Source organism: Anolis sagrei, chromosome Y, assembly GCF_037176765.1.
Source record: "Anolis sagrei isolate rAnoSag1 chromosome Y, rAnoSag1.mat, whole genome shotgun sequence".
In the NCBI taxonomy this organism is placed as follows: Eukaryota; Metazoa; Chordata; class Lepidosauria; order Squamata; family Dactyloidae; genus Anolis; species Anolis sagrei.
In genome coordinates, this window is record NC_090035.1 from 65,525,136 (window position 1) to 65,597,224 (window position 72,089).

The 72,089-nt window shown below is 42.2% G+C and overlaps 1 protein-coding gene and 2 long non-coding RNA genes across 3 annotated transcripts; 2 read left to right on the forward strand and 1 right to left on the reverse strand.

The window, feature by feature from the left end:
- Positions 1-2,121: 2,121 nt before the first annotated feature.
- LOC137095715 (uncharacterized) lies at positions 2,122-8,681 on the forward strand. Its single transcript, XR_010908887.1, has 3 exons — positions 2,122-2,249; positions 6,566-6,672; positions 8,073-8,681. It is a non-coding gene; the product is annotated as an uncharacterized lncRNA (long non-coding RNA).
- Positions 8,682-20,535: 11,854 nt separating this feature from the next.
- Positions 20,536-22,170, forward strand: LOC137095712 (uncharacterized). The gene is made up of 3 exons (XR_010908886.1): positions 20,536-20,598; positions 21,118-21,332; positions 21,727-22,170. It is a non-coding gene; the product is annotated as an uncharacterized lncRNA (long non-coding RNA).
- Positions 22,171-22,331: 161 nt separating this feature from the next.
- Positions 22,332-25,397, reverse strand: LOC137095656 (uncharacterized). Its single transcript, XM_067462419.1, has 5 exons — positions 25,332-25,397; positions 24,381-24,416; positions 24,248-24,283; positions 22,487-23,338; positions 22,332-22,373 (listed from the first exon to the last, which is right to left on the reverse strand). The coding sequence occupies exons 1-5, from the start codon at positions 25,395-25,397 to the stop codon at positions 22,332-22,334; spliced, it is 1,032 nt and encodes a 343-aa protein (XP_067318520.1).
- Positions 25,398-72,089: the final 46,692 nt, after the last annotated feature.

Consider the following 72,089-nt stretch of genomic DNA (forward strand, 5'->3'; position numbering starts at 1 on the left):
TCATCAGCCGCATCCTTAGAAAACAAAACAGAAATGAACAATTATTTTTTATCTTTGTTTGAAACAGGCCTAAAACAAAGACACCAAGGCGCCACATGGAACGGCTCCGGTGGGTAGTTGGTTTCTTCCCTCCTGACATCCCCATCTCCTCGGCACTATAAGAGGTTTTGCGAGACCAGTTGCTCTCCTTGCAATGGTGTGGTAAGTGTGAAGCCACAGGCTATATTTTAGTTCTTGGGGACCACAGGTTGGGAACCACTTCTCTAAGGAGTGCAAGTATGGTTTACTGGGGACTTAAAGTCACTGGCATTCAAAAAGTAGATATCAGTCTTCACCACCAATTTATCCACCTTCAACCACCTCAGAGTTAAGCAAACCAGGATTAGCCAGTCTTTCTTCTTCTTTTTTTTTTTTTGGGGGGGGGGGCTAAATCAACAAAATAATGATGTTGAATTTCATGATAAAGCACAATATCACACTACACTATTGAAGTGATGTTCGTCCACTTTTATTGCCATGGTTTCCTCCTCTATGAATTCCAAGGTTTGTAGTTTACTGAAACCCAGGAGATCTCTATCCGGCTGAGGATTTTAAAGGGCATTCCCTAAACTGCAAATGCACAGGTTCCATAGGAGAAACAATAACAGTTTAAATGGAAGAGCTGTGCTTAAAGGTGAAGTGGGATATTGTCCCAAGATAATCCTAGGCTGCATTTACACTATAGAATTACTGCAATTTGACGCCACTTTAACTGTATTGTCGAAGGCTTTCGTGGCTAGAATCACTGGGTTATTGTAGGTTTTTTTGGGCTATATGGCCATGTTCTAGAGGCATTTTCTCCTGACGTTTGCCTGCATCTATGGCAAGCATCCTCAGTACCTCACTACCTCTGAGGATGCTTGCCATAGATGCAGGCGAAACGTCAGGAGAAAATGCCTCTAGAACATGGCCATATAGCCCAAAAAAACCTACAACAACCCACCACTTTAACTATTAGTGCTCAATGCTACAGGATCATGGGTGTTGCACTTTACAAGGTTTCCGTGTTCTCTGACAAAGAGTGCTGACAACTTCTGTAATTCCACAGCATTCAGCCATGGCAGCAAAAGCATTGTCAAACTGCATTGATTCTACAAAGCAAATGAAGCCTTAGTGCTCTTCTGTGAACTACCTTGCTTTATTTTCAACCAAAGCAGTGGTTCCATCCAGTGGGCCACGGACAAGCAGTGGTCCAGAAGAATGAAAATATGGTCCGCAGCCTCACCATTGCTACACCGTCGTCTTGAAACCACACGGCAACAAAAGTGACTGGTCTTGTGAAACCCTCTTATAGTGTTGAGGCAACGGGGATGTTGGAAGGGGAGAGGTTGACCACCCATGAAAGATTACTACTACCACATCAGCTCTAGATTATTAAATATGGTTTTTTGTGGGTGAGCAAATGGTGACTACTAGATGGCACATATTCTGTATGAGAAACTAGAGTTGATGTGTGCTATCCAATGCAATTTTCTGAATCAGCACCCCAAATAACCAAACCGAATCTAAAGTTGACCAAAAACCAATTTGTAACCCTTTTTGGTACTAATATTCGAGAGTGGTCCCTGGTCAATGTGGTCCCTGGTCATGTGGTCCCTGTTCAAGTGGTCCCTGGTCAAATAAAGGTTGGGACCATTGCTCCAAAATAATGTCCTTCCTACATATGACTTTTAAAAAGAGTACACAATAGCAGCCTTTTACCTATCAAATGGGTGAAACCCTTGTGCCGGCAGGACTGCTGACATATCAGCAGTTTGAATCTAGAGAGAGCAGGTTGAGCTCCTGTCTGTCACCTCCAGCTCCCCATGCATGAACATGAGAGAAGCCTCCCACAAGGATGATAAAACATCAAACATCCGGCCGTCCTCTGGGCAACATCCTTGCAGACGGCCAATTCTCTCACACCAGAAGCAACTTACAGTTTCTTAAGTCACTCCTGTCACGGAAAAAAATCCCTACAGAATAATTAGAAATAATAACTAATTCTGTTCACACTCACCACTGTGGGATCATCAGCCGCATCCTTAGAAAACAAAACAGAAATGAACAATTATTTTTTATCTTTGTTTGAAACAGGCCTAAAACAAAGACACCAAGGCGCCACATGGAACGGCTCCGGTGGGTAGTCGGTTTCTTCCCTCCTGACATCCCCATCTCCTCGGCACTATAAGAGGTTTTGCGAGACCAGTTGCTCTCCTTGCAATGGTGTGGTAAGAGTGAGGCCACAGGCTATATTTTAGTTCTTGGGGACCACTGGTGGTCCATGGACCACAGGTTGGGAACCACTTCTCTGAGGAGTGCAAGTATGGTTTACTGGGGACTTAAAGTCACTGGCATTTAAAAAATTAGATATTAGTTTTCACCACCAATTTATCCGCCTTCATTAAGCAAAGCAGGATTAGCCGGTCTTGGGGGGTATATCAACAAAATAATGATGTTGAATTTCATGACAAAGTGCAATATCACACTACACTATTGAAGTGATGTTCGTCCACTTTTATTGCCATGGTTTCCTCCTCTATGAATTCCAAGGTTTGTAGTTTACTGAAACCCAGGAGATCTCTGTCTGGCTGAGGATTTTAAAGGGCATTCTCTAAACTGCAAATGCACAGGTTCCATAGGAGAAGCAATAACAGTTTAAATGGAAGAGCTGTGCTTTAAAAGTGAAGTGGGATATTGTCCCAAGATAATCCTAGGCTGCATTTACACTGTAGAATTAGTGCAATTTGACACCACTTTAACTGTTAGGGCTCAATGCTACAGGATCATGGGTGTCGGACTTTACAAGGTTTTCAGTTTTCTCTGACAAGAGTGCTGATGACTTTTGTAATTACATAGCATTCAGCCATGGCAACTAAAGAGCTTAAGATCTTCTGAGGAGGCCCTGCTCTCGGCCCCGCCTTTGTCTCAAACACACTTGGCGGGGACAAGGGACAGGGCCTTCTCGGTGGTGGCTCCCCGCCTGTGGAATTTGCTCCCCGGGGAAATTAGGTCATTGTCATCCCTCCTCACCTTTACAAAAAAAGTTAAAACGTGGCTGTGGGACTAGGCCTTTAGGCAATCAGGTTAAAGGACAATTGATAATGTCTGACCTTGGCATGGAAGAGGATTTGGATAAGTTAAGCGGAGTAATCATTAGTAGATGGCTAGCTAAACAGCCACCAGACGGGCAATAGCTAATCAGAGTGTAAGTATACTGTTTTAATCTTTATTTATTCATGTTCATGTTTAATTGTTATATTTGTTATTCTGTATTTTATGATGCGGCATTGAATTATTGCCAATTGTAAGCCGGCCTGAGTCCCCCCAGGGGTTGAGAAGGGTGGGGTAAAAATGTTCGAAATAAATCAAAATAAATAAAGCACTATCAAACTGCATTAATTCTACAGAGCAGATGAAGGCTTAGTGATATTCTGTCAACTACCTTGGTTTATTTTTATCCAAAGCAGTGGTTCCCAACCTGTGGCCCATGGACAAGCAGTGGTCCACAAGAATTAAAATATGGTCCGCAGCAGGCCCGTAGCCAGGATTTTGTTTCGGGGGGGGGGGGGGGCTGAATTTTTTTCAGGGGGGTCTTTCGGGGGGGTGAGTTTTGGGGGGGTGAGTCTGAGTGAAAGAGGGTCTAGCTTAGCAAACCTTTTGTATCATTACCCCAATACCCCCATGCATATGAGATATATTGATTATGGTGATCAGATCATGATATGAATAAACATAACAGTTTAAATAATGCACCAGTAAGGCCTTTTCGCGAACCACCATGAGAATTTCGGGAGGGGGGAGGGCTGAAGCCCCTCAAGCCCACCCCCCCCCCCCCGGCTACATGCCTGGTCCGCAACCTCACCATTGCTACACCGTCATCTTGAAACCACACGGCAATGAGAGCGACTGGTCTTGCGAAACCCTCTTATAGTGCTGAGGTAATGGGGATGTTGGAGGGGGAGAGGTTGACCACCCACAAAAGATTACTACTACCACATCAGCTCTAGATTATTAAATATGGGTTTTTGTGGGTGAGCAGATGGTGACTACTAGATGGCATATATTCTGTATGAGAAATTAGAGCTGATGTGTTCTATCCAATGCAGGGTTTTTTTTTCAAACAGCACCCCCAAATAACTAAACCAAATCTGAAGTTGACCAAAAACTGATTTGTAACCCTTTTGGTACTAATACTGGAGAGTGGTCCCTGGTCAAAGAGGTCCCTGTTCAAGTGGTCCCTGGTCAAAAAAAAGGTTGGGACCATTGCTCCAAAATAATGTCCTTCCTACATATGACTTTTAAAAAGAATACACAATAGCAGCCTTTTACCTATCGAAAGGGTGAAAGCCTTGTGCCGGCAGGACTGCTGACCCACAGGTCAGTGGTTCGAATTTGGGGAGAGCAGGTTGAGCTCCCTCTGTCAGCTCCAGCTCCCCATGCATGAACATGAGAGAAGCCTCCCACGAGGATGGTAAAACATCAAACATCCGGGTGTCCTCTGGGCAACGTCCTTGCAGACGGCCAATTCTCTCACACCAGAAGCGACTTACAGTTTCTTAAGTAGCTCCTGACATGGAAAAAAAAAACCCAAACCTACAGAATAATTAGAAATAATAACCAATTCTGTACACACTCACCGCTGTGATATCATCAGCCGCCTCCTTAGAAAACAAAACAGAAGTGAACAATTAGTTTTTGTCTTTGTTTGAAATAGAAACAAAGCCTTCATTAAGGAAAAGTTGCAGTAGTCTCTTTAAATACAATACCAGCCAGTTCTACATCAATTCACTGAAAAGGTTTGGTACTCACTTCCACTGTGGGGTCAGCAGTATCCTAAAGATATAGGAGCAAAAAGTTATTTCTTATTCTTTTTTTAAAAAAATGGACAGTGGGTAAAATCTGGTTTTTACTACATTAAACCTGACAGAGATTGAGGGCCCTTCCACACAGTCACATAACCCAGAATGTCAAGGTAGAAAATACCACAATATCTGCTTTGAACTGGGTTATCTGAGTCCCCACTGCCATATATTCCAGTTCAAAGCTTTTATTCAGCTATGTGGAAGGGGCCTGAGAGATTCTCCCCGATTTCCCCATATATCCTCTATTCTATGCTATAGCCTTCAATTTCATTCACCACTTGGGGACAACATATATTAAGTGATGAGGACAGAATGAAGTTCACCATTTAATACACCATTTAGTTTTCACATCTGTATCTGTGTCTTTGTTGCACACAATCTAGAATCCAGTAATTTATTGGTTCATGATTTATTTGTTCATGATTATTTTGGTCCCGAGGTTACCTGGTGCTGCAGCAGGTTAAACCACTGAGCTGCTGAACTTGCTGACCAAAAGGTTGGCAGTTCAAATCTGGGAAGCAGGATGAGCTCCTGTTGTTAGCTCCAGCTTCTGCCAACCTAGCAGTTTGAAAACATGCAAATGTGAGCAGATCAATAGGTACCGCTTCTGCGGGAAGTTAAATACGCGTGATGCAGTCATGCTGGCCACATAACCCTTGGAGGTGTCTATGGACAACGCTAGATCTTTGTCTTAGAAATGGAAATAAGCACAATCCTCCAGAGTCAGATACAACTACATTTAATATCAGGGAAAACCTTTAACTTTTACTGTTTTGGTCCTTGGCTCACATCAAAACACACCACATAATCACTGCTTGCTTGTGTCCCATTGATTTTCAACCCACCTGTCCTTTTGGAAAAGGTGGGTTGAAAAGCCTTGTTTGGGGGGGGGGGGGCAATTGTAGAGAGATATCAGAAATACAATTGTTTATGTGTTATTTTCTTTTAAAAGCAAATCTTTACTTTATTCTTAATTTAATGGACTAGCCACAATTATTTTCAACGGGCTGCAGTGCCAACAGATTGTATATGAGGTGTGCACGTAAGTGCAGAAAGGGATGTAAATTCCTAGCACTATAACAGAAACAAGTGTATATTTTGAATGATCAGAGAAGCAGGTAAGACAGGCTTGCTGTGGTTTATTTTTCATTCAAGGAAATGCTTTTTCTACATATAACCTTTTTTAATAGCATACAATAGCAGCCTTTGGCTTTTAAAGTAAAGGTAAAGGTTTCCCCTTGACATTAAGAGAGGGAAATGGTGCTCCTCTCCATTTCTAAGCCAAAGAGCTGGCATTGTCCATAGGCACCTCCTAGGTCATGTGACCAGCATGACTGCATGGAGTGCCGTTACCTTCCCGCCAAAGTGGTACCTATTGATTTACTCACATTTGCATGTTTTCAAACGACTAGGTCGGCAGAAGCTAGGGCTAACGATGGGAGCTCACACCATCCCTCAAATTCAAACCGCTTATCTTCCAGTCAGCAAGTTATGCAGCTTAGCGATTTAACACACTGCACCACTGCAGCCCCATCTTTGGCTTTTACCTACTGAATAACACTATGTAACACAAGTTTTGTTCCTGGGTTCTAAATGTTATTTTCTAATTGGTTCTATCATTAAAAAACATGGGAAAAGTTTGTTAACCTGCAATTCTTTTGTTTTTGTGGGACATCCTGCAGCACATTTTGCTATAGCTTTTCAATGAATATCTCACAGAGTCTCAACCGATTCAACATGTGGCCGACACAAAAACAAAATTTCTGGAATATAACAATTACTTTCAAAGGTAAGTGCTGCACAATTAAACAGGAAATAACACTTTTAAACCAATTACATACTGTATTTTGAAATAATAATTGATTCTGGTACACACTCACCTCGGCATCTTCAGCCGCATCCTTAAAAAAGCAAAAATAGAAATGAACAATTTTTTTGTTTGTTCAAAATGGAAGCAAAGCCTTCATTAAGGAAATAGTCCTTTTAAGATGTTTGAGCATGCAGTACCACCACCAGAAAATTACGAGGGTTGAATAAGAAGTAACGCCTCCACCTTTGTTACTTGGGTTTGGATGGGAATATTTTAATAAATCAAACACAGTAATAATCCTTAGAATGCGCTCTTTAACTACCACTATTCACTTTTCCACATAATCACCAGACAATTGGATACATTTCTGCCAACAATGAACAAGTTTTCTGAAGCCGTCATGGAACAAGTTGACATTCTGTTTCCACAGCTCATCGTGCACAGATCTTCTGATAGCCAAGCAAAGCCATAATGTGACCCATACATTCTTGTGAAATGCCGATTATGCTTGAAATTTCTCTCTGAGTGATACAGTGGTCATCCTGAATCAATTTGTCAAACTTTTGCTTGTGAAACTCGGTGGTTGCTGTCACAGGATGTCCAACTCTTTATTTGTCATGCAAGTCAGATGTTCCCACCTCAACATTTTTAAACTTACTCGCCCAACGACGCACAGTACTCACATCAACACAATCACCATAAACAGCTTGCATTCTCTGATGAATCTCCTTTGCGGTGACACTTTCTGCTGTCAGGAATTCAATGACTGTACCTTGCTTAAGTCACATTGACAGACCGTCTATGCAGGATTCCATACTTTGCACTTTAACAACACAACCATTCAGTGCTAAGGCTTCCTGCCAAAATGGAACTGTAGAGGAGAGTCTACGGAACAAGCCAGTACCTGCTGCATACCAGTACTGCCATTTGTTGAGGAGTTACAAAGGTGGAGGCATTACTTTTCATTCAACCCTCGTACATAGCAGTTGTGACCATCAAAATCAGCAAATGTTCATTGTAAATAGAAAAGATCACACACTGACTTAGAAACATTTCCCAATTATCTATCAATGAGAAAGAATAGGCTGTGCTTTACTTTTTTATCCTGCCTTATTTGTATCTTTTTTTTCCTGCAATACATGCTATACCAGCCAGTTCTACGTCAGTTCATTGGAAATGCTCAGTACTCACATCCACCGGGCTGTCAGCAGGACCCTAAAGATACAGGAATGAACCGTTATTTCTTAGTCTTCCCTTTTTAAAAAATGCAAACAAATCACTAATTCAAAACAGTACGTCAAGTCTGTTTTTTATTGACACAAAACCTGGCAGAGATTGGGAGACCCTCCCAGATTTTCCCATATATTCTCTTTTCTAAGCTATAGGAGCCAATTTCATTTACCGCAAACCAGGAATGGGCAACTTGGAAGTCCCTGAACAGACTCAGAAGTGGAGTGGGCAGATCGAAAGACAACCTGGCAAAATGGCACCACCGAAAAGAATCCCACACCTTGTGTGACTGTGGAGCAGAACAGACAACGCCGCATCTGTATTCGACGAGTGAGCCAATACCCTGAGATATGGATGGAGGATGATGAACAATGATTTTAGTGTGATGACTGACCATTATAGTTATTGAATGTAATTGCTGTTTTAAGGTTTTATTGTAATATGAATTATGATGTTTTATTGACTGTATGTGATATTATGGTTGGAAACCGGTCTGAGTCCCTCAAGAGAGGTGAGAAGGTCGGTATATAAAACTTTTAAATAAATAAATAAATAAATCTGTATGCTTGTCCACTATGCCCTGCCTCATGTACAGAGGTAGAATTGTTGGAGGCTACAGACAATGCCATTGCTGTTGCCCGTTTTTGGTCAAAAGATATTTAGCTGCCTGTGCTCCTTCTATTTTTATCAGTTTTATGCTAATGTATGCAATGCTTATGATATGAAATAAAAATAAAATAAAACAGAATTAAATAGCATTGGTATTTAAAATATTAGTTAAAATCCATAAATTATGGAATGCTTTTGATACAAAATAAAATAAATATAAATGTACCGCTTGGGGACCACATCCATTCAGTGGTGAGTACAGAATAGGGTTCAACAGATTTCCCCCTATACTCTCTATTTAAAGGAGACACAGTAGAGTCTCACTTGAAACAATCATGAAACAATCAGGGTCAGATAACAACCCTCACTCAGCAAAGGATTCCCCCAGGCAGGAATCAGCCAGACCTTGAAGCTGCAAGGCCATCCAATGCTAATCAAGGTAGCCATTTGAAACATTCACACTTGTCTCAAGCAGACAAGAGTTCTTTCTCCCACCCTGGGCATTCCACAGATAAATAAACCTCACTTGTGTAGTTTCCAACAGACCTCACAACCTCCGAGGATGCCTGTCATAGTTGTGGGTGAAACTCACAGCAACCCAATCATTAAAGTTGTGTTGATGGTTATGGGTTGCACATTCTAAAATGGGGTGACACTTACCATGGGGAAGAAGAGAGAGGCAGGCAGTGCTGAATGGACAGCTCCTTCTGCTTCTTCCCTCTCAGCTGGATTTCTCCCACTCCTTGCACATATTCAAATGCCAGTCGGAGCCTCCCCCCACACATTTACACAGAGTTGTATCTTTGCTTCCCCTTCTCTGCCATCCATCCATACAGGTGACATCAAGCCTTGTGACACCACTGAAGCAAGTCAAATTAACTGTCTAATGTACAACTTGATACTAATGAAAGGATTCTATATCCAAAGTTAGGAACAATACTCACCTCTTTGCCATCATCATCCTGAAATGTAGAATTTTGCAGTTACTTTCTCGTTTAGATTTATATATTACAGAATAATAATCAACATGAGAAAATACTTAAAAATAATCAAATTATAGTCATCGTGCTCTCTATTTATTTATTTATTTATTTCTCTCTCTCTCTCTCTCTCTCTCTCTTCATCCATCTATATAAATAAAAATGTAATGTTCGTTTGTGGGATTAACAGAACTCAAAAACCACTTAAACCCGAAATATTTCTACTGGGAATTTCAGACCAAAAAAATGAGAGTAATATAGACAAACTTTTATTCCTTTCCACAACCGCTGCTAGAATTTGTTATGCAAGATTATGGTGGGAAAAAAAGAAAGAAATACCCACAATTGATAACTGGAAAAGGAAAATTATGGATGTAAGAAATATGGACAGGCTAAGTTTTTTACTACAAAAATATAAAGGGATAATAGATAAAGAGACAGATTGGACATTGATAAATGAATATTTAAAATAAAAGTAGGATACAAACAATTATAGAATTGCCCCATAAATTCCAAAAGGAAGAAAAAAATGAAAGAGAAAAAAAAAGGAAAATCCATAGAAGAAGGAAAAGGAAGAAGCCCTCCGTGAAGTTTCCCGGAAGTCGGACTAAAGAAAAAGATAACTGCAGTTGTTTTTGTTTTTATTCTGTTTTCTTTTTCCCTCTCCTTTTCTCTATCATTCTCTACTCTCTTTTCCTTTCTTCTTCTCCTATTTTGAATCTTTATTTTTCTTGGACTTTAAATCTTGTAACTAATCTTTATTTTAAATTAATATGTATTATGAAAATATTCAATAAAAATTATATATTTTTAAAAAAACCACTGGATGAATTGATATCAGATTTGGACAAAATACACCTATCAGGCCAACGAGTGACCATCACTCATAAAAGCACTGGAAAACACAGCAAAAGAGACTTAAAAAGCCAAAAAAAACCATTACAACACATGTGCAAAACCACACACATATAAATGCAAACACCCATATATACACACATATACACACACAAAACACATATACACAGACTGGGCCACAGCAATGCGTGGCAGGGGATGGCTCTGGGGGTTGGTGCTCATCTCCATTTCTAAGCCGAAGAGCCGGCGTTGTCCATAGACACATCCAAGGTCATGTGGCCAGCATGACTGCATGGAGCGCTGTTACCTTCCCACCGGAGCGGTGCCTATTAATCTATTCACATTTACATGTTTTTGAACTGCTAGGTTTGCAGAAGCTGGGGCTAACAGTGGGAGCTCACCCCGCTCTCCAGATTCAAACTGCTGACCTTTTGGTCAGCAAGTTCAACAGGTCAGTGGTTTAACCCGCTGTACCACTGGGGGCTCCTAAGAACAATGAAACTGCAAAACAAATAAATCAGGCAAATCAATCATTTTTTTAAAAAATATATCCTTTATTTTTGTATTTCTACTGGGAGGAAATTGCAAAATTAGAATGCCACCATATAGAAAGCATCTCTCCCTGAAAACTAGAAAAAGAACTAACTAAGCAGCTGCTCTATACATGGCCAGAGGGCTACATAATGCCTTTTAAACACATCCAGCACACATCTTGTTCACCCAATACCAGAATAACAGGATCAACCTGAATATTAAAATCAAAAATGAAGAAAACTATGAAGATGAGCATATACTTACTGAAATCTCTCTCTTCCTTCGAAGTTTCTATTTAGGAGAAAGCAAAAGAAAATGGTTAATGCAATATCATCAGAATGGGCAATCCGATCTCCAGCTTGAAGGAAGAAAACCACTTCCTCTAAAAATATAATCATTGCAACATTAAAATGATCCATTTACACCAGTGGTTCTCAACCTTCCTAATGTCACGACCCCTTAATACAGTTCCTCATATTGTGGTGACCCACAACCATAACATTATAAATGGAGGGAGAAAGGAAGGAAGGAAAGAAGGAAGGAATGGAGGGAGGGAGGGAGCAACGAAGGAGGGAAGGAGGAACGATGGCGGGAGCAAGGAAAGAAGGAAGGAGGAACGGTTGGAGGGAGGAAAGAAAGAAGGAAGGAAGGAAGGAAGGGAGGGAGGGAGGAAGGGAGGGAGGAAGGGAGGGAGCAAGTAAGGAAGGAAGGAGGGAAGGAGGGAGGGAGGAAGGGATGGAGGGAGCAAGGAAGGAAGGAGGGAGGGAGGTTACATCCCATATAGACTACTGCAACATGCTCTATGTGGGGTTGCCTTTTAAGACTGGGAGCTTCAAATGGTCCAACGGGCGACAGCCAGATTGCTCACCGGAGTGACGTTCAAGGAGAATATAACGCCTTTCTTACACCAAATCCACTGGCTGCCAATTTGCTGCTGGGCACAATTCAAAGTGCAGGCTTTAGCCTATAAAGCGTTAAACGGTTCTGGCCCAGCTTACCTATTTGGACGTATTTCTCCCTATGAATCATCTAAGAGTTTAATATCATCCGGGGAGGCCCTGCTCTCGGTCCTGCCTTCTTCGCAGGCGCGACTGGCAGGGACAAGAGACAGAGCCTTCTCAGTGGTGGCCCCTCGATTGAGGAATGTCCTCCCCGGGGATATTAGATCAGCCCCTCCCTCTTGATGTTCCGGAAAAAAGTGAAAACATGGCTATTTGAACAAGTTTTTGGAATCTAATGCAACAGTCAAATGCAGTATTAGACGAAAGTGAACATTGGAATGACCCAGTCGATGACCTATGGACAATGAGACTAACCATGAAGGCATTGCTCTTCTATGTTTTATTGAATGCATTTTTAATTCTGTTAATTGTATATTGTTAGGCATTGAATTGCTGCCTATGTTGTAAAGCCACCTTGAGTCACCTTCGGGTTTGAGAAAGGCAGGATAGAAATATCGTAAATAAATAAATAAGGAAGGGACTTAGCCGCACTTACCTGTGACAAGGCATTGCCAATTAAATCTTTCATAGGTACCTGAAATAAAGACAGGAAATGTTTACCAATGACCTTTGTTGGGAAAATGCATCCTTAATGCCCACAGGGCTAACCATGCCAGAATATTATATCCAGAATCCAATTGGCATCTTATGCATGTGGGTGGTTATTTGTTTGCTTACTGATGACCCCACATTCTCCTACAAATAGACTTTGAGCTTGTTTTTTTAGGAGTTCTAGTGGTATATCCTTGAATAGTGGCTGCCTATCTGGGATGGTTGTGCTCTTCTATCAAGCATGCTGCTTTGGGAGGAATGTACCTGGTGCAGTGAAGGAGAAAATGGAAACAAGCATAGCCAAATCAACTCTGGTGATCAGAGGAAAGCAGATGTTGCCCCATGTCACTCTTACATGCATTGCTCTAGTTTATAACTAAAATAAAAACATAAATTTATTTTTTCCCAAAGATTATGTAGGATAGAAAATACTCACGTGAAGAGCTATCCTACCTTACTCAATGAAAGAACTTGCACTATGTGTTCCTTTTTATATCGGTGAGTTTCCTGGACATGTTTTTGCATGTTCAATTAAATAAGAAGCGAAAGACTCCTTCATATAAAATGGTTGACATTCTCAAGCTAAATTTACAGCAACATTCCCTAAGAATCGACCTTGATTCTTGTGGGGGTTTTTTGGGCTATAGAGCCATGTTCTAGAGGCATTTCTCCTGACGTTTCGCCTGCATCTATGGCAAGCATCCTCAGAGGTAGTGAGGTGATGATGCTTGCCATAGATGCAGGCGAAACATCAGGAGAAATGCCTCTAGAACATGGCTCTATAGCCCGAAAAAACCCACAAGAACCTAGTGATTCCAGCCATGAAAGCCTTCGACAATAAATCTACCTTGAATTTTTTCTTTCATGTCAGAAGCGACTTGAGAAACTGCAAGTCACTTCTGGTGTGAGAGAATTGGCCATCTGCAAGAACATTGCCTAGAGATGCCCAGATGTTTTGATGTTTTACTATCCTTGTTGGAGGCTTCTCTCATGTCCTCATTCGGAGAGCTGGAGCTGACAGAGGGAGCTCATCTGCACTTTCCCTGGATTCGAACCTACAGCCTGTCGGTCTTCAGTCCTGCCGACACAAGGGTTTAACCCACTGTGTAGGCAGCACTGTTATCCTATTTTTTCTGCTCATATGAAGAACTCCCCAAAATATAGGCATGAAGGATTAACAACAAAAAGGAACATAGAATTAGGATTGACTGTGAAAAGTATTAGTAATAGGCATCTGCATATTGGGAAGAAAGATCCTCGGAAGTAATAGCACACAATTATCTTTAAAAAAATTAATTCATATGGTAAATTCAAGAAAGTGTAAATGCCATTATTATTTCCATGTAAAATTCTCTGTAATACGCACCAGAAAATTATCAAGAGGGGCTCCACCCTGAAACACAGAAATGTGCTGTTACTTATTGTTCTTGTATTCTCAGTAAAGTATTATCAATACAGAGGAAAGAAATGCCCAAACAGAATTATGGGCAATACTCAATAGATGAATGTGATCAGGAGAGAAGTCATCCTTAGCATATATTTAGTAAAGGTAAAAGTTCCGGTTAACATTAAGTCTAGTCGTGTCCAACTCTGGGGGGTAGTGCTCATCTCCATTTCTGAGCCAAAGAGCCAGCATTGTCCATAGACACCTCCAAGGTCATGTGGCCAGCATGACTGCATAGTGTACCTTCCCGCCAAAGTGGTACCTATTGATTTCTGCACTAAAAATCTTTAAGCCTCTAAAGTCCTATTCGATGCTGCCATATGGCATGACTGTTATTCTAGATAGAGTGCGGACAAGAATTATAAGAGAGCTTCTAAATGTGCCTTCTTGTGTACCTAATGTGATCCTGCTTCTAGAAATGGGTGAATGCCCACTGAGTACTAGAACCTGGACTCTGAAAATGAACCTATGGTTAAAAACAATGGTATTCAACCTGGGAGGTTTACTACATCACCTCCCTTATGAAGCCTTCAGGTGTGGAGGACTGAATGAAAAGCAGCCTCAGTTGGACTACCCACACCCTGTTCTGCTCCATCTGGGACTTAAAATGGTGCAAAAATCACTGAAGCAAAGTTTATGGAGAGCTTAGAGCCTACTCAAATTCACCATGCTCCCCCAGAGTTCTAAGCTTACCATACAAGGATCCATTTAAGACACGCGAATACCTAAAAGCCTGACAGTGACTAAATATCACAGATTCTTTACAATATAGAGGAAAGAAATGCCCAAATAAAATTATGGGCAATACTCAATAGATTAATGTGATCAGGAAAGAAGTTATCCTTAAATGTACTATAAAAGAATGCATATATTTCATAAAGGAAAAGGTTTCCCCTTGACATTAAGTGTAGTCATGTCCAACTCTGAGGAGTACTGCTCATCTCCATTTCTAAGCTGAAGAGCCACAGTTGTCCATAGACACCTCCAAGGTCATGTGGCCAGCATGACTGCATGGAGCACCATTACCTTCCCGCAGAAGCGGTATCTATTGATCTGCTCACATTTGCATGTTTTCAAACTGCAAGGTTGGCAGAAGCTGAGGCTAACAGCGGGAGTTCACCCCACTCCCCAGAGTCGAACCGCCAACCTTTTGGTCGGCAAGTGCAGCAGCTTAGCGGTTAATCTGCTGCACCACCACAGCCCCTATATAATTAGTACTCTTTTTAAAAGAAGCAAACTTTAAGCAATACAGTGTTCCCTTGCTACTTTGTGGTTTGCTTTTCACAGACTCACTGTTTTGCGGTTTTTCAATAAATATGACTTTAAAATATTTATTGAAAATATTTTAAATATTCTTCTCCTCAGCTTCCTTTCCTTCTCCCCCTCAACGTCCACACACCCTCTCAGCCCTGAGCCCTGTGTCTCACCCATTACCTGTGAGGACCCCAATACGTATTTGGTGGTTGAGGTTGGTTAAAATCATTGCCTCTGATGCCATGTTTCCCAGCACATCCACCGCACTGACAAGGACGCGGGGGGGAGCTGTGAGGGGGATGAGGAGGAAGAAGAGGAGGAGGAGGAGAGGAAGGTGAAGAAGGCACATGCGAACTGGGAAGAAGAAGGGGGATGAGGAGGAGGAGGAGGAGGAGGAGGGGATGGGGATCCAGGTGCACGAGGAGGAGCCAGTGGGATGTGTGGTGTGCAAGGGGAAAGGGGAAGAAGGGATGGGGAAAGAGGAGAGGAAAGAGAAGGCAAAGGGATTGAGTGAGAGAGAGAAGGGGGAGGGGGAGAGAGGAGTGGACAGTCTAAAAGTTGCTGCTCAACTAAAGTGACTGACGGATTTTGTTTATAAGGTAAAGGAAAAGGGTTATGTAGTGTATAAGTGTGTGGGGAGGGTTTATAAAGACTTAAAATGGTGCATAACTACTAAAATAATGTATAAATATTAAAATAAATATGGCATCCCTACTTTGCAGATATTCACTTATCGCGGGTGGTCCTGGAACATAACACCCGCGATAAGTGAGGGAACACTGTACTCAGAAAGAGAGGAGGGACTGCATTATCATACTTTTCTTTTGTATCAATTTGTGGAAAGGAGAGCCAGCATGGTGTCATATGTTCTTCAGTTGATGGTGCTTGGTGATGGAAGGGTTAATGTAAAGGGTTTAGTAATCTGTAAGTAAGAGTTCATGGGTGAAAACAATTAAGGGTGGAAGTATGCAAGAGATGGGTTGCAGCTGGGTGTTTCTGGATATAAGGAGCTAGCCTTGGCACTGATCTTTGGGAAAAAAAGTATTTGTTGCATTTTGGTGGTTGCTGCTGGTTCCCCCCCCCAGGTCTGTTGGGTTTTCGGTATCCTGACCTGTCTCCTGTAATCCTGGAACCTTGAACCTTTGGACCTGCTTTCGACTATGTTATAGACTCTTGATCCCTGGACTCTGTTATTGAACTCTCAGTGTTTGACCACTGGACTGGACCCTTTTGACTACGAAGTTATTTTTGCTATCCATTTTTGTTTATTCTGTAGCTGAGTGCTATCTTTGTGTTTTATATTTTGGTCTGTTAAAACAGCCAGCAAGTAAGTGCTGTTTTAATTAAACTGTGTGATAAAACTGGGAGTTTTGATTCATCTCTACCTAAATAAGGTAGAGCCCTGGCAAAGTGACACATGGGTACAGTGATCTATGTATTGGAACCTAAGGTTTCCAAGCTTGAGTTCTTTCACTGGTAAATTGCCATGTACATTGAAATAAACAAATTAATAGTAGAAATAGAAGGATATGCCATACTCACTTCTGCAGGTACCATCATGTAAGTAATAATCTGAAATTGGAACCAAGACATTGATATTATTTTCTTAAAACAGAAAATATTTCCTTGACAGCCAGTAATATTGCAGAAATGAAGATAATACAGTTGTTCCTCCATATTTGTGGGGTTGACATCTGGGGATTTGTTCATGGGAGGAAGATTAGGTGTAGAAGATTGTGTACAAGGAGGCTCAGGCAGGAATGTGGGGTGAGGGGGATACACCAGTGAAATGTCTTCTTGCAACCGTAGTGAGAGAGAAAAATAGAGAAAAGCAATCTCACTGGGAGAGAAAGCTTGGAGGGTGGAGTGGTTTTCTGTCCTGAAGACACCATTCTTTGTCTTTGCTCGAGGCTTTGCTCCACCTTATGGCTATTTTATTCCTGCCGCTGCCATCTCCTGTATGCCAACCAACATTTTGAATGTGTATCTCTATTTAAGAATTGGAGCATGAGAGCGAATTAGCTGTTCAAACCATGCAGGGTTCTGGGTCTACTTCCCTTCCTGAGATGAAGCCTTCAAAGGACCCATACATCATGGTATGGACTTCAGAAGCGAAGGTTTACTCACCTGTTCTGTAAATTGTCATTACAGGCTATGCTGTATCTTAAGGTGCATCTACACTGTGGAATTAATAAAGTTTGATGCCACTTTAACTGCCATGTCTCAATGGTTTGGAATCATGGGAACTGAGATTTGGTGAGGCACCAGGATTCTTTGGCACCTTGTCAAATATAGTTCTGGAGCTCCCGGTGGTGAAATGGGTTAAACCCCTGTGCCAGCAGGACTAAAGACCCATAGTTGGAGGCTTGAAGCCAGGAAGAGCGAAGATGAGCTCCCTGTGTCAGCTCCAGCACTCCATGTGGAGACATGAGAGAAGCCTCCCTTAAGGATGGTAAAACATTAAAACATCCAGGCGTCCCCTGGGCAACGTCCTTGCAGATGGCCAATTCGCTCACACCAGAAGCAACTTGCAATTTCTCACATTGCTCCTGACATTAAAAAAAAACTATAGCTCCTATGGTTCCATAGCATTGACCCATGGTACTTAAAATGGGTGTCAAATGCATTAATTCTATGGTGTAGATGTGCCCTTAGATATCCTAAACAAAAAGAAATAGGATTTGGAAAGAAAAGGAGAAATAGTGAAATGGCAGTACACAGAAAGAATCAATTTTGGACTTGCAGAATGAGTCACCTGTCCCTTAAATCTTGTCTACTATTAAAAATGAAATAAAGGCAATCTAACAACAGACAGGAATCAAAAAGCAGTATAGATACTCACATTAATAGTCCTACACTCAGTGCCAGGAACCTATATAGAAAAGCAAAATGTTACTCTTTCATGTTTTGTTTTGTTTTGTTTTGGACGGGGGGGGGGGGGTTATTGCTAAGAAATATGGGTTGCTTACCTGTAAACGTATTTCTTCCAGTGATAGTCTGTGAAATCCGCACTAATGGGGTTTCTGTGCGCATGCGCAGAGATTTCGGAACATTCTAGATTGAAAGATTTTAGGCGGGAGTCTCGCCCACCCTCCCAATGGTATAAGAGGCAGTAGGCGGAGTTCCGCTTCAGTTCCTTGCCGCCAGACAGCAGCCAGGAAAAGAGGCATGACATAAGAGGGGAGGACGGGCGGGACGTGCGGATTTCACAGACTATCACTGGAAGAAATACGTTTACAGGTAAGCAACCCATATTTCTTCCTCGTGTAGTCTGTGAAATGCGCACTAATGGGTGACTGTAAAGCTAACAACCTGGAGGTGGGTCATGCCACACAGGAGAAAAGAACTGCTCTGCCGAAGGCTGCATCCCTCTTGGCGAGGATGTCGAGCTTGTAATGAGAGGCAAAGGTAGAAGGTGTCGTCCAGGTTGCTGCTCTGCAGATGTCGTGGACAGGAACACCGTGGAGAAAGGCTTGAGATGTTGAAAGTGACCTCGTAGAGTGGGCATGGATAGTTGAAGGAGGCTCTTTGTGCGCCAAAGCATAAGCTAAGCGAATTGTGGATACTATCCATGATGATAGTCTTTGAGATGTTACTGGCTCTCCCAAGGCATCTTTCCGGTATTTTAGGAAAAGTCTAGGAGATTTCCTATAGGAGGCTGTCCTGGATATATAGAAGGAGAGGGCTCTTTTGACGTCGAACGCGTGGAGTGCAACTTCCAAGGGAGAGGAAGGGTTAGGAAAGAAAGCAGGGAGAGTGATGTCTTGGGACATGTGAAACTTGGAGACAACTTTGGGAAGGAAGGTAATGTCAGTCCGAAGGACTACTTTATCCTCATGAAACCTAATAAAGGGAGGATCTGAGCGAAGAGCAGCGAGCTCACTGGCCCTCCTTGCCGAGGTAATGGCCACTAGGAACGCCGTCTTCCAGGAAAGATGGGAGATGTCGCAGGAGGCCATGGGCTCAAAGGGAGGTTTGGAGAGTTGAGACAAGACAAGCTCAAGGCTCCAAGCCGGGGGTGGAGGGGAAACTGGGGGGTGAACATTTTTATAACCTTTAACAAACAACTGTATCAACGGATCTTGAAACAGGGACGGTAGTCCTGATTTCCTCCGAAACCAGGAGAGTGCTGCGAGATAGCACTTAATTGAGGAGAGGGAAAAACCCCGTGAGGATAGATGAACTAGGAAATCTAATACGATATGTACTGGGGCTGAGTCAGGCTCAAAGCCCAAGGGGTGAGTGAAAGACTTGAATTTCGACCATTTATAGGTGTAAGCTCTTTTGGTGGAAGTCTTCTGGGCTGCCTGGATAATAAGTCGTGCAGCCTCAGAGAGATGGGTCATGGTGTGATCCTCCACGCCGTGAGGCGTAGAGTTGGCAGATCTGGGTGGCAGATCAGTCCGTTTTGTATGGTGAGAAGATCCGGGCTGGATCGTAGGCGAAGGAACGTTCTTCGTGATGCGTGAAGGAGAGGGGCAAACCATGGTTGTCTGGGCCACCATGGGGTTATCAGGATGCAATTGGCCCTGTCTGTGATGACCTTCGCCACTACTCTGGAGAGCAGAGGAAGGGGAGGAAAGATGTAGAGGAACCCCTGAGACCACTGAAAGAGAAAAGCGTCTCCTAAGCAACCTGGGAATACGTGAGGGCGGAGCCTCGCGCAAAAGAGTGTGCACTGTGTGTTGTCTGGGGAGGCAAACATATCTACTTGTGGGTGGCCCCAGTGACGGGTCAAGAAGTTGAACTCTCTGGGGTGCAGGTGGCACTCGTGGGTCGTGGTCGGAGTCCTGCTGAGGGAGTCCGCCAGGATATTGTCTTTCCCCGGAAGGTGGATTGCAATGAGGAATATGTTCCTCCGAATGCACCACTCCCAGATCTCTGATGATATGGAGAGGAGTGTTGGGGAGTGGGTTCCCCCTTGTTTGTTGAGGTAAAATTTTACTGATGTGTTGTCTGTGACTACCTGGATGGTGCGGTTGGAGACTTGGTGAGCAAAAGCCCGGAGGGCTTTTCCCACTGCTAGTAGCTCCAGTGCGTTGATGTGGAGTTTCTGTTCTGAGGGAGACCAGCGGCCGCTGATCGTCAAGTCCCGAAGGTGTGCTCCCCAGCCGAGGGAAGAGGCGTCTGTTGTGAGTGACAGAGACGGGCGTGGGGGTGTGAATGGGAGACCTGAGCACACATTGGATTCCTTTGTCCACCACAGGAGGGAGCTCAGGACGTGAGCGGGAGGTTGAAGAATCATGGATTGTGAGTCGAGAGTGGGATCGAATACGCCCAGGAACCAGGACTGGAGTGGGCGGAGGCGAAGCCGGGCGAAGGGAGTCACACTTGTAGTGGACGCCATATGGCCAAGGATAGATTGGATGGCCCATGCAGAGGACCGGCCTGAAGAAAGCAGGCTGTTGATGGCTTGGCAGAGATTGGAGAAGCGGTCTTCTGGCAGGTAAGCCCGTTGGGATGTGGAGTCTATCAGGGCACCAATGAAATGGATGTGCTGGGTAGGTATGAGGTGGGATTTGTCGAAATTTACGACAAGTCCAAGTTCCTGTAAGAGAGACAAGGTGAAGGAGATGTCAGAGAGGAGCTGAGAACGAGATTTCGCTGAAAAAAGCCAATCATCTATGTATGGAAAAACTGTTACGCCGTTCTGGCGTAGGTGAGCAGCTACTACTGACATGCATTTAGTGAAGACCCTTGGGGCAGAGGAAAGACCAAAGGGTAATACGGAAAAAGAAAATATGTGGTTGTCCAGTGCAAAGGAGAGATATTTGCGATGGTCGTGTCTGATTGAGATGTGGAAGTATGCGTCAGTGAGGTCAACCTTGGCGAGCCATGCTCCCTTCGTGATGAAAGGAAGGATGTTGAGTAGTGTAACCATGCGAAATTTGCGAGGTGAGATAAATTTGTTAATGCCTCGGAGGTCTAAGATGGGGCGTTGACCTCCGTCCCTTTTGTCTACTAGGAAGTAGCGGGAAAAAAAGCAAGTGTGAGCCAGGTCGGGATGTACAGGGGAAATCGCCCCTTTGTGTAGAAGAGAGGATATCTCGTCCCAAAGCATGGGAGAGGATTGAGTTGGTAAAACTTTCCCCAGTGGAGGGAGAGAGTGGAATTCAATGGCGTAACCTTCATCTACTATGCGGAGGACCCAGGTGTCATTGGTTATGGACTGCCAAGCAGGTAAGTATGGATGGAGTCTGTTGAGGTACAGTGGTGAGGTGGATGTGGTGTGTGTGGAGGGTGGGGAAGGGTCAGGTAGATGCAGTGGTGGGGATGGAGGGGGGCTAAAAACGCCGCTTTTTGTTATCTGGTGGTTTAGTGCCCCGATACTGACCCTTAAAGGGAACAGGTGGCTTCCCGGTGGTGGCAGGAGATGAGTGAGGACGTTGTTTTCCTCTGTAAGAGTGAGGGTTGTAACGTCCTCTTTGATAGGTGGGGTAATGATAATAATTGCCCCATCTCTGCCTCTGTTGATAAGGTTGTTGGTCATATTTAGTGACCGTTTGTTTCATCTCATGGGAATGTTTTAACTGGGAATCTGTTTCTGGATTAAACAATCCTGTTTGATCCATAGGGAGATCTTCGATCAGCGTGCGAGCTGAGGGAGAAAGAGTGGATGCCCTGAGCCAGGCGTGACGTCTCAAGGCCACTGCTCCAGCAATGAGTTTGCCAGATGTGTCAGCTGTGTTTTTCGCTAAGTCCTTCTGGAGCTTAGAGAGAAGAAGTGCTTCTTGAGCAAAGGCTTTTGCCATAGGTTGATCAGCCATTGGTAGGAGATCAAGGTAAGGCAAGATTTTATTCCAGAGGTGTGTCTGGTACACACTCATGTAGACGCCATAATGTGCCATTCTGGCAAAAAGGCAGGCAGAGGAATAAAACTTTTTTGCCATAGCATCCAGTTTCTTCCCTTCTTTGTCTGAGGGGGAAGCCTGATTCCTCTGAACTGGTTTGGGTTGGGCGTCTGTAACAACTGAATTGGCTCTGGGCAGTTTGGCAAGCCATGAAGCTGCCGTGAGGTCAATGCGGTAAAGATTCTCAGCCCGCTTAGGTGTGGCTGGAACCAGGGCTGGAGAAACACCTTCCGTTTTGAGAACCTCTAAAAGGTAAGGTAAAGTGGGCAATATAGTGGACATGGGCCGTTGTTGTTCAGATGAAGTAAAACAAGGGTCATCCACAGCCTTAGTAGGTTGGGGGACGGCCAGATTGAGTGATCTGGAGAGTCTGATTAATAAAGCAGAAAAGTTTTTAAACTCTTCTGCTTGTAAAGGGTCTGGATCCGGTTCAGTTTGGAGAACAGCAGTGGGAGGAGAATCATTGGAGGATTCAGCATCCACCATGTCTGGGTCGGGTTGGAGGTCCTGTTGAGGAGTAGCAGGATCCGGGGGTGGCGCTCCCTGGTGCTGAAGGACAGGAGGTTCAGGAGGGGGCCTGGAGATAGTGGCGGAAGGAGGAGGGTAGGAATGAGGATAAGGATGAGGGGGAGGGGTATGGTCCCTCGAGTATTCCCCTTGATAGTAAGGGTAGTAGAAGGGAGGAGGGGGATAGAGGGGAAAGGGATATTCGTACGGGGAAGGGAAGCGCTGATCGCGATCGCGTGGGTCGCGTCCGCGCGAGCGCTTGGGGGGAGGAGTGTGGGATCGGGACCGAGAATGAGAGGAGGAGGAGGATCGGGACCGGCGCCTGGAGCGGCTCGGCCGAGAACGGCCACGCTCAGCCTGAGAGATGGGAGGGGCCGGTACCGGGGAGGGAGGGTGTTCTCTGGGAGGCTGGGCAGGCTGGAGGGAGGGAGAGGGAGGCAGGTTAGGCTCGGTTTGGGAGTCCAGGAGCTCTATCGGGAGAAGCTCCGGGGGCTCCTGAAGCTCTAAAAGTTGAGCGGTTTGCTCCGTCGGCGAGAGCTCAAGCAGCTGGGCCGGCGGCGCCAGCGTGGGAGGACTCAGGGGCTGCAAGCCAGAGAGTTGCCTTCCCTTTTTCTTATTTTGCTTTTCTTTAGATTTGCTCTTATGAGCAACCTGTTTGGAGGCCCTGGACCTTTTCGGCGGCGGCTCGTCCCCAGGGGGAGGAGTCCCGGCCGCAAGGTTTTCTTCCAGCTGAGTGGAGGAGCCCGGCCGTTCCCCAGAGAGGGGGGAGGGAGAGGGCTGCTGAGAGAGACTTTGCGCGGCTTGGCGAGTCTCTTCAGGGGCCAGTGCCTGCTCATATAAAAGAGCTTTAAGACGGGAGTCTCTGCTCTTTTGAGCCCGAGATGTAAACGCTCTGCAGATCTCACATGCAGAGCGATTATGGGCTTCCCCAAGGCACAAAAGACACTTATTGTGTCTATCGGCTTCTGGGAGATTAACTCCACAAGCCGAGCACTTTTTAAAAGATAAAGCCGACATAGCTAGCCTGTCCGTGATCAGTCCGAAGTCGAGGGTAGGAGAATGGAGGATCGTCGAGAGAAGTCCGAGTCAATAACAGGTAAGTAAAACAGAGAGAGAAAGTCCGAAGTGCTTCTGCTGTCGCGCGGAAAGAAGAACTGAAGCGGAACTCCGCCTACTGCCTCTTATACCATTGGGAGGGTGGGCGAGACTCCCGCCTAAAATCTTTCAATCTAGAATGTTCCGAAATCTCTGCGCATGCGCACAGAAACCCCATTAGTGCGCATTTCACAGACTACACGAGGAAGAATTAAGGGTACTGTTCCATTATTCGGGCAGAGGCCAAAAGGATAGTCCATTTTACGGAGGGGATGGAAGTTTGAAGGAGGAAAACATTTCCTCCTATTTTCCTGTTATTCCCCCCATCCATGTCACCGTCGTGGAAAGCCTCATTTATGTTTTGCCTGTTGGGAACCGCCTCGGGGAGACAGAGCGGTATACAAATAAAGTTTTATTATATTATAATTATTATTATTATTACTGAATGTAGTAACAAAATGGCTCAGGATAAGGTGATACTACTGTCCTTTTCCTGACATGAACTGCAACAATGTCCTATTGAAAAGTACAAATTGTGGTGGAGCATTGCTACTTTGTGTCCACTTGTGGGTTTCCCTATTGGATTATATACTCCATGGGGAGGAACCATGTTTACACATAAATCTAATATGAAATACTTACTTTTCTTTCAGCAAGTCCAGCACTATCACCATTAATCTACAAAAGAACAGAGCGTCAAGCATTTTCAGACCATTCTAAAATAGTATGGAACTGGCCCTGCTCTTCCAGTGCATAGAAAAAATGTAGTTCTTACCCATTGTTCCCAGTCATGCAAACCAACAGTAGGAGCCTGCATTTAAGAGAAGAGAAGAGAGAGAGAGAGAGAGATGGATTAATTCATATGTTGAATACTATTTCAATTTGGAGTGTGCCTACATTGTAGAAGTAGTGTAGTAGAAATAGTGTGGGGCTGGGCTTTAGTATAGCTTAGTTAGTCACCAGCAGCAATAAATCTTACTCAATGAAAGGTTGGCAGTTCGAAGCCCGGGTTAGGGTGAGCACCTGATCTTCAGCCCAGCTTACTGTCCATCTAAGCAGTTCAAAAACAGCTGTGAGCTGCGAGTAGAGAAATTATGCACCGCTTAAGAGGGGAGGTATTTTACGGCACCATAAAATAAATACCAGAAAATGCTTGCAATCAAAGGAAAGAGGAAGTCTGTCATCAAAACTCTTTGCCATAGAGTATGGAGTGACAGCACTCCCTTTGGCCGGAATTGAGCACAACCTCCAGGACGCTGAAGTTGGGGAAAATGCCAACATAATACCTCTGTCTGTTATCTGTCCTGTCTGTTTAACAGCATTGAATGTTTGCCATGTAATGCGTTCTGTGATCCACCCTGAGTCCCCTTTGGGGTGACAAAGGCAGAATATAAATGCTGAAAATAAATAAATAGTTTGACACCACTTTAACTGCCACAATTCAATGCCATTGAATCACGGACACTGTAGCTTCACAAGGTCTTTAGCCTTCTCTCTCCAAAAAGTGCTAGTGCCTCAGTAAACTATAACTCCCAGGATTCCATAGCACTGAGGCATGGCAATTAAAGTGCTGTCAAACTGCATTGATTCTACAGTGTAGATGTACTTTCGCTCACTTGCATCCCCTGCTTCCACTGTTCATTGCATGGGTTCTTGCTAAATGTTCTGGAAAGATAAAACAGTTCTGTTTTCAAAGCAAACCGAAAAATAATAAAACTGCTCTTACCGATCCGCTTTCCTTTGGGCCAAAGAATGAGATGAGAAGCAGAGTGGAGACAACCTGGAGAATCATCTTGACTTTTCCTTCATGCAATTCAAGGCACGAGTGTGAAGCCTGAAAACCCTCTGCTTCAGTATTTATGGTGTGCCCTTATCCAGAAATCTGAGGCCAGGTGGACCAATTGCCCAGAGGATCAGTCATTTGTGCCAATGAGGTCAGCTTTATCGTCACTGTCATTGTGTCAAAAAGCAATGGTTGGTTCTGACAGAAGGACCAACTTGGTGCTGAAGGAACAAAGTGAATTATTCTGTATCAATTAGGTTCTCAAGTGATTCAACCTGATTTTTAACAGATATGTGCTCTGAAGAAAGTGATGGAGCACATGGGTGATTAAGATAGTTAACACTTTGTTTTTCTACTATAATAAATCTCTCAAACTGAGCCTTGAAAATACTGGAGGCCATATCTCTTGTTTTGCTACGGCAGTGAGGAAATGAGGTCTGCTCTGCTGGCAATCGGGGCATTGCAGGATAATGTTTCCAATAGAGTTGGACAGGTTCATTTGGAAAAGCTTGAAAATCGGGGGAAAAACTTACACAATTGGACTTCTGGTGCAGTTTTTAACCATACAGAAAAGGGGATGGGATCCAAATTTGAACCACTTACTTTTTTCGGAAATATTATATAATGTTCGGATGTCTTCCAAGGTTATTTTAATTTTCACAACCATTAAGCAACTTTGATAAAGCCTAAAAACTTTTAAAATCTCATGTTTTCCACCGGCAATGCAAGGAGGGATGAGGGAGGCATGGCTAATCACAGCCATCTTTAACTGTAGTTTGTGAAGGCCAGGCCCCTAATGGTAGAGATTGCAAAAGGCCCTGCTGTTAAACTACATTTCCCACAATGCACAGCTGCTCATTAGCCAAAATAGTGGAAGGACCAAAAATAACTGTCTGTAGCAGTCTCCATTTAAATAGAAAATAAACTGATTGACTCTTCAAAGGTGTCTAAAGAAGGCAGCAAAACAATAAGCAACTTTTGCAAAGCCAAGAGAGCATAAATTGCTTTAAAAAACAATCATTTTACTTTTACATGATTGCCATGAACAAGACACTGGGGCAGCCCGCCACAACCAGCCCTTTACGTCAGTAAGTAATGATAAAATAAAATGATTGATTGCATCTGCAAAAAGGAATAAATGGATGGATGTGTCTTGAGGGTCCCCTCCAACTCTGTAGAGGAAGCTAATGGATGTCAGGAGAGTTTGGATGGTGCCTTTCTGCCCAGAAGAAGGGGGTCAATCTAGATGTCCCTTGATGGGGTTTGTATTATGATTTCTGTTCTCCACCAATTTAACACAGTTTGTGCCACACAAACAAAGTTTCTGGAGTAGAACAACTACTTTCAAAGTAAAGACCACCCAATGAAACAGGAAACAACCCATTCAAACCTGGAACTGATTTTTATAAAAACTTTGAAAATTTACCAAAACTCCATGGAGAAGTCAAAGGTTATAAAATTTTGTGAGCTAACAGTGGTCCATGTGTTCTACCACTGTGGCAAGGACTGGTCTAAAAATGAGGGAGGGAGAAGTTTCCCCAGTGTCAATGCTGTTTTTTTTCCTACTGCGCATGCGTGTCCGCATTCATTAATCGATTCAGAAGTTTCAGAAAGTTTTGAATTTTTTTAAAAAAAATCGGAAGTGACTTTAGAATTGAACCACCAGCACCCCCTTCATCCGAAATGAGTTTTGAACCATTTTTAATCAACCAAGCTTAATTTCCAACTATTTCATACCAAAAAGCAAGTCTACAACCATCAGAATGAGAATCACTTACAATTCTTCCTCATTGCACCATTCTGAAAATAAATTACTTGTTTTGCTGAATGAAAGTGTGAACCTCTGTCCGATGTTCTCCAATAGCACGTCAGTGTTGAAGATATAGGATGCCATTTTGAAGATGTCTTCAGCTCTGGATCTAACATTAGCAAGAAATAAAACACTGCCAAAATGTTTCTTTTATTAAATAAAATATCCATAGATATGCTAGAAGACCAAACCACAGTTGCATTTCCTTCATATTTGGGTATCCATACTCAATTTTGTAGCCACATTAATAATTTTGATCTACTCAGATCCATTAGGAGCACCTCAAGTGGCCATAAAAGTCAACACCAAACCCGTTCCCAGCTGATCTTTCAATAGGTAGCTTGTAACTATCTGAAAATATATTAAAATGATGTCAAAGGAACCACACAATTAGTATAAAGAGATGACTTCTTGGTATAGATGAAGAAATAGTTCCTGAAAGATCATTAGAGGCACTAACCAACAATTTAGTTGAATTGTTATCCCTCTAAAATAGATGGAAATCAGACAGCTCTCCAAATGTTGCTGAGCAGCAAGTTCCATCAACCTTAGTTAGCATGGCCAGTAGTGAAAGATGCTAGAAGATGTAGCCGAACAACATCTGGAGGGTTTCATGACTATCACCTCTGCTCTAAGATACAGAAATACAAAATATAAATATAAATGATTCTTTAATACCAGTAAACAAAATGGTACATTGAAGGCACTAATGGATATCTATTACACATGTGCATTTAGGAAAAACCTTGTCCCATTTTGTGTCCCAGCTTTTGTTGGAGGCCCCATTTGTTTTTGTAAGCCTTGAGAAACTGGGAGGGTTGTTTTCAGTTCTGTCATTTTGGGGCCCAAAAACTGAACCATTATGGTGGGGGGGGGGGGCTTCCCATCCACTGGCTCCCCTTCCCAGCATGCATTCTTCTTACTTGGAACCTTCTGTTTCTACTATAGAGTAAGAGGTGTTTGGCTGTAGGCACTGACAGGCTTGGATGCTTTCCAGACTTGCCTGCATGCCCTGCCACACATGCACTCTCCTTGGAAAGTGTGTGGCAGGGTGTGCAGGCAGGCCCGGAACTCATGTGAGCCTGCCAGTACCTGCAACCAAACGTATCTTACTCTAGAGTAAGAGGCTCTCAGCTGCAGGCATACTTTGGGCCTGCCTGCACGCCCCACCACACACACCCTGCCACACTCTCCGAGAGTGCATGTGTGGTGGGGTGTGCAGGCAGGCCCAGAGCACGCCTGAAGCCAAGCTCCGGGCATGCCTACTTGCACACCCCGCCACATACACACTCTCTTTCCACGGCAAGGAGGCAAGTTCAGATACACATGAAAACAGTGTCAAGCAGATTTTCGTGTGGAAAGGGGGCTTCCTGTTTCATGCTTCCAAATAAAAGGAAGACATGAAAAAAACAGTAGAAATTGTAGGAAAGAACTTTGCACACTTCTAATAGCTATGCATCATCCAAAAATGGGCAGCTGCATGGCAAGAACTTGCTGGTTAGTTCCAACAAGTAGACCATAGACTGGTTGAATTATTCAATACATAGGTTAATGCAATTTACCCCCTGTTTTGTCCTAGTTTGGACTAGCAATAGGATTGGAATTTCTGTGTAATGTGGAACTCTCCTTTCACCACCATAAATTGAATGCACAATGACTAAAAAAGAAAGAAAGAAACCACACACATACACACACACACAACCAGATATGTAAACAAGCTTGCTTATGTTTATGAACCTGAAAGATTTCTGAATGCAGTCATTTTGCCCTTTTATATTTCTGCTTCACTTGTTCAGGAAAACTACACTTTATGGTCATTGTCAATTGGCAGCATATGTAGCATGTATTAGTTGCCAGTGAAAAAGAATGGCAAGAGAGTACATAGGCAAAAAATAACACTACCCACTGCCACCTGTGAAATGTTTCTGGCATTTTAAAGTCTTTGTGGTTAAGGCCATTGCTTTGAAAGGTTGTGCAAATCTAGAGATAAACCCTTTCATGAAGCCAGTGAGCACTAGTTATTCAAAGACCAGTTATTCAAGAATGATGTTGATTTCACACAATAACCAATTGATTCACAACAATCAAGAGCAATGAACAGCATTTTTATCCACGTAACAGTCTTCAGGGGGTGAAAGAATACCGGCGGAGGGTTATTGGTCTGGTTGATGTATTTGGATTCCCAAATGAGTGAATCAATTATAAACTGACCTCATTCTTGTATAATATCTACTATAAGGTTTCCACAAATCATTTACATCAACCAAGCTATATAGACAATAAGTGCATTTATTGTAGTTCCTCCTTCCCTTCTGAGAAACACCAATGAATGATAGAAAGCAGGTGACGTTCATATGCCAGGAATTGTGTGGAATATTGTAGGTAGAGATGATCCTAGGATAAGAGTGAGATCTTCTTCCTGAAATGTGGGCATCATTGTAAAGGTGCCAGGGCTTACCAAGTAAATGTGCTACATTTTTTTCTTATTTTATGTTTGCAGAGCTGATTGTGTACTTTCCCTGGTTGGAGCGGAGTTCTAGTATATTTGTATGTTGGTGTATACACAAGTGCACATAACTTTTAAGTCACTTTTCAACTTGTGACAGCCCCATAAATTTCAAAGGATTTTTGTATGGCAAGGAATATTCAGAGACCTTCCCCTGAAATGTAGCCTGCGGCATTTGACATTTCTTAGTGGTCTTCTGTTCAAATACCAACTAAGTCTGGCCCTGTTTAGCCTCCAAGATCACATAGGATCTGATGTCTTTAGGGTATTTAGGATCCCATTGCATCTGCGGGAGCTGCATTTTCTAAACAGCAGTATACAATTGTGAGTTATTCTTATTGCAGTGCAAAGTAAGAAGGTGGATTTGTCTTAAATGGGGAAATGAAAACCCTTGCACCCTTCTCTCGGTGGAAACTAAAACTGCTTGAACTGATAGTCGATATGGATCAAGACATCTCTCTACCATGTTAAGGTTCTTCGTTGGGAAAAGAATGAATATTGGAGAGGTGGTGCACAAAGCTCCATAGCAGCGTAGAAACCTTCCAGTGGAGACCACAGACTATGTGACAAGGTTTGAACACATAAGAGGGGAGAGATCATGGAGACATTTGAAGGAAACGTTGTTTTAAAACCTACTATGTTTGTTTCTCAATCTCGTTCAAGGCATTTTGTGTCTTGAGGTTAAACTGTTAAAGTATACTGCTCACTCACATTACCTTCAGAGAAAAAGAGCCAAATGGTTTGCCAGTGAAATTTTACTACAGCATGGGCTTTCAGATAGTATCCTCGGGTATAACTGAGACACAGGGATAGATTGGTGATGTAGAGCTAGCATTTTCAAGATAGTGGCCATTAAGCAATTGTGTTATAGACCAGTGGTATTTCATCTTGCTTTTTAGACAGCTTTCAATGTGCTCTGTTCACTCTATTAATTCGTAAGGAACAAGTGTGATTCTTACATATTATGGGTTTCTCTCCCTACATCTCTCCTGGCAACCTGGTACATTGCATGCGTTTTTGAAGGGGTGGAATACACAATTCCTTCCAGCTTCAATTTTGTTGCACTTCTCTGACTGCTATAAAGATTGTCATCTTGTCTTTAATTGATATCCGATTATATGACTTTGCAATGGGACCGAGACTCAAACAAACCATTGGCTTGTGAATTTTGAAGAGATATTGGGGGTGGATGTACAATTTATACCCTCATGTGTTGTTGTTGCTAGAGATTTAATTAGTGCACTTTTCTTGGACTAGAGCACAATATGCAGTGGGAAACGGATGAATTTCTATGCTTTTGTCAGTTCCACAAAGGGAAAAAAGTATTCCGTATATGCACAGGTCAAAAGCCAAGGAAGAATAGAATTCTGTGTACATATATGTATGGATGTGCTTGATCAAAGAAGCATGTCTATGCAAAGAGCCATTCATCCCTCCTCAAGCCTTTGGAAAATCCTGGCAAAAATGCCTACAAATGTCCTTGAGGAATGAATGATTCCCAGGGAAATTGAATTGTATGAGCTTGGCAGAACCTTGGTGAGGATGAATTTGGCAGTTTTGTGTAAACATTAGCAGAAATGTTTGTATAGTTTCTTGTTGTATGGAGTACATACATCACACATACTCTTCTGAACACAGGGTTGAATGTTTTCTTCTTCACTTCAGATCTCAGTTTGTGGAAGCACATTTAAAGAATCTTTGTTGTTGTTGTTGTTGTTCCTATTTTGAACTAATCCTAATGAATGCAACCTTAGTTGTACAACATTTTCATACTATATGGAATTCTGGAAATTGTGGCTTAGGCCAGGGAATTTAGAAATGCCGGCCAGAGTGCTTTAGTGTCTTGCCAAACTACACCCCTCAAGATTCCAGAGGTTTTTGTGAAGGCAATTAATGTGGAACCATATTGCTGTAATTCTGTAATGTGGAACCATATTGCTGTAATTCTGTAATGTGGAACCATATTGCTGTAATTCTGTAATGTGGAACCATATTGCTGTAATTCTGTAATGTGGAACCATATTGCTGTAATTCTGTAAACTGAATGAGCCCCATGTCACCATGTGCATCAAGTATACTCTGATATGCATGGGATTAGAGCTTCAAACTGTGGGATCAATTCTCTAGCCTGAAAAGATGGACGCCACCCTAAAGTAGGCAAGGGATACCTATCTAAGGGAATATTGATGAAGCATCACCTCATTCTATAATTTTGAGGAGGCATCAGTGACTACTCAGATTCCAGTGTCATCTGCATTAACTCTAGCAGCAGAAGAGTGTTGTCACCTCACGTACATGGGGTTGGAACTGATCCCAGCCGTAAAAATTGGACCCATTTGCAAGTGAATATGAAAGCAAACAAGAAATACCATTAGTGCAGTTGCTATTTTCTTTTATTTTTGCAAAGCATCAGCCATCCTCCATGATAGTAATGGGAGAGTTGTTATTACATTCAACCCTCCATTACAAAATGGAACAAAATCAATCAATCTAACAGAATTTATATAAACTACACTTCTATGATTTCTGATTCTGGATTTTCATTTGATTGGCTTGGGATGGCAGTGAAGAATGCGGAAGAGCAGGAAGCATCTGTTAACATGGTCCAATGTAGTCCGAGTCCGATTCTTTTTTAATGCTAGGAAGATGGGAAAAAACAATATCAGTTAGAAGAAATATATCCGAGCGGCTGGAAGATGACACTGAATGGGCTTCCTGTAGAATTCTTCAAATAAGGGAGGACAATTGCAAAGTAAGGTTGTGTTCTAGAAGCACCGTTGCTCCAAAGAAACCTCTCAATTTATAGGGGGCTTTTCTTCCCCAGCCCCTGACTCATGATCCATTGTGATCTCATTTTCTCAATCTTTCTTGATTTGACCTTATTTAAGACACTTACTAGCTTTCTGGGGCTGTTATATTTGTCCACCTTATGGACATCTATTCCTTTTCTTGCAGCTGTAGCATTTCATTGCTGACTTTAATTTTATATTTTCCATCTTTTTATGCCCTTCAATGTGTCTTTCCAACTTAGTTGTTTTAATATATAAATATGTTCTGTATTATACCTTTTTTTTTTTTACAATTTTACTGTGACACCCCTTGAGTTGAGAGAAAAGTCTCTTCTACTTTTAAGGCGGTTAGGGGCACAGGACCCTCACAAAAGTGGGGAAATCACCTTTTTCTCACCTGAGATAAACTCTCTCTAGGAATCTCTAAGTCCTCCAGTGCATTCTATGGTCAACCTCCACCAGAGGTTAACTGCAGAATCGTGCTAAAGAATGTACACATTTCTACAGCAGTGTTCTTTGTAGAAAGCTACAGAGTCAGGCAAGATAACCTAGACGAATGGTTCTCAACCTGTGCGTCCCCAGATGTTTTGGCCTACAACTCCCAGAAATCTCTGCAAGTTTACCGGCTGTTATGATTTCTGGGAGTTGAAGGCCAAAACACTTGGGGACCCACAGGTTGAAAACCACTGACTCAGACATTCCTAGAAAGGTGAAGGGGGAAAAAGCCCAAGAAAACATTTAAATATGTCTTGTGGTTGGCTAGTTGAAATCATTTTTGCATGTCTAACTTGTGATACTTTATGGTCATGCCTGAAATTGTATTTGGTGTAAGATCCTTCAGGAATATATCACACAATGGCCATATTTTTGCACATCTGTGTGTGCAGATTTCAATGGGCTTACTGAGCCTCTTCTGTTTTCCAGCTTTGATATCTCTTAATGGTATACTTTCAGTATCTGAGAATTCACCTGCAAGCATCTATAGTGCACTCAATATTCAGTACTTCTCAACAAACTTTTGGCCCACTTTATCCTTAACATTTAAGCTGTGAGAAACTGAAAGTCTGAGGTAGAATGTATTGTTAATTTTCTCGGACAATATGAGTGAGATGAAAAGAAGGAGGAGGTTGGGGGGGGGGGGGGGGGAGCATCCAGTCAGACGGTTTATCTGCCTGAAATCTAAATTAATGCTTCAGTGGATGACAAACTGCAACCAAAAGAGGCATCTTGGTATCCCAGCATCTGGTAAACCTTCATTCCATGCATAGAAGTGTATATGTGTGCAGGTGGGAAGGTGGTGTTAATCAAGGCCTATGTGTCTACTTGGGTGTTCACAAGAATAAAGCAAAGAATGTTTCATATCTCATAATGATGATACTCACCGCAGGGTCGGTTCTTCCAATGTTTTATAACAACTAAAATAGAGAAATGAACAGTTATTTCTCTTCTTATTCTATTTCCTAACCCAATCCTTCCCTGCCATAATTCTAGTTGAGTCAGAGAGGGGAAATCCTCACTCAAACAATAGGTAGGAAAAAGCCTACCAAAAAAGCTTGTTTTTCTTAACTTATCATTTATTTGTTTGTTTGTTTACACTATTTCTATCCCGCCTTTCTCAGCCCGAAGGCGACTCAAGGCAGCTTACAAAGTGGCAGCAACTCGATGCCACAACAATAATAAATACCAGTAAAACATTTGACATGACATAATAAAAATCCATATAAAAACATTATAAAACCATTAAAAACATATAATTACCAACATCATCCAGTTAAACCCATTTTCCATTAGCATCATCTAGCCATTTCATCTTTCATAGTACCATATTTATCTACTTGTTCAAAGAGCCAGGTCTTTCCTTTTTTCCAGAGGATTAACAAATCTTAAGATTTGTTAAGAGATTTTTAAAAGATATATTGTGCTTGGCATTAACAAAAAAATAGTGTTATTTCTCTTATTTTGTTTCCTAATCTCGGCAATCTTTTCTCCAATTTAAGCTTGGGTAGGGGCAGGCACAGGCGCAGGCGCAGGTCCAGGGAAGGAAAATGAATGCTGCTGAGAATGGGCACCCAAGGAACACTCTTTCTTCACTTGGTTTTTCATAAGATCAAGCCCCAAATTAATCATATCAATTTATTAGCAATTACTCACTTCACTTACAGTGCTAGCAAGCTAGGAGAGAAAAATAAAGATATAAATAATTAATCTACTTCTTTAAGAAGAGATAGACAATTAATTACAAACTACTCTCCAGATCTCAGGACTCCAGTGTGTTTCTCCATTTTACGTATCATCCTCAGTTCAAGATGGATACTCATTCCCTCACTTATTCCTGAAGCAGACTTTTATAACCAGCAGATTAAGCCAAATGATTTGAAAAGTGTATTATTCTTATTAACAAAACCTTTAAATATTAATTGTTCTTGGCACCAACAAAGAAATAAGTGATTATTTCTCTTATTTTATTTCTTAGTCCCAGTAATCCTTGCCCCAGTTTTAGCTTGAACAGAGACAGGAGCAGGTGCAGGGAAGGAGAATAAATGATGCTGAGAATGGGCAAAAAGGAGCAGGGCACCCAAGGAACACTTTCTTTGCTTGGTTTTCAATAGGATCAAGCCCCAAATTAATCGTATCAATTCATTAGCAAATACTCACTCCTTCTACAGCTTTACCAACCTAGAATAGAAAATAAAGATATAAACCATTAGTCAACTTTTTAAGAACAGATAGGCGATTAATTTCAAACTACTCCCCGGATCTCAGGATTCCGGTGTGTTTGTCCATTTTATGTATTATCATCAGTTCAAGATGTACATACTTTCCTTCACTTGTTCCTAAAGCAGACTTTTATAATCAGCATGTTAGGCTAAAGATTTGTTAAGAATCTTAAGATTTGTTGAGGGTTTTAAAAAAGATATATTGTGCTTGGCACCAACAAAGAAATGAGTGTTATTTCTCTTATTTTGTTTCCTAATCTCGGCAACCCTTTCCCCAATTTTAGATTGGACAGAGGCAAAGCAGAAGCAGGGAAGGAAAATGAATGATGATGAGAATGGGCAAAAGAAAGTGAGCACAGGAGCAGGGCAACCAAGGAACACACTTTCTCTACTTGGTATTGCATAATCAAACCCCAAAATAATTATATCAATTCATTATCAATTACTTACTCCTCCTAGAGTACCACCAACCTAGAACAGAAAATAAAGATATACGTTATTAATCTACTTAAAGAAAATATAAACAATTAATTACAAACTACACCCCAGGTCTCAGGAATCCAGTGGGTTTCTCCATTTTACGTAGTGATTCCAGCCATGAAAGCCTTCGACAATCATATCAATTCATTATCAATTACTCACTCCTCCTAGAGTACCACCAACCTAGAACAGAAAATAAAGATATACGTTATTAATCTACTTAAAGAAAATATAAACAATTAATTACAAACTACACCCCAGGTCTCAGGAATCCAGTGGGTTTCTCCATTTTACGCATCATCCTCAGTTCAAGATGGACTCTCGTTCCCTCACTTATTCCTGAAGCTGACTTTTATAACCAGCATATTAAGCCAAAGAACTTGAAAAGTTTATTTTTCTTGTTAAGAAAACATTTAAATATTAATTGTGCTTGGTGTCAACAAAGAAATGAGTGGTAATTTCTCTTATTTATTTATTTATTTTATTTCCGTCATCCCTGATCTGATTTTAGCTGAGGCAGAAGCAGGAGAAGGTGCACGGAAGAACAATGAATTATGCCGAGAATGGGCAAAGAAAAGGAGAAGCACGTAAGTTTTCCATAAGATCAGCCCAAAATTAATCATAAATTCATTAGCAAATACTCACTCCGCCTAGAGTGTGATGAACCTAGAATAGAAAATAAAGATATAAATCATTCATCCACTTTATAAGAAGAGATAAACAATTAATTTCAAACTATTCCAGGGTTCCCAGGACTCTGAGGTATTTGTCCATTTTATGTATGATGGTCAGTTCAGATTGGACACTCATTCTCTCACTTGTTCCTGAATCATAAATATATTTATTTAATTTTTTGAAATATATAAACATTATTTACAGACATTACCAACTTACAGTGTAAACAGAACACAAAACAATGAAAGTTTACAAACACATAGCCCCACCACCAAGGCCTGAACAAGTATCATTTCCTTTCCATAAATTTATGAGTCAACCAGTAAACAAATGTCATATCCAAAATTCCTGATCAACAAGGTTGTATTGTTTTCTCTTATCACTCTCTAAAATATATTTTACTAGCTGTACCCATCACCACGCATTGCTGTGGCCAACCCTCCCTCCCTCTTTCTCTCCTTCCAATCCTCTAATAATCAAATTTAGTATATCAGGTTTATGTGCCAAGTTTGGTCCAGACCCATCGGTGTTTGGGTTCACAGTGCTGCCTGGATGTAGGTGAGAAACAATTCCCTAAAATCAAGGTGAATTTTCCCCAAAGATGTCCAGTATTTTTTGCTGGTCATGGGAGCTCTGTGTGCCAAGTTTGGTCCAATACCATCTTTGGTGAAGTTCAGAGTGCTGATTGATTGCAGGTAAACTATACATCTCAGGACCTACAACTCCTATAAATCATGGTGAATGCTCTCGAAACCTCTCTAGTATGTTCAGCTGCTGATCAATAGGAAGTTAATCCTCTTTTCTCTTTGATTTGAAGGATGGGGAGATAAATAATCAATTGATAGCTAATAATTCTGGAGCAAGCACAGCCAGCAAGTCTGGTAAGGATACTAGTTTTTTCCCCCCTCATGTAGGAGGGGGGTGGAACCAGTGGAATTATTTTAGTGCTTGTGTTGTCTCCTCTTCCAACAGCTGCTGCAACATTATGATTATAAAACAAAGACACCTCCCTATTTGATTGTGATGACTATAATTTTGAAGCAGAGGCTGCAACCTGCATTGCTGTAGTTGAGGCTGAGAACAGCTACTCCCCCCACTCTCCCCACACACACAACTCAGAAACAAAATGCAATACAGTGTTACTGCATATAACCTATCTAGATCCCCTCTGTATCTGCTGCCTCTGAAGCTCTCTGTGTCTGTTATGTGCGTGTGTGTGGCCCTGCACGCGGGCTCCTGAGCATCCTTTGGTGTGGGAGGAAGCTTGGCGGTGATGCCTTGCACTCCTGTAGCAGTTATGTGTGTGTGTTTGCTATACGGGTAGTCGTGAAAGACTCCCTGGCTACCCGTATAGCCACGGTATACACCCTAAGATTTTTGTTTTTGTTTTTTTTTTGTTTTTTTGTTTTTGTTTTTTAATTAAATTTTATTTTGAAAAGATAATACACCAACCATATATGTTGCAAAAATGTACACACACACAAACAAACACACATACACAATCAAACCCTCCATACAGTTACCCCTCCACCCACCCCCAGTGCTACCCACCACCTTGACTTCCGTCACTAATCCACGCAGGATTTATGCACAACTTATTTAACCCTCTATACTTCTAATTCAATAAATTCCTCTTGTTTTTATTTCTTTAGCTCTCCCGTCAAGTATGCTAAGGCCAGCTTCCAGTTTCTTTCAAATATTTCATTATTTTCATATTTCAAATTGCTTGAAATCTTAGCCATCTGTGCATAATCCCACAATTTATCCTTCCAATCTTTGATGCTTAATGTTTTCTCCCCTTTCCAATTTTTGGCAATTGTAATGCGTGCAGCCGCAAAGCTGTACAAGCAGATTTCTCTCTCTGGCTGTTCTAAGCTGTCTCTGAATATCCCTAATAGGCACATCCCTGGGTTCTTTTTTACTTTGTTGTAAATCATTTTATTTGTTTCCTTTATTATTCTTTTCCAATAGATCTGCACCAGTTCACACGACCACCATACGTGAAAGAAAGTCCCTTTCTTTCTTTTGCATCTCCAACAGGAACCTGTTTGTAGAACATTTTATATACATTATCTCTAATTGAAGCTGCCACTGTAAATTGAAATCCATTGTTCCACAGGTTTTCCCAGATGTCAAAATCTATGCTTCTCCCTAAATCTTTTGCCCATGAGATCATGGGGGTTTTAACACGATTATCTTCCAAATTATAGTGTAGAATATATTTGTATAATCTGGCTATTAATCCTTTTTCCCCTTTATCTAATATAGTTTCCAGATCTGATTTTTTGGAAGCAAATCCCCTCTTCTCGTCTTTTTTGAATCTATCGTATAATTGATGATATCGGAACCAATCTTTAATACCTTGCACTCCTGTAGCAGTTATGTGTGTGTGTTTGCTATACGGGTAGTCGTGAAAGACTCCCTGGCTACCCGTATAGCCACGGTATACACCCTAAGAGAGGCAATAGCCCGTGCTTGGTCAGACACGTCCTGAGATTTCCTCCATTTGCGCTCTAGCTCCCTTCTCGTGTGTTTCAACACGGTCAACTCCTCGGTGAACCAGGGAGATGGCCTGTCTCGACACAACGAGATGGGGCGTTCGGGGGCAATCATATCTATCACCCTGGACATCTCCCTGTTATAGAGATCAACCAAGGCATCGACAGGATCGCCAGGCTCCATGGCAGGAAAAACCCCAAGATTCCTTAAGAAACCATCCGGATCCATCAGTCTCCTGGGGTGGACCATCTTAATTTGTCCTCCACCCCTGTGGAGATTAAGGGTTGCCGAGAGTCTAAAACTGATCAGATCGTGATCAGACCATGACAAAGGAAGGATGTTTTATGTATTGTCGAAAACATCATTGCCAATGTTGAATCAGCAATTTATCGCCTCCCCGAGGAGGAAGCAGAAGAAGTACGAGCAGAAACAGCAAGGATCCTGAAAACGGCAAAACTTCCCTCCAGTAACATTACTAGGAAGGAGAGACAAGCCATCAGAGAACTGAATTCAGATCCTGATATCCTCATTATGCCAGCAGACAAGGGGAATGCCACAGTTATCATGCATACACAGCAATACAAGGAGAAGGTCAGAAAACTCCTGGACCCTACTACATACAAAAAACACAAGCAAGACCCAACTGCCAAAATAACCAGAAAAACCAACACCCTGATTAAGAACTCCTCAATAAACTTTGACATACGACAACAGCTATGTAAATCGGAAGCCCATCCACCCAGGCTTTATGGACTCCCAAAAATCCATAAGGACTCCACCCCACTCAGACCCATCGTGAGTGCCATTGGATCCCCCACATACGACCTAGCAAAATTTCTTGCTGCACAGTTACAAAGCCATATTGGGCTCACTACACACTACATCAAGGACTCAGCCCACTTCATAGAAAAAATCAGCAATCTCAAGCTAAATACAAACGACAAACTGATCAGCTTCGATGTGGTATCTCTATTTACCATGGTCCCAGTAGCAGACACCATGGCACTCATCAACCAGAGGTTCCCAGAAGACATCACGGCTCTGTTTCACCATTGCCTCACCACCAGTTACTTTCAGTGGGACAATGAATTCTACGAACAGAAAGATGGAGTAGCTATGGGGAGCCCTCTTAGCCCAGTCATAGCTAACTTCTACATGGAACACTTTGAAGAACAAGCCCTGGAGACAGCAACCAAAAAGCCCACGATATGGTTCAGATATGTAGATGACACCTTCACCATTTGGAGCCATGGAGAAGAAGAACTCAACAGGTTCCTGGACCATCTTAACAGCATCCACCCAAACATCCAGTTCACCATGGAAAAAGAAGGAAGACTGCCTTTTCTAGATGTCCTAGTCATCCGCAAACCAGATCAACAATTGGGTCACACCGTTTACAGAAAACCCACACACAGAGATAGATATCTACATAAAAACTCCAACCATCACCCAAGTAAAAAAAGAAGCACCATTAAAGCCTTGGCAGACCGTGCAAAAAGAATCTGCGAACCCCACCTCCTCCAAGATGAACTGAACCACCTCAACTGGGCTCTCCAGGCCAATGGATACTCCACCTCAGACATCAGAAGAGCTGCAAGACCAAGAACAAGCCACGAGAGTAAAGATGAAGATCCACCCAGAGGAAAAGTGTTCCTGCCATACATCAAGGGAACCACTGACCGCATAGGGAAGCTGATGAGGAAACACAACATACAAACAATCTACAAACCCACCAAGAAAATCCAACAAATGCTACGTTCAGCAAAGGACAAGAGGGATCCTCTCACCTCTGCAGGAGTCTACCGTATACCATGCAGCTGTGGACAAGTCTACATAGGAACCACCAAACGCAGCGCCCAGACACGCATCAAGGAACATGAAAGGCACTGCAGACTCCTTCAACCAGAGAAGTCAGCCATAGCAGAGCACCTGATGAACCAGCCTGGACACAGCATATTATTTGAGAACACAGAAATGCTGGACCACACCAACAACCACCATGTCAGACTGCACAGAGAAGCCATTGAAATCCACAAGCATGTGGACAATTTCAACAGAAAGGAAGAGACCATGAAAATGAACAAAATCTGGCTACCAGTATTAAAAAACTCTAAAATTATAACAGCTAAACAACAGAGAGGAAGAAACCAGGCACAGATTAACACCTCCCAGCAACAGATTTTCCCAGGCGCAGGCAGGCCTTCAAATGCTAATGAAGGTGATCAGCTGAACATTCACACCTAACTGCAGCAGGGAAGAGCTCCTTGCCCCACCCCAGCCATTCCACAGATATATATAAACCCATTGTCCTAATTCCAACAGACCTCTACCTCTGAGGATGCTTGCCATAGATGCAGGCGAAACGTCAGGAGAAATGCCTCTAGAACATGGCTCTATAGCCCGAAAAAACCCACAAGAACCGAAGGATGTTTTGTTCTTCCACTCTGATCATTTCGTTATCTGCCACAAAAACTAGGTCGAGTGTATGTCCAACCTGATGGGTGGGTCCAGATATAACTTGTGAGAGCCCCATGGTCGTCATGGCGGCCATGAAGTCCTGAGCTGGTCCAGTCAAAAGGGTCTCGGCATGGATGTTAAAGTCTCCCAACACCACCAGGCGCTGGAAGGCCAAGGCTGAATTGGAGACCACTTCTGCTAGCTCAGGTAGGGAAAATGCTGGGTCGCGGGGCGGGGGGTACACCAGCAGAAACCAAAAGCTCTCATGGTTTCCCACCTTCAGGTGGACACACTCGAACCCAGGTGATTGCGGAACCGAGCATCTGACCACGGCGATGGATTGCCGATAGACTACTGCAACCCCATCTCCCCCCCCCCCCCCGGCCTGGCCTGCTGATGCACTCCAAAACCCGGTGGACACAGCTGAGTTAGATTTACTCCCCCCAGCTCGTCCAGCCAGGTCTCGGTGATGCAAGCCAGATCCGCCCTCTCATCCAGGATCAAGTCCTGAATGGAAGCGGTCTTTCCATTGACGGATCTGGCATTAATCAGCAGAACCTTAAGACCAAGGGGTCTGTCATGGAGCCTACCACTTCCTACCTTCTCCAGGGTCGCAAGAACTTTGTTGCGCTTCTCCCTGGGACGTTGGTGACCAGAAAATCTCCTCCCCCACACAACCTGGATGGTGCCCCCCTCCTCCGAGACCTCCCCCCCCCCCCCCACATGGTTGGAATCTGTGGCTAGTCAACTTTCTAAGGAAGTAAGGCTAGAATATAATTTCCCTTGGATCTCATGTAGGGACGCTTCCGATGTCAAACTGGAAAGAGAGGCATCAAGGGAACTGAGTGGGCTGAAAAGGGGGAGTGTTCTTGGGCGGGAGAGTGTGGCCGATTGTGTGGGGACAACTAGGGCAGATGGAGTTTCAAATTGATACAATCCTTGGGGGGAGGCCTTAACCGGGGAGCTAACTGTGGATTTACCACAGGGACCTGATGGAACAGAATGAGAAGGTACCACTGTGTCAACAAGGGGGCGAATATGAGGGTCCACAACCACCCTTCTGATGGTAATGCCCCATCTGATGGTAATGCCCCAATACTCTGAAGAATGAATCAACTTTAAAGCTGGTTGCTGCCTCCTGCAGAATTCTGGGGTATGTAGTTTAGGGAGGAGCCTTTAACAGCCTCTGTAAACTACACACCCCTGGATTCTGCAGGAAGCAGAAAACGGTTTTAAAGTGAATCCATTCTCTAGTGTGATTAATATTTTACTTTTGATTCCTGTCTTCCTTGATCTGATTTTAGCTAAAACAGAAGCAGGAGGAGGTTCAGGGAAGGACAATTAATGATGCTGAAAATGGACAAAGAAAAGGAGCAGGGCACATAAGGCACACTCTTTCTTTACTTAGTTTTCCATAAGATCAAGCCCCAAATTATTCATACCAATTCATTAGCATTTGCTCACTCCAGCTTGATTGCTGCCAAGCTAGCAGAAAGATTAAAGCTATAAATAATTTATCTACTTATTAAAGAAGAGATAAACAATTAATTTCAAACTACTCCAGGGTTCCCAGGACTCTTAGGTGTTTGTCCATTTTATGTATAATTGTCAGTTCAGAATGGACCCTCATATCCTCACGTGTTCCAGAAACAGAATTTTATAATCAGCATCCTAAGCCAAATATTTTGAAAAATTTATTATTCTTTTTAAGAAAATCTTGAAAGATTTCTTGTGCTTGGCACCAAGAAAGAAATAAGTGGTAATTTCTCTTATTTTATTTTATTTCTAAGTCTGAGAAATCCTTGCCCCAATTTTAACATGGACAGATGCAGGAACATGTGCAGAGAAGGAAAATGAATGCTGCTGATAATGGCCAAAGACAAGGAGCAGGGCGCCCAAGGAACACTCTTTCTCCACTTGATTTTTCATAAGATTGAACCCCAAATTAATCATATCAATTCATTAGCAATTACTCACTCCGCTTAAAGTGTCCTCAAGCTAGAAGAGAAAATAAAGATATAAATAATTAATCTACATCTTAAAGAAGAGATAGACAATTAATTTCACACTATTCCCCGGATCCCAGGACTTTGTTGTGTTTGTCCATTTTATGTATCGTTGTCAGTTCAAGATGGATGCTCATTCCCTCACTTGTTCCCAAAGGAGACTTTTATAAACAGCATCCTAAGCCAAGTATTTTGAAAAGTTTATTCTTCTTATTAAGAAAATCTTTAAAGATCTCCTGTGCTTGGCACAGACAATGAAATGAGTGGCCATTTCTTTTGTTATTCTATTCCCCAGTCCTCATAAGTCTTGCTCTTATATTAGCTGGGGAAAAGTCAAGGAGAGAGGATCATTGAAGGAAAATTTCTGACAATGAGAATAGGCAGAACAAGGGAGCAGGACACCCAAAGAACACTACTTGGATTCCATAAGATCAACCCCAAAATTATTCATATGAATTCATTAGCAAATACTCACTCCTCCTAGACTGCCAAGCTAGAATAGAGAATAAAGATATAAATCATTAATCCATTTCTCAAATAGGAGGCAGACAATTAATTTCAAACTACTCCCAGGATTCCAGGTCTCATGTATTTGCCAATTTTGTCTACCATTCTCAGTTTAAGATGAACGCTCATTCATTTGTTTGTCTCTGAAGCACACTTTTGCAGTCAGTAAGTGAATGCAGATATTTTGAAAAGTTCATTATTCTCATTAAGAAATTTTTTAAATATCTCTTGTGAGTAGCAAATACATAGAAACAAGCAGTTATTACTCTTGTTAGTCAGTTTTCTAATCCGTGTGAGCTCTTCCCTAATATTAGTTGGGAAAGGGTCAAAGAGAAGATGAGGGAAATATAATTTCTGAGGCTGAGAGTCAACAGAAAAAAGGAGTAGGAAACCCAAGGAACACTCTTTGTATATTTAGTTTGCCATAAGATAAAGCCCAAAATTATCCATATCAATTCATAAGCAAATACTCACTGTGCCTGGAGTTCCATCATGCTAGAATAGAGGATAAAGATATAAACCATTAATCCCCTTCATTAAGGAGAGTCAGACAATTAATTTCAGGCATGTCCCAGGATCCCAGGACTCTGGTTTATTTGCCCATTTTATTTACTCTTCTCAGTTCAAGTTGAACATCCATTCCTTCACTTTGTTCCTAAGGCAGACTTTAATACTCAACAAATTAAACCAGAGATTTATCTACACACACAGCCTTTATTGGCATATAACACCAAAAGCATAGTACAGGCATATACAACAATAGGAAGTTTCAGATAAAAAGGAAAACGTACTTAAAAGTTACTAATCTCAAGAATAAAATTCGCAACTGTCTCTCAAAAGAATGCATCAGAAGATGTGGAATTTTATAACACCCTTGCCATTGGGAACACTGTGAAAAAATGGAATTCCCGTATATCATCCGTATATTATCATATTTGTTGTCCCCAACCACAGATTTATTTAAGTCCATTGTTCTTGTAATAAAATACTTAAATGTGACTTTTGTTTGGCCCAGACAAAGTTCTTGTTGCATTTCTAGCATTCTGGCTCATTTGTAATCAATTACAACCATTATTAATTTTTCATGTATTCTAAGCATCATCAAAAATATATCAGACCATGATTGTTTGTGTTATCTGCTTTGAACTGGATTATATGAGTCTACGCTGCTATATAATCCAGTTCAAAGCAAGTAATCTGGATTTTATATGGTAGTGTAGATTATGCCTAAGGTATTCCTGAAACATCATCTTTCAGCATCTGAGAATTTGTCCAGAGTCACTCATACATGTACTGAAAGGCCAAAGAGTGTAAGAATGCCTTAAATTTTTGTTTGCCAAAGGATTCAGCACCTATGTACACCAGGAGATGAAAGAGAAAAGGAAGAAGGATGATTGAAGCATCCAGTCTGACAAATATTGCACTTTCAACCCAATCAAAACTCCTTTGGATGGCGACATTTCAACCAAAATAGATATCTCTCCTGCAAGCTTTCAGGACGGGACAGAAAAGGAGCAGGGCACCCAAGGAACACTCTTTCTCTACTTGGTTTTCCATAAGATCAAGACCCAAATTAATCATATCAATTCATTAGCAATTACTCACCGTTGTTGCAGTTCCACCAAGCTAGAAGAGAAAATAAAGATTTATTTATCGTGTCATCAGCAACCATACCATTTTATTACAATTCTAACAGAGCAAAACAAACACAGAGATTAAAAAGAAAAAGAAAGAAAGAGAAAAAAAACGAAAAAACACACACAGATTTTGCAAATTTGGTAGTTGGTTAAATGTCCTTTGACCAGTATCTGGCCACTTGGAGTGCCTCTGGTGTTGCCGCAAGAAGGTCCTCCATTGTGCATGTGGCAGGGCTCAGGTTGCATTGTAGCAGGTGGTCAGTGGTTTGTTCTTCTCCACACTCGCATGTGGCCCCATTTCTTAAGATTGGCTCTGCATCTCGTGGTGCCAGAGCGCAGCCTGTTCAGCGCCCTCCAAGTCGCCCAGTCCTCTGTGTGCCCTGGGGGGAGTCTCTCATCTGGTATCACCCATGGATTGAGGTGCTGGGTTTGGGCCTGCCACTTTTGGACTCTCGCTTGCTGGGGTGTTCCAGCGAGTGTCTCTGTAGATCTAAGAAAACTATGTCTTGATTTAAGTCGTTGACGTGCTGGCTGATACCCAAACAGGGGATGAGTTGGAGATGTCTCTGCCTTGGTCCTTTCACTATTGGCTGCTACTTCCCGGCAGATGTCAGGTGGTGAAATACCGGCTAAGCAGTGTAATTTCTCCAGTGGTGTGGGGCGCAGACACCCTGTCATAATACGGCATGTCTCATTAAGAGCCACATCTACTGTTTTAGTGTGGTGAGATGTGTTCCACACTGGGCATGCATACTCAGCAGCAGAGTAGCATAGCGCAAGGGCAGATGTCTTCACTGTGTCTGGTTGTGATCCCCAGGTTGTGCCAGTCAGCTTTCGTATGATGTTGTTTCTAGCGCCCACTTTTTGCTTGATGTTCAGGCAGTGCTTCTTGTAGGTCAGAGCACGGTCCAAAGTGACTCCCAGGTATTTGGGTGTGTTGCAATGCTCCAGTGGGATTCCTTCCCAGGTAATCCTCAGAGCTCGGGATGCTTGTCTGTTCTTAAGGTGAAAGGCGCATGTCTGTGTTTTAGATGGATTAGGAATCAGTTGGTTTTCCCTGTAATAGGCAGTAAGAGCACCTAGAGCTTCAGAGAGCTTCTGTTCTACCATCTCAAAGCTCCCTGCTTGAGTGGTAATGGCACGATCATCAGCACAGATGAAACTCTCTGTCCCTTCTGGCTGGTCATTTGTGTAGATGTTGAACATGGATGGAGCAAGGATGCTCCCCTGAGGCAGGCCGTTCTTCTGTTTCTGCCATCTGCTTCTCTGGCCCTGGAACTCAACAAAAAAGCTCCTGTTTTGTAGCAGGTTTCCTATGAGGCGGGTGAGGTGGTAGTCCTTTGTGATATTATACATTTTTCTCAGGAGGAGGCGGTGGTTCACAGTATCATAGGCTGCTGACAGGTCTATGAAGACAGCTCCTGTGATCTGCTGCCTTTCAAAGCCATCTTCTATGTGCTGAGTCAGGTTCAGCACTTGCGATGTGCAGCTTTTGCCTTTTCTGAAGCCAGCTTGCTGTGGGATCAGACAGGGGTCTATATTTTCCATAATTCTATGCAAAATAAGTCTCTCCAGAACTTTGTAGAAGTGGCACAACAGGGAGATTGGTCTGTAGCTTTTTGGGTCATTACAGTCTTTGCCTGGCTTCAAGATGGCGATGACTCTTGCTTTCCTCCAGATTTTGGGGATCTGACAGGATGCAGTGCAAGTTGTTCATCAGCTCCAGCAGCCAGCGCCTTGCTTTTGGACCAAAGTTCTTGATTTGTTCCATCCGTAGATCATCCAAGCCAGCTGCTTTGCCATTCTTACATTTGTTGAGAGCCATGTCCAATTCAGTAGATGTAAAGAGTTCATGAAGGTTGTTGTTCTTAATCTCTTGTTGTCTGGCTATTGGTTTCTTTCCTACTTTGGTGGCATGAGAGAAGCCTCCTCGCAGGATTGCAAGACATCCGGGCGTCCCCTGGGCAATGTCTTCGTAGACGGCCAATTCTCTCGATCCAGAAACAACCAGAGACGACTTGCAGCATGCAAACAAGCAAGCAAAACAACCAACGGCCCTTTTCAGGACCAACCATGACAATAATCTCAATCAACATTGAAGGCATGTCAGCTGCCAAAGAACAACTGCTCTATGAACTGTGCCGAGCTAAGAAATGTGACGTGCTGTGTGTCCAAGAAACACACAGGGATGAACGACAGAAACGACCCAAAGTTCCAGGAATGATCCTAGTAGCGGAAAGACCACATGCGCAGTATGGAAGCACTGTCTTTGTCAAACCAGGCCTCCAAGTCAGCAGTGCCCACAATACTGAAGAAAACAATATTGAGGTTCTAACAGTAGAGCTTAATAACATCACCATCACCTCTGTGTACAAGCCCCCAAATGAAGAGTTCTGCTTCTCCTCCCCCGATAACTTTGACAGGCACCAAAGGGCGGTAGTAATTGGTGACTTCAACAGCCATAGCCATGTATGGGGCTATGCCCAAGAGGACAGAAATGGAGAGGCTGTCCTGTCCTGGTCTGAACTGCACAAACTATCACTCATCCATGATAGCAAGCTCCCCCCATCCTACAACAGCGGGAGATGGCACCGAGGTTATAACCCAGACCTCTTATTTGTGAGCGACAACATTGTACAGCAATGCACTAAATCAGTGGGACCACCAATTCCAAACACACAGCATCGACCAATAATATGCCAACTGTTCCCAACAATAAGACCTCAGGAAGTTCGATTTAAATGAAGATACAACTTCAGAAAGGCAGACTGGACTAAATTCTCAGACATGTTAGATGACATGGTCACATCGGTCGTGCCAATCCCTGAGGAATATGAACATTTTATTGAAATAGTGAAAACCTGCTCACGGGCCTCGATACCGAGAGGCTGCAGAACCCACTACCTTCAGGGCATTACTCCTGAAACAGCTGCCTTGTTGGAAAACTATTACAGGCTCCACAATGAAGACCCATTTAGTGAGCAGACTCTTCAGGCAGCGCAGAACATTGTGTCCTCCATCTCTGAAGACAAGAAAGAACAGTGGATCAAGCTGATCACAGAGGTCGACATGGGCAGGAGCAGCCAGAAGGCGTGGAGGCTGCTGAGACGGTTGAGCAATGACCCCTCACAAACTAATACCCATGCCAACATAAAGGCAGATCAGATAGCACACCAACTCTTGAAGAACGGGAAACCCAACCTTGCCACCAAAGTAGGAAAATAAAGATATAAATAATTAATCTATTTCTTAATAAGAGATAAACAATTCATTTCAAACTAATCAATTACAACCATTATTAAATTTTCATGAATTCTAAGCACCATCAAAAATATATCAGACAATGATTGTTTGTGCTACCTGCTTTGAACTGGATTATATGAATCTACACTGCTACATAATCCAGTTCAAAGCAGATAATCTGGATTTTATATGGTAGTGTAGATTATGCCTAAGGTATTCCTGAAACATCATCTTTCAGTATCTGAGAATGTATCCAGAGTCACTCATACATGCACTGACTGCTTGAAGTGTCAGAATGCCTTAAACTTTTGCCAAAGGATTCAGCACCCATGCATGCCACAAGATTAAAGAGGAAAGGAAGAAAGATGATTGAAGTAACAAGTCAGACAAATATTTCACTTTCAATTCAATTAAAATTCCTTTGGATGACCACATTTCAACCAAAACAGGTATCTCTCCTGCAAGCTTTCAGGGCAGGGAAGAAAAGGAGCAGGGCGCCCAAGGAACACTCTTTCTCTACTTGGTTTTCCATAAGATCAAGACCTAAATTAATCATATCTATTAATTAGCAAATACTCACTTTATTTATATATAAATATTAATATTAATCTATATATTAAAGAAGAGATCGACAATTAATTTCAAACTACTCCCAGGATCCCAGAACTCTGTTGTGTTTGTCCATTTTATATATCATTGTCAGTTCAAGATGGACACTCATTCCCTCACTTCTTCCTGAAGGAAACTTTTATAATCAGTATGTTAAGCCAAAGATTTTGAAAAGCTTATTATTGTTAAGAAAATCTTGAAAGATCTCTTGTGCTTGGCACCAACAAAGAAATAAGTGGTGATTTCTCTTATTTTATTTCTTAATCTCAGTAATCCTTGTACCAATTTTAGTTTGTACAGGGGCAGGACATCCATTCCCTCACTTCACCCTGAAGCAGGCTTTTATAGCCAGTAACTTCAAACAGTGAATTCTTTAAATTTAAATAAGAAAATATTTAAATATGTCTTGTAATTGGCTCAGACAAAGTTCTTCTTATATGTCCAACACCTTGGCTCATTTATAATCCATTACAAAAATGATTCAGATTAAAAATATCAGAAAATACCAGTGTGCATATCTAAAGCTCGGAACATTCTTCTGTTTTCCGATTTGGATCCCTCTTGCTTTTAAGGTCCTTATCAAGCACTACTGTTCAGCATCTGGCATTTCATTGACACTCATCCATACATGCTGGGGGGGATTAAACCTAAGACTATTACCAGTGTTTACTTGTGTTTTTAAGGAGTATAACTAAAGGTTTGCAAAAGAAAGTGTGAGAAACTATGTTGTCATCCCAGGGGATCGCCCTTCTGCTGCACTATCAACTTTCTCACACTTAAGAAAGGAAAGTTTGTTGGAAGTTTGGGAGGAAAGAAGATTCTTCATCACATTACACATTTCTCTTGGTGACAAAAACTTTTAGCAGACACTCCTCGATATTTAAATGACTGAATTTCCCTGGTGGTGACAATGAAGAACAAATGCAAGGTGTTTGAATAGTTGGATGCTTATGCATTTGTGCATGCTTCCACCAGGAACAACAAGAATTCCTTGACATTTTTTCCTTATTAAGAACAGTTAGAAACTTGTATTATTCTGAATGCTTCAGTTTGATATTCAAACCTTGGTCACAAAACCCTACTGCATAGATGGCCTAAAAACAGTAGTGAAAAGCAGTCATACACAACAAAAGCCAAGGAGGGCTGTTGGGGGAGAGCAGTGTTCTCCTATCCTGCACAGAAATGAGGCCCCCTCCAAACAATTACCAATACTTACACCTAGGAGACCGGTAAGATCCTGAAAAATAAAAGAGTAAATTTACTACACATCTTTGCTTCCTCAGTCAGTCATTGAGGTGGACAGGACATTAAGAATCAGCAAGAACATCATAGACTACAAAGAAGACTACCAATCCACTAGGAAGGAAACTTAGTTGGATGAATTGGAGAAAAGGAGATTGTTACTCACACTGCACTTGTTTTTTGTTTTTTTGTTTGTTTGTTTTTGTTTTTTGGAGTGACAAACGTACTTAGTGGATATTTCTCAATTATGAAACACCCGACTTTCTCTAGCAATATTCACTGGAACTAAAAGGCAGCCTCCAGCCGTCTGACAAAGAAGACTACCAATCCGCTAGGAAGAAAACTTAGTTGGATGATTTAGAGAAAAGGAGATCGTTACTCACACTGCACTTTTTTTTGGTATTTTTGTTTTTTTGGAGTGACAAACGTACTTAGCAGATATTTCTCAATTATCAAACACCCAACTTTCCCTGTTGGTCAGAAGGGAAGAAAAACAACAAGTTGTGCTTATGGGTCTGTGCAAATCTCCACCACAAACAACAAGAACAACTTGTTTTTCCTTCCAACTTTTCCTAAAAGGATGCATTCCATTTTGAAGCAGACTGCAAAATGTATATTCTCGATGTCTGGGCATACAATTCTAAGCTCTACCCTTGAGACTAGGCTGCAATGATGTCAGAAAATAAATGTAAAGATTGTCCTTCCTAAAAAAAAAAAAAAAAGCTCAGAAGGGTAATTGGGACACAGATGTGCCCTCTCATTGTGCACTGAAAAGAGGCTCTTTTCAAATAATAAGCGATACTCACGCCGAGGAGAGGTTCAGCATCCTGAAAGACAAATAGGTACAATAACTACCCATCTTTGCTTCATAAATTATTCACTGATACAGATGGGGATTGAACAGCTGGGGAGATACTTCCTAGGCTAAAAAGAAGACTAGCCACCCAGAAGGTTTCTGGTTGTGATCTTCTCTTGGTCTTTCCCAATATGGAAATAGCATTACCTCCTGGCAGAACCAAGGGAAAGCTGCTGGCTGTTCGCCTCAGACCAAAGCAAAGGAGTTGACCCACTTCTATTGTTCTCTAAGACGGAGATACCCACCCTGAACAAGAAGGTCAAGTCCAAGCTGTCCAAAGGAGGGCAATCCGCCATAGTGAAGCAGAGGCCCCATTGAATACAACAGGGAAAGAGCAAACCACTTGAATGTGAAGAAATGAAGAAGAGGCAGCCAGACAACCAAATAGGTATTAAAGTTTGATGACAAAGTTTTTCGGTCTAAGGGAACTAGCAATATTCACTGGCATTAAAAGGCAGCCTCCAGCCGTCTGATAAAAAAGGATGTACAGTTATTCTCTCTCTTGAAGACTCTGAGATTCCAGGACATTTTCTTCATTCCATTTCATGCTCATCCACCAACAGACACCTGTTCCCTGCCTTATTAGATGCTTTACAACAGCATCAGGTCCAACCTGCTGGGAATTAATACGACCATCACATCCCAGATCTTGGGCTTGAAATCTTTGGGACTGAGAAGAACTGCCCTGGCAACCTTACGTAGGTCATCTCATGAAGCTAAAGATCCAATGGAGAAGCAAGGGATACCACAATGTATTAGATTGGACAAGCTTTTCCAGAATGCAGAAAAAGATGGCATATAAATGGAGTGCGATCTCCAGCTCACCAGCTCCCCCAACTGGGGTGCCAGACCTCATTATGACGATGGTCCCAATAAGTGCTCTGCCTTGTGTTGTTCTTGCTTTCCCAGAAGAAAGGGAAGACCGCTCATCTAAATATCACTAAATCAAAAGAAAGAAATTATAGGCCAACCAGAAAAGTACTTACTGCAGATCTCTTTTTACGCTAGTAGAGAAAAGAGAAAGACAATGGTTAGACTTTTATTTCTTTTCTTTGTTAATATCCGATGAGAAAGATTCAAAGAAGTGATACAACAGAGCGTTCTTTCTTTCTGCCACTCAACTTCCGCCCCTTGGATCACATTTTATTTCTTATCTCAGATGGAAAAAGCTAGCTGACTCAGGAGCATCATCTATCCCCTGGCCCACATACTGATGATACTCAACTTGCGCGCGCGTGTGTGTGTGTGTGTGTGCTGGGAAGGGGTTTAGGGCTATGTTTGGAAAGGAAAAAGGACAAGGCACTTCAGTTTCTTCTCCTGCAGCCTTCTAGACCTGGACAGATATGGGACCAACTGGGAAACAGCACTCTCGAAGTGGCTCAGAGAGTTGAAGGGCAGGGAACCAAGTTGGGGGGAATCAAAACTAAGCCAATTCCCAGTGTCTACTTGTGTTTTTAAGGAGTATAACTAAAGGTTTGCACAAGGAAGCGAGAAAAATATGCCGTACTCCCTGAGAATCACTCTTTCCGCTTCATAGAATCACAGAATTATAGAATCATAGAATCAAAGAGTTGGAAGAGACCTCATGGGCCATCCAGTCCAACCCCCTACCAAGAAGCAGGAATATTGCATTCAAATCACCCCTGACAGATGGCCATCCAGCCTCTGTTTAAAAGCTTCCAAAGAAGGAGCCTCCACCACACTCCGGGGCAGAGAGTTCCACTGCTGAACGGCTCTCACAGTCAGGAAGTTCTTCCTCATGTTCAGATGGAATCTCCTCTCTTGTAGTTTGAAGCCGTTGTTCCGCGTCCTTGTCTCCAGGGAAGCAGAAAACAAGCTTGCTCCCTCCTCCCTGTGGATTCCTCTCACATATTTATACACGGCTATCATATCCCCTCTCAGCCTTCTCTTCTTCAGGCTAAACATGCCCAGCTCCTTAAGCTGCTCCTCATAGGGCTTGTTCTCCACTGTCAATTTTCTCACACTTCAGGAAGGAGAGTTTGTTGGAAGTTTGGGAGGAAAGGATATTCTTGATCAAATTACACATTTCTCCTGGTGACAAAAACTCTTAGTAGGCTGTCCTCACTACTTAAATGCCTGACTTTACCTGATAGTGACAATGTAGATTAGATGAGTTTGAATAGTTGGTTGCTTATGCATTTGTGCATGCCTCCACCAGGAATAACAAGAATTCCTTGACATTTTTTCCAGATCAACTTAAAATGTCCATTCAGTTTTTAGAACAGTTAGAAACCTGCATTATTCTGAATGCAGAATAATGCAAACCTTGGCTGCTAGACCCTGCTGCAGAGATGACCCCAAAACAGTAGTGAAAAACAGCCCTTCACCACAAAAGCCAAGGAGGGCTGTTGGGGGAGAGCACTGTTCTCCTATCCTGCACAGAAATGAGAGCTCCTCCAAATGATTACCAATACTTACACCTAGGAGACCGTTCAGAGCCTGAAAAATAAAAGAGTAAATTTACTACACATCTTTGCTTCCTCAGTCAGTCATTGAGGTGGACAGGAAATTAAGAATCAGCAAGAACATCATAGACTACAAAGAAGACTACCAATCCACTAGGAAGGTAACTGAGTTGGATGATTTGGAGAAAAGGAGATCGTTACTCACACTGCACTTTTTTTTTTTGGTATTTTTGTTTTTTTGGAGTGACAAATGTACTTAGCGGATATTTCTCAATTATCAAACACCCAACTTTCCCTGTTGGTCAGAAGGGAAGAAAAACAACAAGGTGTGCTTATGGGTCTGTGCAAATCTCCACCACAAACAACAAGAACAACTTGGTTTTCCTTCCAACTTTTCCTAAAAGGATGGTTTACTTTTTGAAGCAGACTGCAAAATGTATATTCTCGATGTCTGGGCATACAATTCTAACCTCTACCCTTGAGACTAGGCTGCAATGATGTCACAGAAAGAAATGCAAGGATTCTCCTTCCTTAAAAAAAAAAAAAAGCTGGGAAGGGTAATTGGGACACAGAAGTGCCCTCGCCTTGTACACTGAAAAGAAGCCCTTTTCAAATGATAAGCGATACTCACGCTGAGGAGAGGTTCAGCATCCTGAAAGACAAATACGTACAGTTAGTACCCATCTTTGCTTCATAAATCATTCACAGATACAGATGTGGATTGAACAGCTGGGGAGATACTTCCTAGACTAAGAAGAAGACTAGCCACCCAGGAGGTTGCAGGATGTGATCTTCTCTTGGTCTTTCCCAATATGGAGATTGCATTACCTCCTGGCAGAGCCAAGGGAAGGCTTCTGGCTGTTGGGGGGAATTAAAACTAAGCCAATTCCCAGTGTTTACTTGTGTTTTTAAGGAGTATCATTAAAGGTTTGTGCAAGAAAGAGAGAGAAATATGCCGTAACACCTGAGAATCACTCCGCTTCACTATCAAATTTCTCACACTTAAGGATGGAGACCTTGTTGGAAGTTTGGGAGGAAAGGAGACCAAAGCTAAGGAGTTGACCCACTTCTATTTTTTCTCAAAGATGGAGATACCCACACTGAACAAGAAGGTCAAGTCCAAGCTGTCCAAAGGAGGGCAATCCACCATTGCTATACAGAGGCCCCATTGAATACAACAGGGAAAGAGCAAACTGCTTGAGAATGAAGAAATGAAGAAGAGGCAGCCAGACAACCAAATAGGTATTAAAGTTTGATGACAAAGTTTTTCGGTCTAAGGGAACTAGCAATATTCACTGGCATTAAAAGGCAGCCTCCAGCCGTCTGATAAAAAAGGATGTACAGTTATTCTCTCTCTTGAAGACTCTGAGATTCCAGGACATTTTCTTCATTCCATTTCATGCTCATCCACCAGCAGACACCTGTTCCCTGCCTTATTAGATGCTTTACAACAGCATCAGGTCCAACCTGCTGGGAATTAATACGACCATCACATCCCAGATCTTGGGCTTGAAATCTTTGGGACTGAGAAGAACTGCCCTGGCAACCTTACGTAGGTCATCTCATGAAGCTAAAGATCCAATGGAGAAGCAAGGGATACCACAATGTATTAGATCGGACAAGCTTTTCCAGAATGCAGAAAAAGATGGCATATAAATGGAGTGTGATCTCCAGCTCACCAGCTCCCCCAACTGGGGTGCCAGACCTCATTATGACTATGGTCCCAATAAGTGCTCTGCCTTGTGTTGTTCTTGCTTTCCCAGAAGAAAGGGAAGACCACTCATCCAAATATCACTAAATTGAAAGAAAGAAATGAAAGGCCAACCAGAAAAGTACTTACTGCAGATCTCTTTTTACGCTATTAGAGAAAAGAGAAAGACAATGGTTAGACATTTATTTCTTTTCTTTCTTTATATCAGATGAGAAAGATTCAAATAAATGATACAACAGAGCCTTCTTTCTTTCTGCCACTCAACTTCCGCCCCTTGGATCACATTTTATTTCTTATCTCAGATGGAAAAAGCTAGCTGACTCAGGAGCATCATCTATCCTCTGGCCCACATACTGATGATACTCAACTTGTGTGTGTGTGTGTGTGTGCGCACGCGCGCGCTGGGAAGGGGGTTAGGGCTATGTTTGGAAAGGAAAAAGGACAAGGCACTTCAGTTTCTTCTCCTGCAGCCTTGCAAACCTGGACAGATATGGGACCAACTGGGAAACAGCACTCTCGAAGTGGCTCAGAGAGTTGAAGGGCAGGGAACCAAGTTGGGAGGAATTAAAACTAAAGCCAATTCCCACTGTTTACTTGTGTTTTTAAGGAGTATAACTAAAGGTTTGCACAAGGAAGGGAGAGAAATATGCCGAAATCCCTGAGAATCACTCTTTCCGCTTCACTGTCCATTTTCTCACACTTAAGGATGGAGAGTTTGTTGGAAGTTTGGGAGGAAAGGAGATTCTTGATCAAATTACACATTTCTCCTGGTGACAAAAACTCTTAGTGGGCTGTCCTCTCTACTTAAATGCCTGACTTTACCTGATAGTGACAATGTAGAACAAAGATTAGATGAGTTTGAATAGTTGGCTGCTTATGCATTTGTGCATGCCTCCACCAGGAATAACAAGAATTCCTTGACATTTTTTCCAGATCAACTTAAAATGTCTATTCAGTTTTTAGAACAGTTAGAAACCTGCATTATTCTGAATGCTTTAGTTTGACATTCAAACCTTGGCTGCTAGACCCTGCTGCAGAGATGGCCCCAAAACAGTGGTGAAAAGCAGTCCTTCACCACAAAAGCCAAGAAGGGCTGTTGGGGGAGAGCAGTGTTCTCCTATCCTGCACAGAAATGAGGCCCCCTCCAAACGATTACCAATACTTACACCTAGGAGACTGTCAAGGACCTGAAAAATAAAAGAGTAAATTTACTACACATCTTTGCTTCCTCAGTCAGTCATTGAGGTGGACAGGAAATTAAGAATCAGCAAGAACATCATGGACTACAAAGAAGACTACCAATCCACTAGGAAGGAAACTTAGTTGGATGATTTAGAGAAAAGGAGATCGTTACTCACACTGCACTTTTTTTGGTATTTTTGTTTTTTTGGAGTGACAAACGTACTTAGCGGATATTTCTCAATTATCAAACACCCAACTTTCCCTGTTGGTCAGAAGGGAAGAAAAACAACAAGGTGTGCTTATGGGTCTGTGCAAATCTCCACCACAAACAACAAGAACAACTTGGTTTTCCTTCCAACTTTTCCTAAAAGGATGGTTTACTTTTTGAAGCAGACTGCAAAATGTATATTCTCGATGTCTGGTCATACAATTCTAAGCTCTACCCTTGAGACTAGGCTGCAATGATGTCACAGAAAGAAATGCAAGGATTCTCCTTCCTTAAAAAAAAAAAAGCTGGGAAGGGTAATTGGGACACAGAAGTGCCCTCGCCTTGTACACTGAAAAGAGGCCCTTTTCAAATGATAAGCGATACTCACGCCGAGGAGAGGTTCAGCATCCTGAAAGACAAATATGTACAATTAGTACCCATCTTTGCTTCATAAATCATTCACAGATACAGATGTGGATTGAACAGCTGGGGAGATACTTCCTAGACTAAGAAGAAGACTAGCCACCCAGGAGGTTGCACGATGTGATCTTCTCTTGGTCTTTCCCAATATGGAGATTGCATTACCTCCTGGCAGAGCCAAGGGAAGACTTCTGGCTGTTGGGGGGAATTAAAACTAAGCCAATTCCCAGTGTTTACTTGTGTTTTTAAGGAGTACAATTAAAAGTTTGTGCAAGAAAGAGAGAGAAATATGCTGTAACACCTGAGAATCACTCCGCTTCACTATCAAATTTCTCACACTTAAGGATGGAGACTTTGTTGGAAGTTTGGGAGGAAAGGAGACCAAAGCCAAGGAGTTGACCCACTTCCATTGTTCTCTAAGACGGAGATACCCACCCTGAACAAGAAGGTCAAGTCCAAGCTGTCCAAAGGAGGACAATCCACCATTGCTAAGCAGAGGCCCCATTGAATACAACAGGGAAAGAGCAAACTGCTTGAGAATGAAGAAATGAAGAAGAGGCAGCCAGACAACCAAATAGGTATTAAAGTTTGATGACAAAGTTTTTCGGTCTAAGGGAACTAGCAATATTCACTGGAACTAAAAGGCAGCCTCCAGCCGTCTGATAAAAAAGGATGTACAATTATTCTCTCTCTTGAAGACTCTGAGATTCCAGGACATTTTCTTCATTCCATTTCATGCTCATCCACCAGCAGACACCTGTTCCCTGCCTTATTAGATGCTTTACAACAGCATCAGGTCCAACCTGCTGGGAATTAATAGGACCATCACATCCCAGATCTTGGGCTTGAAATCTTTGGGACTGAGAAGAACTGCCCTGGCAACCTTACGTAGGTCATCTCATGAAGCTAAAGATCCAATGGAGAAGCAAGGGATACCACAATGTATTAGATCAGACAAGCTTTTCCAGAATGCAGAAAAAGATGGCATATAAATGGAGTGCGATCTCCAGCTCACCAGCTCCCCCAACTGGGGTGCCAGACCTCATTATGACTATGGTCCCAATAAGTGCTCTGCCTTGTGTTGTTCTTGCTTTCCCAGAAGAAAGGGAAGACCGCTCATCCAAATATCACTAAATTGAAAGAAAGAAAGAAAGAAATGAAAGGCCAACCAGAAAAGTACTTACTGCAGATCTCTTTTTACGCTATTAGAGAAAAGAGAAAGAGAAAGGTTAGACATTTATTTCTTTTCTTTCTTTATATCAGATGAGAAAGATTCAAAGAAATGATACAACAGAGCCTTCTTCCTTTCTGCCATTCAACTTTCATCCCTTGGATCACATTTTATTTCTTATCTCAGATGGAAAAAGCTAGCTGACTCAGGAGCATCATCTATCCTCTGGCCCACATACTGATGATACTCAACTTGTGTGTGTGTGTGTGTGTGCGCACGCGCGCGCTGGGAAGGGGGTTAGGGCTATGTTTGGAAAGGAAAAAGGACAAGGCACTTCAGTTTCTTCTCCTGCAGCCTTGCAAACCCGGACAGATATGGGACCAACTGGGAAACAGCACTCTCGAAGTGGCTGAGAGAGTTGAAGGGCAGGGAACCAAGTGGGGGGGAATTAAAACTAAGCCAGTTCCTAGTGTTTACTTGTGTTTTTAAGGAGTATAACTAAAGGTTTGCACAAGGAAGCAAGAAAAATATGCCGTACTCCCTGAGAATCACTCTTTCCGCTTCACTGTCAATTTTCTCACACTTAAGGATGGAGAGTTTGTTGGAAGTTTGGGAGGAAAGGAGATTCTTGATCAAATTACACATTTCGCCTGGTGACAAAAACACTTAGTAGGCTGTCCTCACTACTTAAATGCCTAACTTTACCTGATGGTGACAATGTAGATTAGATGAGTTTGAATAGTTGGCTGCTTATGCATTTGTGCATGCCTCACCAGGAATAACAAGAATTCCTTGACATTTCTTCCAGATCACCTTAAAATGTCTATTCGGTTTTTAGAACAGTCAGAAACTTGCATTATTCTGAATGCTTTAGTTTGACATTCAAACCTTGGCCGCTAGACCCTGCTGCATAGATGGCCCCAAAACAGTGGTGAAAAACAGCCCTTCACCACAAAAGCCAAGGAGGGCTGTTGGGGGAGAGCACTGTTCTCCTATCCTGCACAGAAATGAGGCCCCCTCCAAACGATTACCAATACTTACACCTAGGAGACCGTTAAGAGCCTGAAAAATAAAAGAGTAAATTTACTACACATCTTTGCTTCCTCAGTCAGTCATTGAAGTGGACAGGAAATTAAGAATCAGCAAGAACATCATAGACTACAAAGAAGACTACCAATCCACTAGGAAGGAAACTTAGTTGGATGATTTGGAGAAAAGGAGATCGTTACTCACACTGCACTTTTTTTTGGTATTTTTGTTTTTTTAGAGTGACAAACGTACTTAGCGGATATTTCTCAATTATCAAACACCCAACTTTCCCTGTTGGTCAGAAGGGAAGAAAAACAACAAGGTGTGCTTATGGGTCTGTGCAAATCTCCACCACAAACAACAAGAACAACTTGGTTTTCCTTCCAACTTTTCCTAAAAGGATGGTTTACTTTTTGAAGCAGACGGCAAAATGTATATTCTCGATGTCTGGGCATACAATTCTAAGCTCTACCCTTGAGAGTAGGCTGCAATGATGTCACAGAAAGAAATGCAAGGATTCTCCTTCCTTAAAAAAAAAAAAAAGCTGGGAAGGGTAATTGGGACACAGAAGTGCCCTCGCCTTGTACACTGAAAAAGGCCCTTTTCAAATGATAAGCGATACTCACGCTGAGGAGAGGTTCAGCATCCTGAAAGACAAATACGTACAATTAGTATCCATCTTTGCTTCATAAATCATTCACAGATACAGATGTGGATTGAACAGCTGGGGAGATACTTCCTAGACTAAGAAGAAGACTAGCCACCCAGGAGGTTGCATGATGTGATCTTCTCTTGGTCTTTCCCAATATGGAGATTGCATTACCTCCTGGCAGAGCCAAGGGAAGACTTCTGGCTGTTGGGGGGAATTAAAACTAAGCCAATTCCCAGTGTTTACTTGTGTTTTTAAGGAGTATAATTAAAGGTTTGTGCAAGAAAGAGAGAGAAATATGCCGTAACACCTGAGAATCACTCCGCTTTACTATCAAATTTCTCACACTTAAGGATGGAGACTTTGTTGGAAGTTTGGGAGGAAAGGAGACCAAAGCCAAGGAGTTGACCCACTTCCATTGTTCTCTAAGACGGAGATACCCACCCTGAACAAGAAGGTCAAGTCCAAGCTGTCCAAAGGAGGGCAATCCACCATTGCTATGCAGAGGCCCCATTGAATACAACAGGGAAAGAGCAAACTGCTTGAGAATGAAGAAATGAAGAAGAGGCAGCAAGACAACCAAATAGGTATTAAAGTTTGATGACAAAGTTTTTCGGTCTAAGGGAACTAGCAATATTCACTGGAACTAAACGGCAGCCTCCAGCCGTCTGATAAAAAAGGATGTACAGTTATTCTCTCTCTTGAAGACTCTGAGATTCCAGGACATTTTCTTCATTCCATTTCATGCTCATCCACCAGCAGACACCTGTTCCCTGCCTTATTAGATGCTTTACAACAGCATCAGGTCCAACCTGCTGGGAATTAATACGACCATCACATCCCAGATCTTGGGCTTGAAATCTTTGGGACTGAGAAGAACTGCCCTGGCAACCTTACGTAGGTCATCTCATGAAGCTAAAGATCCAATGGAGAAGCAAGGGATACCACAATGTATTAGATCGGACAAGCTTTTCCAGAATGCAGAAAAAGATGGCATATAAATGGAGTGCGATCTCCAGCTCACCAGCTCCCCCAACTGGGGTGCCAGACCTCATTATGACTATGGTCCCAATAAGTGCTCTGCCTTGTGTTGTTCTTGCTTTCCCAGAAGAAAGGGAAGACCACTCATCCAAATATCACTAAATTGAAAGAAAGAAATGAAAGGCCAACCAGAAAAGTACTTACTGCAGATCTCTTTTTACGCTATTAGAGAAAAGAGAAAGACAATGGTTAGACATTTATTTCTTTTCTTTCTTTATATCAGATGAGAAAGATTCAAAGAAGTGATACAACAGAGCGTTCTTTCTTTCTGCCACTCAACTTCCGCCCCTTGGATCACATTTTATTTCTTATCTCAGATGGAAAAAGCTAGCTGACTCAGGAGCATCATCTATCCCCTGGCCCACATACTGATGATACTCAACTTGCGCGCGCGCGTGTGTGTGTGTGTGTGTGTGTGTGTGTGTGTGCTGGGAAGGGGTTTAGGGCTATGTTTGGAAAGGAAAAAGGACAAGGCACTTCAGTTTCTTCTCCTGCAGCCTTCTAGACCTGGACAGATATGGGACCAACTGGGAAACAGCACTCTCGAAGTGGCTCAGAGAGTTGAAGGGCAGGGAACCAAGTTGGGGGGAATCAAAACTAAGCCAATTCCCAGTGTCTACTTGTGTTTTTAAGGAGTATAACTAAAGGTTTGCACAAGGAAGCGAGAAAAATATGCCGTACTCCCTGAGAATCACTCTTTCCGCTTCATAGAATCACAGAATTATAGAATCATAGAATCAAAGAGTTGGAAGAGTCCTCATGGGCCATCCAGTCTAACCCCCTACCAAGAAGCAGGAATATTGCATTCAAATCACCCCTGACAGATGGCCATCCAGCCTCTGTTTAAAAGCTTCCAAAGAAGGAGCCTCCACCACACTCCGGGGCAGAGAGTTCCACTGCTGAACGGCTCTCACAGTCAGGAAGTTCTTCCTCATGTTCAGATGGAATCTCCTCTCTTGTAGTTTGAAGCCGTTGTTCCGCGTCCTTGTCTCCAGGGAAGCAGAAAACAAGCTTGCTCCCTCCTCCCTGTGGATTCCTCTCACATATTTATACATGGCTATCATATCCCCTCTCAGCCTTCTCTTCTTCAGGCTAAACATGCCCAGCTCCTTAAGCCGCTCCTCATAGGGCTTGTTCTCCACTGTCAATTTTCTCACACTTCAGGAAGGAGAGTTTGTTGGAAGTTTGGGAGGAAAGGATATTCTTGATCAAATTACACATTTCTCCTGGTGACAAAAACTCTTAGTAGGCTGTCCTCACTACTTAAATGCCTGACTTTACCTGATAGTGACAATGTAGATTAGATGAGTTTGAATAGTTGGTTGCTTATGCATTTGTGCATGCCTCCACCAGGAATAACAAGAATTCCTTGACATTTTTTCCAGATCAACTTAAAATGTCCATTCAGTTTTTAGAACAGTTAGAAACCTGCATTATTCTGAATGCAGAATAATGCAAACCTTGGCTGCTAGACCCTGCTGCAGAGATGACCCCAAAACAGTGGTGAAAAACAGCCCTTCACCACAAAAGCCAAGGAGGGCTGTTGGGGGAGAGCACTGTTCTCCTATCCTGCACAGAAATGAGAGCTCCTCCAAATGATTACCAATACTTACACCTAGGAGACCGTTCAGAGCCTGAAAAATAAAAGAGTAAATTTACTACACATCTTTGCTTCCTCAGTCAGTCATTGAGGTGGACAGGAAATTAAGAATCAGCAAGAACATCATAGACTACAAAGAAGACTACCAATCCACTAGGAAGGAAACTTAGTTGGATGATTTGGAGAAAAGGAGATCGTTACTCACACTGCACTTTATTTTGGTATTTTTGTTTTTTTGGAGTGACAAATGTACTTAGCGGATATTTCTCAATTAGTAAACACCCGACTTTCCCTGTTGGTCAGAAGGGAAGAAAAACAACAAGGTGTGCTTATGGGTCTGTGCAAATCTCCACCACAAACAACAAGAACAACTTGGTTTTCCTTCCCACTTTTCCTAAAAGGATGCATTCCATTTTGAAGCAGACTGCAAAATGTATATTCTCGATGTCTGGGCATACAATTCTAACCTCTACCCTTGAGACTAGGCTGCAATGATGTCACAGAAAGAAATGCAAGGATTGTCCTTCCTAAAAAAAAAAAAAAAGCTGTGAAGGGTAATTGCGACACAGAAGTGCCCTCGCCTTGTACACTGAAAAGAGGCCCTTTTCAAATGATAAGCGATACTCACGCTGAGGAGAGGTTCAGCATCCTGAAAGACAAATACGTACAATTAGTACCCATCTTTGCTTCATAAATCATTCACAGATACAGATGTTGGTTGAACAGCTGGGGAGATACTTCCTAGACTATGAAGAAGACTTGCCACCCAGGAGGTTGAATGATGTGATCTTCTCTTGGTCTTTCCCAAAATGGAGATTGCATTATCTCCTGGCAGAGCCAAGGGAAGGCTTCTGGCTGTTGGGGGGAATTAAAACTAAGCCAATTCCCAGTGTTTACTTGTGTTTTTAAGGAGTATAATTAATGGTTTGTGCAAGAAAGAGAGAGAAATATGCCGTAACACCTGAGAATCACTCCGCTTCACTATCAAATTTCTCACACTTAAGGATGGAGAGTTTGTTGGGAGTTTGGGAGGAAAGACCAAAGCGAAGGAGTTGACCCACTTCCATTGTTCTCTAAAACGGAGATACCCACCCTGAATGAGAAGGTCAAGTCCAAGCTGTCCAAAGGAGGGCAATCCACCATTGCTAAGCAGAGGCCCCATTGAATACAACAGGGAAAGAGCAAACTGCTTGAGAATGAAGAAATGAAGAAGAGGCAGCCAGACAACCAAATAGGTATTAAAGTTTGATGACAAAGTTTTTCGGTCTAAGGGAACTAGCAATATTCACTGGCATTAAAAGGCAGCCTCCAGCCGTCTGATAAAAAAGGATGTACAATTATTCTCTCTCTTGAAGACTCTGTGATTCCAGGACATTTTCTTCATTCCATTTCATGCTCATCCACCAGCAGACACCTGTTCCCTGCCTTATTAGATGCTTTACAACAGCATCAGGTCCAACCTGCTGGGAATTAATAGGACCATCCCATCCCAGATCTTGGGCTTGAAATCTTTGGGACTGAGAAGAACTGCCCTGGCAACCTTACGTAGGTCATCTCATGAAGCTAAAGATCCAATGGAGAAGCAAGGGATACCACAATGTATTAGATCAGACAAGCTTTTCCAGAATGCAGAAAAAGATGGCATATAAATGGAGTGTGATCTCTGAAGTCTTTCCTAGAAATATTGTGGGATTTCATCTAGGATACACCAGCTCCCCCGACTGGGATGCCAGACCTCATTATGAATACAGCCCCAATAAGTGCTCTGCCTTGTGTTGTTCTTGCTTTCCCAGAAGGAAGGGAAGACCACTCATCCAAATATCACTAAATCAAAAGAAAGAAATTATAGGCCAACCAGAAAAGTACTTACTGCAGATCTCTTTTTACGCTATTAGAGAAAAGAAAAAGACAATGGTTAGACATTTCTTTCTTTTCTTACTTTATATCAGATGAGAAAGATTCAAAGAAATGATAAAACAGAGACTTCTTCCTTTTTGCCATTCAACTTTCTTCCCTTTGATCACATTTTATTTCTTATCTCAGATGGAAAAAGCTAGCTGACTCAGGAGCATCATCTATCCTCTGGCCCACATACTGATGATACTCAACTTGTGTGTGTGTGTGTGTGTGTGTGTGTGTGTGTGCTGGGAAGGGGGTTAGGGCTATGTTTGGAAAGGAAGAAGGACAAGGCACTTCAGTTTCTTCTCCTGCAGCCTTCTAGACCTGGACAGATATGGGACCAACTGGGAAACAGCATTCTCGAAGTGGCTGAGAGAGTTGAAGGGCAGGGAACCAAGTTGGGGGGAATTACAACTAAGCCAATTCCCAGTGTCTACTTGTGTTTTTAAGGAGTATAACTAAAGGTTTGCACAAGGAAGCAAGAAAAATATGCCATACTCATTGAGAATCACTCTTTCCGCTTCACTGTCAATTTTCTCACACTTCAGGATGGAGAGTTTGTTGGAAGTTTGGGAGGAAAGGAGATTCTTGATCAAATTACACATTTCTCCTGGTGACAAAAACTCTTAGTGGGCTGTCCTCTCTACTTAAATGCCTGACTTTACCTGATAGTGACAATGTAGAACAAAGATTAGATGAGTTTGAATAGTTGGCTGCTTATGCATTTGTGCATGCCTCCACCAGGAATAACAAGAATTCCTTGACATTTTTTCCAGATCACCTTAAAATGTCTATTCAGTTTTTAGAACAGTTAGAAACCTGCATTATTCTGAATGCTTTAGTTTGACATTCAAACCTTGGCCGCTAGACCCTGCTGCATAGATGGCCCCAAAACAGTGGTGAAAAACAGCCATTCACCACAAAAGCCAAGAAGGGCTGTTGGGGGAGAGCAGTGTTCTCCTATCCTGCACAGAAATGAGGCCCCCTCCAAACGATTACCAATACTTACACCTAGGAGACCGTTAAGAGCCTGAAAAATAAAAGAGTAAATTTACTACACATCTTTGCTTTCTCAGTCAGTCATTGAGGTGGACAGGAAATTAAGAATCAGCAGGAACATCATAGACTACAAAGAAGACTACCAATCCACTAGGAAGGTAACTGAGTTGGATGATTTGGAGAAAAGGAGATCGTTACTCACACTGCACTTTTGTTTGGTATTTTTGTTTTTTTGGAGTGACAAACATACTTAGCGAATATTTCTCAATTATGAAACACCCGACTTTCCCTGTTGGTCAGAAGGGAAGAAAAACAACAAGGTGCGCTTATGGGTCTGTGCAAATCTCCACCACAAACAACAAGAACAACTTGGTTTTCCTTCCAACTTTTCCTAAAAGGACGGATTCCATTTTGAAGCAGACTGCAAAATGTATATTCTCGATGTCTGGGCATACAATTCTAACCTCTGCCCTTGAGACTAGGCTGCAATGATGTCACAGAAAGAAATGCAAGGATTGTCCTTCCTAAAAAAATAAAAAAAAACCTGGGAAGGGTAGTTGGGACACAGAAATGCCCTCTCCTTGTACACTGAAAAGAGGCCCTTTTCAAATGATAAGCGATACTCACGCTGAGGAGAGGTTCAGCATCCTGAAAGACAAATACGTACAATTAGTACCCATCTTTGCTTCATAAATCATTCACAGATACAGATGTGGATTGAACAGCTGGGGAGATACTTCCTAGACTAAGAAGAAGACTAGCCACCCAGGAGGTTGCAGGATGTGATCTTCTCTTGGTCTTTCCCAATATGGAGATTGCATTATCTTCTGGCAGAGCCAAGGGAAGGCTGCTGGCTGTTGCGGGGAATTAAAACTAAGCCAATTCCCAGTGTTTACTTGTGTTTTTAAGGAGTATAATTAAAGGTTTGTGCAAGAAAGAGAGAGAAATATTCTGTAACACCTGAGAATCACTCTTTCCGCTTCACTATCAAATTTCTCACACTTAAGGATGGAGAGTTTGTTGGAAGTTTGGGAGGAAAGGAGACCAAAGCCAAGGAGTTGGCCCACTTCCATTGTTCTCTAAGATGGAGATACCCACCCTGAACAAGAAGGTCAAGGCCAAGCTGTCCAAAGGAGAGCAATCCACCATTGCTAAGCAGAGGCCCCATTGAATACAACAGGGAAAGAGCAAACTGCTTGAGTATGAAGAAATGAAGAAGAGGCAGCCAGGCAACCAAGTAGGTATTAAAGTATGATGACAAAGTTTTTCGGTCCAAGGGAACTAGCAATATTCACTGGCATTAAAAGGCAGCTTCCAGCCCTCTGATTATATAAAAGGATGTACAATTATTCTCTCTCTTGAAGACTCTGTGATTCCAGGATATCTTCTTCATTCTATTTCAGGCTCACCCACCAGCAGAAACCCGTTCCCCGCCTTGTAATATGCTTTACAACAGCATCAAGGCCCACTAGCTGGATGTACTGTTATATACTGTTCAATGTTGTTTATTTTGTTTTATTGTTTTTGTTTTCATTTTGTTGATATGCATTTTAATGTATTTGGTTTTAACTGTTCTATTGGGCTTGGCCCATGTAAGTCACCCCAAGTCCCTCCGGGGAGATGGATGCGGGGTATGAAAATAAAGTTATTATTATTATTATTATTATTATTATTATTATTATTAGTTACCTGGCCTGTCCCTTCCTAGACATTGCACTTGAAATGTTTGGGACTGAGAAGGAAATTCCCTGGCAAACTTATGTGAATCAGCTCATGAAGCTGAAGATCCAACCAAGAAGCAAGGGATACAACAATGTATTTTATAAGACACACTTTTCCAAAATACAGAAAAAGATGATAAATAAATGGAGTGTGACCACTGAAGTTTTTCCTAGAAATGTTGCAGGATTTCATTTTGAATAATAACAATAACGACAACATCATTTTTGTACTCCGCCTCCATCTCCCTGAAGAGACTTGGGGCAGCTTTCATGGGGCCAAGTCCAATCAACACACTTAAAAGTAACACATTAAAATCACATTACATCAGCTCCCCCAAATCGGGTGGCAGATCTCATTATGAATACAGCCCCAAGAAGTGCTCTACCTTCTGCTGATCTCACTTTACCAGAAGAAAGGGAAGAGCGGTCATCCAAATATAATTAAATTGAAAGAAAGAAATGAAAGGCCACCCAGAAAGGTACTTACTGCAGATCTCTTTTTACGCTATTGGAGAAAAGAGTTAGAGAATTGTTAGACATTTAGTTATTTTCTTTATTTCTATCACATAAGAACGATTAAAAGAAATGATTCAACAGAGCCTTCTTTCTTTCTGCCACTGACCTTCTGCGACTTGAATCACAATAAGCTCCCCATTTTGTTTCTTATCTAAGGTGGAAAAAGCTAGTTGACTCAGGAACAGCATCCATGTTCTGGTCCACATACTGATAATACTCAACTTGTGTGTGTGTGTGGTGGTTGTGGTTGGGGGGGGGGGGAGGAGGTTGTTAGGGCTTTAGGATATTGTTGTAAATGAAAAAGGATAAGGCTCTTCAGTTTCTTCTCCTACAGCTTTCTAGACCTGGACAGATATGGAAAAAAGTAGGAAACAGCACTCTCAGACTGGCAGAGAGAGAGAGAGGGAGAGAGAGAGAGAGAGAGAGTGGGTTGAAGGGCACGCAACCAAGTTGGGGGGATTAAACCTAAGACTATTCCCAGTGTTTACTTGTGTTTTTAAGGAGTATAACTAAAGGTTTGCAAAACAAAGTGTGAGAAACTATGTTGTCATCCCAGGGAATCGCCCTTCTGCTGCACTATCAACTTTCTCACACTTAAGAAAGGAATGTTTGTTGGAAGCTTGGGAGGAAAGAAGATTCATCATCACATTACACATTTCTCTTGGTGACAAAAACTTTTAGCAGATGCTCCTCGATAATTAAATGACTGAATTTCCTGGTTGTGACAATGAAGAACAAATGCAAGGTGTTTGAATACTTTGATGCTTATGCATTTGTGCATGCTTCCACCAGGAACAACAATAATTCCTTGACATTTTTCCTTATTTAGAACAGTTAGAAACTTGCATTATTCTGAATGCTTGAGTTTGATATTCAAACCTCGGCCACAAGACCCTGCTGCATAGATGGCCGCAAAACAGTGGTGAAAAGCAGTCCTTCACCACAAAAGCCAAGGAGGGCTTTTGGGGGAGAGCTGTGTTCTCCTATCCGGCACAGAAATGAGGCCCCCTCCAAACGATTACCAATACTTACACCTAGGAGACCGTTAAGAGCCTGAAAAATAAAAGAGTAAATTTACTACACATCTTTGCTTTCTCAGTCAGTCATTGAGGTGGACAGGAAATTAAGAATCAGCAGGAACATCATAGACTACAAAGAAGACTACCAATCCACTAGGAAGGAAACTGAGTTGGATGATTTGGAAAAAAGGAGATCGTTACTCACACTGCACTTTTGTTTGGTATTTTTGTTTTTTTGGAGTGACAAACATACTTAGCGAATATTTCTCAATTATGAAACACCCGACTTTCCCTGTTGGTCAGAAGGGAAGAAAAACAACAAGGTGTGCTTATGGGTCCGTGCAAATCTCCACCACAAACAACAAGAACAACTTGGTTTTCCTTCCAACTTTTCCTAAAAGGATGGATTCCATTTTGAAGCAGACTGCAAAATGTATATTCTCGATGTCTGGGCATACAATTCTAACCTCTGCCCTTGAGACTAGGCTGCAATGATGTCACAGAAAGAAATGCAAGGATTGTCCTTCCTAAAAAAATAAAAAAAACCTGGGAAGGGTAGTTGGGACACAGAAATGCCCTCTCCTTGTACACTGAAAAGAGGCCCTTTTCAAATGATAAGCGATACTCACGCTGAGGAGAGGTTCAGCATCCTGAAAGACAAATACGTACAATTAGTACCCATCTTTGCTTCATAAATCATTCACAGATACAGATGTGGATTGAACAGCTGGGGAGATACTTCCTAGACTAAGAAGAAGACTAGCCACCCAGGAGGTTGCAGGATGTGATCTTCTCTTGGTCTTTCCCAATATGGAGATTGCATTATCTTCTGGCAGAGCCAAGGGAAGGCTGCTGGCTGTTGCGGGGAATTAAAACTAAGCCAATTCCCAGTGTTTACTTGTTTTTAAGGAGTATAATTAAAGGTTTGTGCAAGAAAGAGAGAGAAATATTCTGTAACACCTGAGAATCACTCTTTCCGCTTCACTATCAAATTTCTCACACTTAAGGATGGAGAGTTTGTTGGAAGTTTGGGAGGAAAGGAGACCAAAGCCAAGGAGTTGGCCCACTTCCATTGTTCTCTAAGATGGAGATACCCACCCTGAACAAGAAGGTCAAGGCCAAGCTGTCCAAAGGAGAGCAATCCACCATTGCTAAGCAGAGGCCCCATTGAATACAACAGGGAAAGAGCAAACTGCTTGAGTATGAAGAAATGAAGAAGAGGCAGCCAGGCAACCAAGTAGGTATTAAAGTATGATGACAAAGTTTTTCGGTCCAAGGGAACTAGCAATATTCACTGGCATTAAAAGGCAGCTTCCAGCCCTCTGATTATATAAAAGGATGTACAATTATTCTCTCTCTTGAAGACTCTGTGATTCCAGGACATTTTCTTCATTCCATTTCATGCTCATCCACCAGCAGAGACCTATTCCCTGGCTTATTAGATGCTTTACAACAGCATCAGGTCCAACCTGCTGGGAATTAATAGGACCATCCCATCCCAGATCTTAGGTTTGAAATCTTTGGGACTGAGAAGAACTGCCCTGGCAACCTTACGTAGGTCATCTCATGAAGCTAAAGATCCGATGGAGAAGCAAGGGATACCAAAATGTATTAGATCAGACAAGCTTTTCCAGAATGCAGAAAAAGATGGCATATAAATGGAGTGTGATCTCTGAAGTCTTTCCTAGAAATATTGTGGGATTACATCTAGGATACACCAGCTCCCCCGACTGGGGTGCCAGACCTCATTATGACTATGGCCCCAATAAGTGCTCTGCCTTGTGTTGTTCTTGCTTTCCCAGAAGAAAGGGGATGACCGCTCATCCAAACATCACTAAATTGAAAGAAAGAAATTGTAGGCCAACCAGAAAAGTACTTACTGCAGATCTCTTTTTACGCTAGTAGAGAAAAGAGAAAGACAATGGTTAGACTTTTATTTCTTTTCTTTGTTAATATCCGATGAGAAAGATTCAAAGAAGTGATACAACAGAGCGTTCTTCCTTTCTGCCACTCAACTTCTGCCCCTTGGATCACATTTTATTTCTTATCTCAGATGGAAAAAGCTAGCTGACTCAAGAGCATCATCTATCCTCTGGCCCACATACTGATGATACTCAACTTGTGCGTGCGTGTGTGTGTGTGTGTGTGTGTGTGTGCTGGGAAGAGGGTTAGGGCTATGTTTGGAAAGGAAAAAGGACAAGGCACTTCAGTTTCTTCTCCTGCAGCCTTCTAGACCTGGACAGATATGGGACCAACTGGGAAACAGAACTCTCGAAGTGGCTGAGAGAGTTGAAGGGCAGGGAACCAAGTTGGGGGGAATTACAACTAAGCCAATTCCCAGTGTCTACTTGTGTTTTAAAGGAGTATAACAAAAGGTTTGCACAAGAAAGCGAGAGAAATATGTCCTCTTCCCTGAGAATCACCCTGTTTGCTTCACTAACAATTTCGTGGCACTTAAGGATGGAGAGTTTATTGGAAGTTTGGGAGGAAAGGAGATTCTTGATCACATTACACACTTCTCCTGGTGACAAAAACGTTTAGCGGGCCGTCCTCGCTACTTTAGGCCTGACTTTTCCTGATAGTGACAATGAAGAACAAATATAAGGTGAGTTTGAATCGTTGGCTGCTTATGCATTTGTGCATGCCTCCACCAGGAATAACAAGAATGCCTCAACATTTTTTCCACTTCACCTTAAAATGTGTATTTAGTTTTTAGAACAGTCAGAAACTTGCATTAATTTGAATACTTGAGGTTGACATTCAAACTTTGGCCGCTAGACCCTGCTGCATAGATGGCCCAAAAACAGTATTAAAAAGCAGCCCTTCCCCACAAAACCCAAGGAGGGCATTTGGGGAAGAACAGTATTTTTCTATCCTGCACAGAAATGAGGCCCCCTACAAACGATTACCAATACTTACACCGAGGAGACTAGTAACAGCCTGAAAAACAAAAAAGTAAATTACAACTCATCTATGCTTCCTCAGTCACTCATTGAGGAAATTAACAATCAGCAAGAACAGGGGTCCTCAAATTTTTTAAACAGAGGGCCAGGTCATAATCCCTCAAACTGTTGGAG

Excerpts from the sequence above, each read along its gene's own strand:
- LOC137095656 (XM_067462419.1), bottom strand. The coding sequence starts at position 25,397 with ATGATTCTCCAGGTTGTCTCCACTCTGCTTCTCATCTCATTCTTTGGC. Across the intron at positions 24,284-24,380 it reads TGCATGACTGGGAACAATGG|ATTAATGGTGATAGTGCTGG; the intron begins GTAAGAACTACA and ends GTTCTTTTGTAG. Across the intron at positions 23,339-24,247 it reads CTGGACTTGCTGAAAGAAAA|GCACTGGCCCCTGAAGAGAC; the intron begins GTAAGTATTTCA and ends TTATATGAGCAG.